This window comes from Gallinula chloropus, assembly GCF_964237585.1.
Source record: "Gallinula chloropus genome assembly, chromosome: 35".
Lineage (NCBI taxonomy): Eukaryota > Metazoa > Chordata > Aves > Gruiformes > Rallidae > Gallinula > Gallinula chloropus.
In genome coordinates, this window is record NC_140120.1 from 431,520 (window position 1) to 501,456 (window position 69,937).

A 69,937-nucleotide genomic window follows, 5' to 3' on the forward strand; every position below is an offset into this window, starting at 1 on the left:
GTAGAGGTTGGAGAAAAAGAGTCAAAGACACCTGGTGAATGTGGTGAGAGTCCAGAAGAGATGCCTTGCTTGACATGGAGATGATATGGGTCAAGGAGATACGGGATGGAGGTGCCTGTGTGGGAAGGGGCTGTCCCAGCAAGGACTCCGCAGTGGGCAGCTGCTCAGGGGCATCTGGATGAGGCAGGTTGCTGCTCCTCTAATAAAACCCATTCTGCCATTTGTAACTCTGACCCGTAACATCCCTGCCTTGCCACCTTCTCCATCCAACCTCCCTCATTCCTCCCATGACTTTACGTTTTGCACACAATGGTGACATAGTTCTGGCTGGGTATTGCACTCTGCTGGGATCTATCAGCTCCCTGTGACATCTTGGGCAAGGATGGGCTGAGGGAGCACATCCTGAAAGTGCAATGGAGGCTTTTGAGCTACGTGGTGCTTCTGAACATCTCCCTGGGACTCATGTGTGTGGGTACCAGCACAGGGAGAAGAGCAGCTGAGTGAGGAGCTCTGCCCTCCATGCTCCTCAGCACCTGGCTGTCACCGGTGAGATTTTGCATGGTGGGGTAGGCAGAAGGGCCACCGTTTGATCAGCTGGGGTTGGAGTTTTGTGTGAGCAGGTATGGCCTGGTGCTGGTGTCCTTCTCCTGCTTGAGTGTCCTGTGTTGCCTGAGAGTGCCTCTGCACCCCATGGTGACCTACCTATGGGGCAGGGTGACTGGGCTAACATCCTCACTCAGGACATAGAGGTGGGGGTGTGCAGCTGTGGGACAGATGGGGATGGAGTCCTGGAATCAGTTGCCCCCAACACGCACCCCAGTCCCTACCTTCAATCCAAAGAGTCCTGAACCCCTGACAACAAACCCTCCCGTGACTGTCCAGGGACCCCAAAGCATTCTTGAGAGGCAAAAGCTGTTTGCTGACCCCATGGGGACATCCAGCCACAGGGCACAGGCCAGGGCATGAGCGGATGGGGTAGGTCTGCCCCTACAATGCCAAGCAGGGTGGGGGACAAGGGGCTTTGAAGGGAAGATGCTGAACATGTGCAACAAGAAAAGAGAGCTTGTGCTACGGTGTCTGAGTGTCCAGAAATGAAAGGCCAGGGCATTAAATCCCAGCTCCACGGGATCTGCTCTCCAAAGTCAGGCTGGGGCTCAGCTCTCTCGTCCACAGTGGGAATCAGGGGCCAACAGCTTTGGTTTTGCCCCCTACAGACTCCACCATTGCCCATGCTGGACGTAAAAAGGAGAGTTGTGGCACAGCTGTGGGATCAAATCACAAAGCAGAGCCTCAGAAAGGTGATGCACTGGGTGTAGTGTGCACAGATTAATAACCATGACATCTCTCTCCTCAGCTGCCTGCTATGGCCAAGCAGCGTGTGAAGGGGGTCAGCTTCCAGAGGAGATTCTCTCCCAGAACAGTTTGAATCAGATACAAGGAAAGGTCACTTATCAATATACTGAACTCCTGACGGAACAGTTCATTAGACTGCTGAAAGATGGGATGTTTTCCAACACTCTGAAGCACAAAGCAGAAACTGGAGAGTTGATCAGCATCTACAAGGACCAAAGAGCATGCTGAGGTGGAAACCTGTGATCAAAGTGAATTACAGGTGTCAATCTATTCTGCTGACAAGATGTCCTAAGGCATGGCTGTATCATCAGGATAGGTGGAAACACCTGGATGATGGGGGAGATGAAAGAGACAGACTAACAGTAACACAGGTAGAGGGGAAGGTGAGTATTTCTTCTGTTGCCATGTATAAACTTCCTGGAAATTCCTGTCTGTCATGGTGGGAAAGCACTGCCATTTCAGACAAGTACTGGAGAGACTCAGCTGATGAAAATCTGATTGTAATTTTTTAATAAATGTAAGAAAAAAGCAAAAGTAAGGAAGGTAGACCTGAAACAAAGAGAGCACAGCTCATCATTACGCAGTCTCTGGGTAACACAAGACCTGTAGATACTGAATTAGGAATGGGATCAACGAGGAGCATGTTAATAGAGCTTGGAAAAACTAGAAGGAAAAATACCCCAAACAAAAAACTAAAACCCCTACTAAATAGCAAGTGGTCATAATATCAGTTACACGATTTTTGATATGACATTGCTGCTTAAAAATCCAGTCATCAGTTTCCACACAGCATCCTTGAGCTCCTGGTTCCTCATGCTGTAGATGAGGGGGTTCACTGCTGATGGAAACACCAAGTAAAGAAATGCCACAACAAGGTCCATAAATAGGGAGGAAATTGAGGAGGGATTAAGGTTGGCAAATATGGCAGTGCTGAGAAACAGAGAGACCACAGCCAGGTGAGGGAGGCAGGTGGAAAAGGCTTTGTGCCGTCCCTGCTGCAAGGGGATCCTCAGCACAGCCCTGAAGATCTGCACATAGGACACCACAATGAACACAAAACACCCAAAACCTAAACAGGCACCGACCACAATCACCCCAGTTGCCCTGAGGTAGTCATCTGAGCAGGAGAGCTTGAGGATCTGGGGGATTTCACAGAAGAACTGGTCAACAGCATTGCCCTTGCAGAGGGGCAGTGAAAATGTGTTGGCTGTGTGCAGCACAGAATAGAGAAACCCACTGGCCCAGGTAGCTGCTGCCATGTGGACACAAGCTCTGCTGCCCAGGAGGGTCCCGTAGTGCAGGGGGTGGCAGATGGCAACGTAGCGGTCATAGGCCATGACAGTCAGAAGAAAGTACTTTGTGGAGATCAAAAATGAAAAGAAAAAGTGTTGAGCCACACATCCTGTGTAGGAAATGGCCCTGGTGTCCCACAAGGAATTGGCCATGGATTTGGGAACAGTGGTGGAGATGCAGCCAAGGTCAGTAAGAGAGAGGTTGAGGAGGAAGAAGTACATGGGGGTGTGGAGGTGGTGGTCACAGGCTATGGTGATGATGATGAGGCCATTGCCCAGGAGAGCAGCCAGGTAGATGCCCAGGAAGAGCCAGAAGTGCAGGAGCTGCATCTCCCTTGTGTCTGCAAAGGGCAGGAGGAGGAACTGGCTGATGGAACTGCTGTTGGACATCTGCTGCTGTCAAGTGTGGAGACCTGTCCAAGGAGGAAAAGGAAGCAAGAAGTTAAGGAGCTCCTCTGACAAAAACCTCTAGCAAGTCTTAGGAAACACCCTCAGATTGACTCTGTATTCAGGAAGACTTTTGTCAGGTCCCTTTTGGGAGCTCTGCTTTGTGCTGGCTTCAGTGTGCCACTGGTGGGAGGAGGGTTGGCTGTGGGCTCTGGAGAACTCAGTCCTGCCTGGCAGCAGTCAGTGAATAGTTTCAGTCCTACAGATGGCGGTCCTGAAGTGAGGGTCAGCTCAGTGCCAGACCCACAAAAGGACATGCCCAGAGCCCCAGGTAAGGGTGGGACAGAGACAGCAACTACAGGAGAGGAAACAGTGAAAAATGCTCCAGCCAAAACTGGAAGGACAGGGACAGACAGACAGACAGACAGGCACTCATGGGTTTCTACTCACTAGGGAGTTGGGTTGCCAACAACAAGACTCAGCCTGAAACCCTGGAACTCTGGGTGCAGAGTCTGTGCTGGGTGGCAGAAACCAGGGGGTTGCTGTGGGAAAATATCAGCACGGTGGGGGATGACAGGGAGGTCCCAAATCCCCACTGCCAGGGCATTTCTGAGAGCAGCTCACTCTCCCTCCCTGACAACATCTCTGCTGCCTGGAGCTGTCCCTTGTCGGTAGATAGGGCCTGGCGGTCGGAAGATTTCGGGCTGTACGGAAAGGTAGGACCCCCCCCCCCCCCCTCTTTAGGTAACCAATAGTAGGTAGCCGATGAGGTAAATGGACGGAAGTGACATCCGATCCCTGGGGTATAAAGCCTCGCGCCCCTCTCTAATAAACGCCATTTGCCGTCCACCACATTGGTGTCTGTGAGCTGATGGACCGTGCTGCCAGAGTGTGGCGCCGTTGCCGTTCCTGAACCAGGTCGCCATGCCTTACCAAAAGGCAACAAATGGTGCCGGAAATCCGGGAAACTCGCCTGCGTCAGTTGAACGGCGGCCGGGCGGCGGGACCAGCCCGGCGGAGGGGACGCCCTCGGACCAACAAGGAGGATGGAGGCCCTTGTGAAGGTCATATTGGAATTGTATAATCAGTGGGGTATTGAGTGTCAGGCTAAAGATTTTACTCTCACCGTTGCGAGACTTTTACAAATCGGGGTCATTGACCAGCCGGTTGATATTCTCCACCCTGAGGTGTGGGATAAATGTACTAAAGCTTTGGCCGAGGAAACTACGTCCTCAGGTAGTGGGAAAAATCTTAAATCGTGGGGGAGGGTCGTGCAGGCACTCTGGAAAGCGATACAAGAGCAGGACACTTGGATGGTGGGAAAGGAATGTTTGTTGGTCACCCCAAAATTGGGCATCGGGGCGGCCACACAAACTTTGCAGCCCCCAGATGGTGATAAGCCTGCCGAGCCCAAAGATTGAGAGGGCGATATGCCGCCTCCATACCCGAACCCTGATCCACTTACGGAGGGTCAGATCGGGCAAAACCTTTTACGGAGGGGCAGGAGCAAGCGAAATCTTTCTGGGAAGGGCTAGCCGAGGAGGCCAGGGCTGCTGCTAAGAAATCAGAATCTCAGGAAGCTGCTCGGAGCCACCTCCCTATGTGCCCAAAGATGGCGCCGAGAGTGGAGAAGAAGGGCGGGGCAAAAATCCTTTTGGTGGGAACAGGGAGGAAATTCCAGAGCTGGCTGACGTGAAAGGGAAGGGTGGTAGAGATAGAGAAGGAAGGGACAGGAACATGAGCAACAGGCGGAGAGCCAATCAGAACCCACCGAGGAGGAGGGGCAGGTAGAGGGGGAGGGAACAAGGACCCACCCACAAAGCTGGTGGGCGGGGTCAGAGCCCAACAAAAAGGAGTGGAAAACCAGAAGTGGCCAGTCAGTCGAGTTCCGGCTCCGAGTCGAATACCAGCCAAGGCGAGTGGCTCACAATTGATCAAATTAAAAGCTGAATTCTCTCCATCAAAAGCAAAAAGGACCAGATCATCGGGCGCCTTTGTGACCCGTGCACCCTGGTGGCTGAGGAGGACAACAAGTCAGCAAACAGCCTGTCTGCCCCTGGAGGTTCCACGCCAGCAGAATCCAAAGGATGGCGAGACAAACCCCCGTGGCAAAGGGCCACAATGTCTCTGGGTGATTTTACTTTTAGGGTTTGTCGTACCGTCTACTGGTTTGTACGAACATCGACCATGGGAATGGGTGTTAGGGAGATGGGAGGATCAGAAAATACTCCAGAAAATCGTCACCTCAGGCCCTCCTCGCTTTAAAGTGCATCTCTGTAGCTCAGTCCCAGTGGACCCTTGTCTGTGGGATGAAAGTTACTATGTATGTCCTAGCTTTAATCCAGGCAGACCTCAGTGCAACTCCCCTAGTCAATTCTATTGTCCTACTTGGGGATGCGAGACCATAGCCTCTGACTGGACACCAGCAGCAGGACCAGGCAGGTGCCTCAGAATTCAACTCGGACCTTACAATTGTGTTAGGTACAGAAAACTGATAGTGGAGAGATCTTGGAGGGCTCTGAGTGTAAAAAGACCAAAGGAGGGAGAGTTATGTAGATATTTTATGCTAAATGTAAGAAATGAGAATGACTGGGGATGGACTACTGGCAAAACTTGGGGCTTTAGGTACTGGGAAGGTGGCATTAATAGGGGGGGACTAATTTTTATTAGAAGACAGGAGCTGAGAACCACCTCAGCAACCGGTCCCAATGTCGGGATCAAAAGCAATAACCGACAAGGAAGAGACAACTTGCCAGTTCCTACTTTGGCCCCAACCAGTCCCCTACCAGCTAAACAAAAGGTTCCCTTAGGCAATTCGATCCCAGACTCTCACCTTTCGGCTGGCAAATCATTCTTAGGTGTGTTAGATGCTACTTTCCGATCACTGAATCAATCCAATCCCAATCTTACTAAGGCATGTTGGCTATGTTATGACGCTTATCCCCCTTACTATGAGGGTGTTGCCCTCAACACTCCTTTTAGCTACTCATGGAAAGATAACCTGACTCAGTGCAAGTGGGATACACCACGGAGAGGAATCACTTTGGACCAGGTTAGAGGGCAAGGCATATGTTTTGGCAATGCCACCTTAGCGAGCTGGAACAGCGCGGTCTGTGCAGAAACCGTTGCGATCGATACAACCTATAAATGGGCAATTCCATCAGCATCAGGGATGTGGATCTGTCATCAGACAGGTCTGACCCCCTGTGTGTCCATTAAGCGTTTCAACTCTACAACTGACTTTTGTGTACAAGTTTTGATTGTTCCCAGGGTCCTATATCATTCGGATGAAGAGATGAGCAACTAAGGGGGAGATGCAGACAACAGGATCCAAAAGAGAGAAATATTGACAGCACTGACAATAGCAACACTGCTCGACCTGGGAAGAGCTGGTACAGCTACGGGAGCGACCGCTATATTGAACCATCACCAAGACCTGGCTCGACTACAAACTGCCATCAACGAAGATCTGCAAAGACTCGAGCAATCTATGACCCGTCTAGAACAATCTGTCTCTTCACTCTCAGAGGTTGTCTTGCAGAACAGATGAGGATTAGACCTCCTGTTCATGCAACAAGGAGGCCTTTGTGCCGCCTTGAAAGAGGAATGTTGCTTTTATGCTGACCACACTGGGTTAGTCAGGGATTCGAAGGCTCAACTGAGAGAAAGGTTAGCTCAGAGAAAAAAGGAAAGAGAGGCCCAAGGAGGATGGTTGGGATCATGGTTTAGTTATTCGCCATGGCTAACCACCTTAATATCTACCTTGTTGGGACCAGTTCTGATGATCATAATAGCACTGATTTTCGGACCCTGTGTACTGAACAAGCTCACAGCATTCATCAAGAGTCGTCTAGAGAGGGTTAACATTCTCTTTGTAGAAAACAGACAGATGCTTTAAGAAAGTAACCACTGAGCACTACCTCTGTGGTTGTCCCTGGTATACCCTACTGTCTAGGCTACCTCTGACTTATCAGTCACTCAATGTACCTTATGCTATCAGCATTATAAGCTGTCACTATTATTAGCTCTCAATATTATAACTTACCACTATTATATATTATTACTAACATATTATCACTATTATTATCACTATTATATATTATCACTATTATATATTGTCACTACTGTAGTCCAACACTGTTATAAGCTATCACCTTTTTATATATCAGTATTGTGTGTCACTCTTGCACTTTGCACTGTGAGTAGTTTTAGTGAGCACAGGGAGGGGGGAAATGTCGGTAGATGGGGCCTGGCGGTCGGAAGATTTCAGGCTGTACGGAAAGGTAGGACCCCCCCCCATCCTCAGGTAACCAATAGTAGGTAGCCAGCGATGTATGCAGATGGAAGTGGCATCGTAGCCCTAGGCTATAAAACACTGTGCCCCTCGCTAATAAACGCCATTTGCCGTCCACCACGTTGGTGTCTGTGAGCGGATGGACCGTGCTGCCAGAGTGTGGCGCCGGTGCCGTTCCTGAGCCAGGTCGCCGCGCCTAACAAAGGCAACAGGTGGGTACTGGCCTCTTCTCCCTAAAAGCTAGTGACAGGACAAGAGGAAGTGGTCTCAAGTTAATCCAGGGGAGGTTCAGGTTGGGTATTAGGAAAAACGTCTTCACCAAAAAAGAGTGGTGAAGCCCTTGAAGAGGCTGCCCAGGTAGGTGGGGGAATCGAGGTACCTGGGGCTGTTCAACAAACAGGTAGATGTGGAGTTTTGGGAGATGGTTTACTGGTTGTGTTGGGGCAGGTCTGACAAGGGGACTTGATGATATCTTGAAGGTCTTTTCCAACCTTAATGATCCTCTGATTCTACAAACTCCTCATGCTGTTGTCTGGTGACAGACACCACCATCAGAGGAAACTACCTGAAACAGGCATTAACAGCTGACCAAATGGAGATTCACTCCAGGGCAACCTGAGAAACTATTCCATCCTGGCCAACACGAACCTCTGGAAGGTCACAAGGAGAAATGGCCAGTCCTGCTGAAGAAGGAAGAAGAACCTCATTCCTCAAGGCAGACCTTCACCTGACTGGCTGAGCAGTAACACCTCGGAGAAGGACCATACACACCAGTGGTGCACACTCATCATGAACAAGGCTACCAGCATACTCATCTGCACCTCAAAAGCATGGCCATCCAGCTCATCTGGAGATGGATGAAGTGTGGTGTCAGAGGTGGTGACGTTTTACTCAACGTTGGGAAGCAGCACGAGAAGGAAAGAATGGAACCAAGAGAAACCTTTGTAGTTGAGGCTGGATCTGAGGAAGAGCCCTGAGCTGTGTGGGTGGGACAGGACAGCCCTTCCCAGGGGCTGGGGGCAGGGTTACCCAGTGTCAGAGCCACCTTGACATTGCCTTTGCCTACCTGTCATCACGGCCTCCTGTCTCCCACTCTAACCAGCCCCAGTGTTGCTCTGTCAGTGATGGCCCTCAGGATACCCATTACTGCTCCAAGAGACGTTGGAGTCTGCATGACTGTAATTCCTGCTGAAGTTTCATCAACTTCCCCTCAGGGTTTGAAGTGCATGGACTCAGCCTCAAACCCACCAGAGGGGTCATTAACATGCCTTGGGCTGATCCTCTGCTGCTGAGCTGCTCCAGGCTCCTGGGATGGAAGGAGCTCTTGGCAGCAGGCTGCTCTGCAGACAGCTCTGCCAAGGAGCAGCTCTTCTGCAAAGAGCAGCAGGGAGAAGGTCACCCCCAGGGTACCTCAGGGAGATGAGCAAGGCAGAATAAGACCTTAAAGGCTGTCAGGACTGGGAGGATGACTGAGAGCTCAACAGAAGAGGAAGCTTTGCAGCCTCTGACACAGTAAGGCTCAGGGTGCAGGGCAGTGCAGGTGTGAGTCCTGGAGGCATCTCCTAAAGCTGGCACAGCCCAAGGGATCTGTAAGGAGGGGGCTGTTTTTAGGCAATTTCTGAATAGTTGTGAAGCCACAGTGTGTAGCTGGAGGTACCAAGGGCTGTTGCTTCAGAGGAGGGTCCCTGCACCCCAGGGGCTGTTTGCTGGGGCAGGGACTCTGCTGCCTTCCAGGGTCAGCAGTCAGTCTGCCCAGGGAGCTCCCCATGGTGCTGTAGGGAGAAGCTGTGGGTGGAAGGAGTAACTTCCTCCTAGGCCAGGCCAGGGTCCTTCTGCTATCGATAGGGGTGCTGTGTGTGTGTGTCCAGGCTGGTCACAGCTCCAGATGTCCAAATGCCTCCCCTGGGACATTTCACAGGCACTATCAAGGTAGGGGCTACTTGGGACAAAGGTGCTTTCTGGGGTCAGTGCTTCTCCTTTCAGGTTGAATGGTAGATGGAGCTGCCAGATCTGCACAGTAGATGATGAGCATTACAGTGAGAGATGAGCAGGTTTTTCAAAGAACCCAAGAGTCACATCACCCACCTCAGCCTACAGACAGCATCATCATCACCTCTGTGGTCTCTTCAGGGTTTATTTGAACTCTCCAACAGAGAGGTGCCCCTGGGCAGTGTGTGGTGCTCAGAAGGTGTCTGCAGGGCAGACCTGAGCGCTCAGAAGGTGGGATGGGGTCTGTCAGCAAGCACAGGGAGGAGGTGTGGGGAAGAAGAAACACTTCCTGGCAAACAGAGCTCCAAACAGCAGAGCCATGGTCAAGGAGTGAGAGGAAACTCCTAACAGGACTCAGACAGGATTCATTCAGGCAGTTGTCTTTTGGTCCTGCACTGTGGATGTCTGCTGGGCAATAAGCTGGCTGTCCAATTAAGACATCTCATCTTCAAGAGACCTGCCTTTCTGCTTTTTCCATCCCACTGGGATTTAATGCTGCCCCCCTTTAAAGGCATCACCCTCCTGTAGTGCCTAAAAGAGTGCTGAGCCACGTCTTGTGGGTTCCCAGTCTCCTCTCAGGTTCCCTTGCTTTTTTCTGAGAGGGGCTGTTTCCCGCCCTCTCCATCACAACTCCACCTCTGTGCTGGAAAAAGCGTTCATAGATGTACCCTTTGAAACAGAATTCCCCTGCTTCCAACAGGGTAAAGTTACATTTTCTTTAAAGAGTGATTTTATGTGCACAGTCATCAACGAGGAAGAAAAAGGGAAAGCACAGGGCAGGTGGGAATGGGACCGATGGGCATCGCAACTCTCCTGTCTCTGCATTGAGCCCCAGCTTGCTGAGCCCTTTTGCCTGGCTGCTTCACACCTGCTCAGAGGTTTTCTACCTCTAAAAATAGTACTGGTGTGATGTGATGGTGGACAGAAAGAAACACTTTATGAGGAGTCCTCATAAAGACGTGCTGAGCCTCTCTTCCACTCTTCCAATCAATGGAAACTGAAAATTTCTATTAAGGGTGAATTGTGTATGAAATCCTTTCTGATCATCAGAGATGTGAAGCACTCATTCCCATGTACTCATTGCAACAGCACAGAGCTGATTCTGTGGCAGCACACTGGAAGAGGTCCTGCTCCTTAAAGCACTCTCAGCCAGCACAGAGCAAAGAGAGGAAATGCCTTGGGATTTGGATTGGGCTGGGATGTGGATTAAAAATGTCTGTCCTAATTTTCCTCTGTCTTCTCCTTTTTAGAACAATGCCCCCATGCAAAGAACCAGATAATGTCCAACAGCAGCTGCATCACTGAGTTCCTCCTCCTGGCATTTGCAGACACGAGGGAGCTGCAGCTCCTGCACTTCTGCCTCTTCCTGGGCATCTACCTGGCTGCTCTCCTGGGCAATGGCCTCGTCATCATCACCATAGCCTGTGACCACCACCTCCACACCCCCATGTACTTCTTCCTCCTCAACCTCTCCCTCCTTGACCTGGGATCCATCTCCACCACTGTCCCTAAAGCCATGGTCAATTCCCTCTGGGGAACCACGGCCATCTCCTACACAGCCTGTGCTTCACAGGTCTTTTTCTTTTACTTTCTGCTTTCAGCAGAGTTTTCCCTTCTCACTGTCATGGCCTATGACCTCTACGTTGCCATCTGCCACCCCCTGCACTACGGGACCCTCCTGGGCAGCAGAGCTTGTGTCCACATGGCAGCAGCTGCCTGGGCCAGTGGGTTTCTCTATGCTGTGCTGCACACAGCCAATACATTTGCTATACCTCTCTGCCATGGCAATAAACTGGACCAGTTCTTCTGTGACATTCCACAGATCCTCAAGCTCTCCAGCCCAGAAGACTTCCTGAGGGAATCTGCTCTTATTGTTCTTAGTGCCTGTTTATTCTTTGTGTGTTTTGTGTTCATTGTGGTGTCCTATGTGCAGATCTTCAGGGCTGTGCTGAGGATCCCCTCGCAGCAGGGACGGCACAAAGCCTTTTCCACCTGCCTCCCTCACCTGGCCATGGTCTCCCTGTTCATCAGCACAGGCATGATTGCCTACCTGAAGCCCACGTCCATCTCCTCCCCATCCCTGGACTTGGTGGTGGCTTGCTTGTACTCGGTGGTGCCTCCAGCAGTGAATGCCCTCATCTACAGCATGAGGAACCAGGAGCTCAAGGATGCTGTGTGGAAACTGCTGACTTGGTGCTTTTCAGATCCCATGTAGTGCCTGTTGTCTTCTGCATATCACTCGTGTCATAATTAAGTCTTTTGCCAGAGATTCTCTCAAGAACAAGCCCAAGGAACAGACTCAAAAGAAACTGTTGCTATGCTTGTTTTTCCATGGGCAGTAGGATGAGAGCAGAGTTCCATGTTCTCTGTGGACTGAGGTGTGGCTTGGATATCCCTTGTAAGAGGCCAGCACTCACGTAGATGGTGAATGGACTCCAACTAACCTGCCATTGGCTCTACAGGCTGTGATAGGTCTGATTGATTACAGGGGGTGATTTTCTGGAAGGAATCAGGAACTTCCAGGAGAGCACAGGAGTTCTGAAGGGAGGGCGTGTGCCAGGATTCCAGAACTGAATGGATCCCAGTGGGCACGAGCCTTTCCAAGGTGAAGTGACCCAGAGATCAAATGCTAAATCTGGGTGTGAACCATGAAGTGAGAGTTCTGCAACTGCAGGGGACACAGCAGGCACAGGGCAGCAGGCACAGGGACAGGAGCCTGGTGAATTATTTGGTTTACCAAAAGTGCACTTCCATAGGCTGGATCTGGTGCAGCATCCAAACACGTCTCACAGCACTGCAGGAAGGCAGGACATTTCTGACTACACTCCATGGCCACCTAAGAGCTTCTGTAGGAGGCAGTGAGGAGCAGCGATGTCCCAGAGATGGATTTGGCACCAAGCCCAATCAGCATGTCCCTTGCAGAGTCATCCTGTGAGCCCAGGCCCACAGCCCACTTGCTCTGCAGAGCAGCACAGCCAACCCAAGGGTAGTGGAGAGCATGGGTAGGGAGTGTAAGAATGGCCAGCCAGGCCCACACAGATGTTCCTGTTTTGAGGAAGGGCACTATGGAGAGATGGGATGTCCTGGGAGAAGAGCAGGAAACCATGTCTTGCAGAGACTGGGATGTTCTGCTTGTCTGGGAGAGGGGAGTGGTGAGTGCTGGGATGGGCAAGTGGTGAGTGTGGTCTGGCAAGGGCCAGGGAAATAAAAATAATCCCTGTACAACTCAGCTCTGTGTGTGTGTACAGGCTGGGGGCAGACAGAAGTGTCCTCACACAGCCAGACCTCCTGGGGGAGACGTGAAGCACTAGTAGAGCAGGACCTGGTCTGTGCCCATGTGTGTGGGACATCCTGAAAAGCTGCCCCAGAGCAGTCGTTACCAGCCAGTGACAATCATTTCCACACTGGCCTCCCACCCCAGCTAAGAGGGGTTGTTTGTCCCTCCATGGAGGGACACCAGGGGACTGTCAGAGGTCCATGTTTACAAGGTACAGACATGGTGTGTGTGTGGTGAGATGAACCTGAGGGAGCTCAAATATTAATAAACGAGGGGAAGGCTGTGGATGTGTCTACCTGGACTTCAGTAAAGCCTATGACAGGGTTTCTCACAGCATTATGACGGAGGAACTGGCTGCCACTGGCCTGGACAGGGGGACCCTCAGCTGGGTTAGAAACTGGCTGGATGGCCGGGCCCAAAGTGTGGTGGTGGATGGAACCAAATCCAGCTGGAGGCCGGTCACGAGTGGCACCCCCAGGGCTCAGTCCTGGGTCCAGTTCTGTTCAACATCTTTATCCATGACCTGGATGAAGGGATTGGATGCTCCCTCAGTCAGTTTGCAGATGACACTGAGCTGGGAGGAAGTGTTGGTCTGCCTGAGGGTAGGGAGGCTCTTCAGAGGGGTCTGGACAGGCTGGACCGATGGGCTGAGACCAACGGGATGGAGTTTAACAAGGCCAAGGGCAGAGTGCTGCACATGGGACAGAACAATCCCATGCAGCGCTACAGGCTGGGGGAGACTGGCTGGAGAGCTATCAGGCAGAGAGGGACCTGGGGGTGTTGGGTGACTGTCAACTGAACATGGCCAGAAAAGCCAAGGGCATCTTGGCTTGTATCAAAAACAGTGTGGACAGTAGGTCTAGGGAGGTGGTTTTGCCCATGTACTGGGCACTGATGAGGCTGCACCTTGAGTGCTGTGTCCATTTCTGGGCCCCTCAGCATAAGAAGGACATTGAGGTCTTGGAGTGAGTCCAGAGAAAGGCAACCAAGAAGGTGAAGGGGCTGGAGGGCAAATCCTGTGAGGAGCAGCTGAGGGAGCTGGGGGTGTTCAGCCTGGAGAAGAGGAGGCTGAGATCAGACCTTATCACTGCCCTGACAGGAGGGTGCAGAGAGGTGGGAGATGGTCTCTTCAGCCAGGGGACAGGAGATGGGACAAGGGGAAATGGCCTCAAGCTGCACAAGGGAAGGGTCAGATATTAGGAAGAATTTTTTACTGAAAGAGTTGTCAGGGCTGGAACAGGCTGCCCAGGGAGGGGGTTGAGTCACCTTCCCTGGATGTGTTCAAAATAAGGGTAGATGAGGTACTTAAGGATCTGGTTTAGCTTAGGATGGGAACAGTTGGACTCGATGATCTTAAAGGTCTTTTCAAACCTTGTGATTCTCTGATTCTTTTTAATGTTTTAATAAATGACCATATAACTGGACAGGTCTTGAGTAAATTTGCATATCACAACAAATTGGGAGGATCTTTTGACTCTGTTGAGGGTGGAAAAGCCTTGCAGACATCTGGACAGCTCAGAGAGCTGGGCAATCACAACACCATGGAGGTTAACCAGGGCAAGCACCAGATCCTGCACCTGGGAAGGGGCAGCCCTGGCTGCACATACAGACTGGGGGGGTCAGACACAGGAGGGATTTGGGGATCTTGGTCGACAGCAAGTTGAACACGAGCCAGCAGTGTGCCCAGGCAGCCAGAAGGGCCAAGCGTATCCTGGGGTGTATCAAGCATGGCATTGCCAGCCGGTCCAGGGAGGGGATTGTCCCGCTCTACACTGTGCTGGTGCAGCATCACCTCAAGTGCTGGGTGCAGTTTGGGGCACCACAGTACAAGTGGGACATAAAAATATTGGAAAGTGTCCAGAGGAGACAATGAGGATGGTGAAAGGTCTGGAGGGGAAGTCTTACTGGGAGAGTCTGAAGCCCCCTGGTTTGTTCAGCCTGGAGAAAAGGAGGCTGAGGGGAGACCTCATTGCAGTCTGTGGCATCCTGAGGAGGGGGAGAGAAGGGGCAGGTGCTGATCTCTCTTTGTTGGCCAGTAATAGAATCTGAGGGAACAGCATGAAGCTGTGATGGGAGGTTTAAGCTAGATGTTAGTAAGAGGTTCTTTACTGAGAGGCTGGTCAGGCCCTGGAACAGGCTGCCCAGGGAAGGGGTCACAGCACTGAGCTTGACCAAGTTCAAGAAGCATCTGGATGATGCGCTCAGTCCAGTGCTCTGCCTTGTCTGGCCCTGTGTGGAGCCAGGGGTTGGACTGGATGATCCTTATGGGTCCCGTCCAACTCAGGAGATTCTATGATTCTATGACCATGACTGAAATCACCACTTAGCAGTGGATTTGCACACCAGCACTTGTGGTTGGTCTCTAGATTTCCCTTCCCCTTGGACCATTCAGACACCTCTCAACCATCCAGCTGCTGCTCTGAGTTCCAGGGAGTTAAACCCTTGCCTTTCTGGCAGTTGTCTGACTCATTCTGCCTTTAGCCAGCTCTTGAGTTGTGGTGATTTCACAGGCTCCTTCCTCACTAGAACATCTCTCACAGGGTTAAGCTTTGTGGCAGGTGAACCTCACTGGTGGCAGATTGCACTTGGCACAGAGTGAGGAGTCTTTGATTTAATGGTGAATCTTGTCAGGTTTCTTGTGTTGTTGGTAAAATAACTCCCTGTGTGCTGCCTGTGTGCAGCCAGTTCTCTAAGGACAGCAGGGGAGCTGGTACAGAGGGGCTGTAATGCCCGACTGTGGAGTGCAGAGAGAGACCTGATGTAAGGACAAGGGATGCAAGTCCCAGTTGGCTGGTGAGAGTCATGGTGGGCTTGTGGAGATGTGCAGCAAGGTTGTCCCCACTGCCTCAAGGGACCCTTTTTCAGACCAGTCCAGACCTCCTTAGGAGACCCCCTGGGTCAGTCTCAGTCAGAGGTTGTCACCTCTCCTCTACAGTGAAAATAATAACCTACACCCTGAAAAAGAAATCAATTTTACTCTGAGCTCCCTTTGAAACAGCTTCAATGATCTGTACATCTCTTGAAGACTTGAAGATAATTACATGAAGAGACATAGCTCGTTAGGGCTTGCTTTTTATGTTTAATGAGCCCTGGGGTGCATTTGGTGCTGAGTCCTTGAAGCTCAGGTACTGAGAGGAAATTACACAAAAAACTCCATGTCAAAAGCAGAAGCCAAAGTACCTGAAGTATTAATGAGTCCCGCTGAGAGCCATTGCTGGCTGAGCCTCCCCAGGGACTCGTTAGCACAGGTAATTGGAGGCCATGTTGGCTGGTAGGCAAAGGCAATGTACAAGCAGCTGAGATGCTGAGCAAGCCCTGGGTTGGTTGGATGAAGCAGAAAGGCCAAACCCTGACCCCCAGCCCATGGGAAGACAGGATCTGTCCCTCAGGCATTACTCAGGGCTCTACATGGGTCAGCATGGGGTGTGTAATGTGTGGGAAGAACAACAGGATGAGAGTTTCTCCTCATTGTTGGTCCAAAGCCCAGCTAGAAATTCATCTGTCCTCCATTTAAATAAAAGAAAGAGCAGGGAGACCCTCCATCCCCTATCAGATTCAGGAGGAAACATTGTGGAAAGATGAGGCCAAGGCTGAGGTGCTTAATGAAATCTTTGCCACTGTCTTTAGTAATAGGAGCAGTTGTACAGAGAGAATCCAATTCCCTGAGCTGGGAGACAGGGACAGGGAGCAGAATGAGCCCACCTCAATCCAGGAGGAGATGGTCCTGCTGCACCACAGAGATGTGCACAGATCTGTGGGGCTGAATGGGATGCAGCCAAGGGTGCTGAAAGAGCTGGCAAGGGGGGTTCACCAAGCCACTTTCCATCAGTCCTGGCTGACTGGGTCAGTCAACGTAACCGCCTATATAATAAGGGACAGAAGGATGATCAGGGCAATTACAGGCCTGATAGTTTGACTTCAGTCCCAGAGAAGCTGATGGAGCAGATCATCCCGAGCAACATTATCCAGTTCATGAAGAACCCCCAGGTGATCAGGCCCAGTCAGCTTGGGTTCATAAGGGCAGCTCCTGTTTGAGCAACTGGATTTCCCTCTATGACAGGCTGACCTGCTTCTTGGACAAGGGAAGGGCTCTGGATGTTGTCTACCTTGACATTAGCAAGGCCTTGGACACAGATTCCCACCACCTTCTCCTGGAGATCTCACTGCTTGTGGCTTGGAAACTGTGGTGGTTCAGCCCCAAGCAATGGCTGAGCACCACATGCTGCTCGCTCACTCCCGGAGGAGAAACAGACAGAACCTCTGTGGGCTGGGATAAGGACATTTTGCTGACAAAAGCACCATAAAAGGGGAACAATAACAGCCCCAATTTCACTCACAGCCAGTGATAGCACAGAGAGTACCTTACAAACCCAACAATAACAGAGTGCTGCACCATGCCATGACCACCCCTCCCCAACCAGCCCCTTTCATGGGGAAGTGATGTCAGGGGGTGTGGAAAACAGCCCAGGTAAACTCAGCTCAGCTTTGCTGGCTGCTTGGGGAGGTGAGCTCTGGCCTAGATAGAACCAGGACATTATCCACCCCTGTTTCCACACCATCTACATCATGCCCAGATCTTACGTTTTCAGAGTCCTGGGGAGGTTCACAACATCATTTATTATTTAGACCATCTGCCATGGACCACCATCCAGGAAACAGTATAGAGAAATATGTAATATTTGGCCTGTTTTCTCCTTTGGCAATGTCTAAATCCAGCTGGATGGCTTTCACCTCTGCAAACTGGCTGGATTTGCCTTCTCCATAGGCAGCTTCTGCAACTTGGCGTGTGGGACTCCACACAGCAGCCTTCCACCTCTGATGTTTACCAGCAATGCAACAGGACACATCAGTGAACAGGGTATATTTTTTCTCATTTTCTGGCAGTTCACTGTACAGTGAGGCCTCTTCAGCACGTGTCACCTGCTCCCCTGGTGATATTCCACAATCTTTGCCTTCTGGCCAGTCTGTGATCACTTCCAGGGTTTCTGGGTGATTGGGGTTTCTTATTCCAGCCCGCTGTGTGATAAGTGTGACCCACTTGCTCCACGTAGCATGAGTGGCATGGTGTGTAGGAGGGGCCTTCCCTTTGAACATCCAGCCCAGCACCAGCAGTCAGGGTGCCAGGAGGAGCTGGGCTTCAGTCCCAATCACTTCTTAAGTGGCTCAAACCCCTTCCTGTGCTGCCAGTATTTCCTTTTCTGTTACAGTGTCTGGATCCTCTGTAGCCCCAACTCCAAATCCCCAGAGACTGACCTTGAGCCTCCCCTGGTGCTTTCTGCCAGAGTCTCCAGGTAGGGCCATTCTCCCAGGCTGACCTGTAGAACACATTTTTTACATCTGGCCCAGTCTGGACAGGCCCAAGGGCCACTGCATGGACTATCTCCTGTATGATCTCTTCAAAGGCTTCTCACTGCTCATTTGAAATCGTTCTGTTACCTGGTCACAGGGTAGAGAGGGCTGACAATGAGACTGTAGTTTGGGATATGCATTCTCCAGAACCCCACAGTGCCTAGGAAAGCTTGGGTCTCCTTTTTGAGGGTGGATGGAGACATGGCTGCTGTTGTATTGATAACATCCACTGGGATCTTACGACACCCATCCTGCTATTTTATTCCTAAAAAGTGGATTCCTTAAGCAGGTCCCTTACCCAAACTTTGTCTGATGGCAAAACCAGCTTTAGCAGAATTCAGATCATTTTCTTCCCTTTCTCAAAAAATTCCTCTTCCATGTTGTCCCATGCCATGACATCATCAATATACTGTAGGTGCTCTGGGGCTTCATCCAGCTCTAATGCAGACTGGATCAGTCCATGGCAGATGGTGGGGCTGTGTTTCCAGCCCTGGGGCAGTCGATCCCAGGTGTCCTGGATTCTCTTCCAACTGAAAGCAAACTGTGGCCTGGATTCTGCTGCCAAAGGAGTCAAGAAAACCACATTTGCAATGTCAGTTTTAGTGTAGCATCTGGCTGCTTTTGACTCCAGTTCATACTGGAGTTCCAGCAGGTCTGGCACTGCAGCACTCAGAGGCAGCGTGACCTCATTCAGGGCACGATAGTCCAGCACCAGCCTCCACTCTGCACTGGGCTTCTGCACTGGCCAGATTGCACTGTTGAAGGGTGAGCGGGTTCTACCAATCACTCCCTGACTCTCCAGTTGATGATCAGTTTCTGAATGGGAATCAGGGAGTCTCTGTTGGGTGTGGTATTGTTGCCTGTGCACCATCATGGTAGCAACTGGTACTTGCTGTTCTTCAGCCTTTAGCAGCCCCACAACAGCAGGGTCTTCTGACAGCCCAGGCAGAAGAGACACTTGTTCAATGTCTTCTGTCTCTGGGGCAGCTATTCCAAAAGCCCACTGGTACCCTTTTGGGTCTTTGAAGTGCCCTCTCCAGAGGAAGTCTATGCCCAGTATGCATGGAGCTGCAGATCATCAGAATCACACTAAATCATCTCTCACATGGCTCATCCCCTCAGATAATGGATATCTCTCTCCATGGCCATCCACTGGTCTGGCCAATACACAACATCTTCAATGAACTGGTACCTTGCCCTTACCCTTGATAGAAGTCACCTCCAGAGGCTGAGGGCTTAAGCCTTCCTTCCAATTGCCTTGTTACTGCCTCCTTCTCTGGACAGGGATCCCAGCTGCTTGGCCTCCCTGCCTTCTCCCTGCTGCCTGCCCCATTGTCCCAGCATCGCAGTAGCCAGGTGATGATGTGCTCCCCTGGAAGGCGGCTGAAGTCTTTTCTCATGTCTCTCAGCTCAAGGACAAGGATCGGGTTATAACCTCTGGTATTGCCTCTTCAGGGCCTTGCAATGGTCCCAGTTCATCAGCATCTCTCCCGATGAGGACTGATTTCTCCATGTATTTCTTCTTCTGGATAGAGGTGACTGACAGGCGTGCTGGTTGGCTGTCTGGATCAGCTCTGGGGTTGGCCTCTGAGGTTTGAGCACCCCTGGTGCTTGTTGGGGAGACTGGAGGAGCTGCACTCTCTGAGGCACGGGTAGCTCCAGTGCCTGTTGGAAGGGCTCTTTCTGGCTCAGCTGTGGTGTTGGTTTCTGAGGCCTGGGCAGCCACAGTGCCTCTGGATCTGGTTTTCTTGTCTAGGTATTTTTTCATGCCCTCCCACACCCCATGCCACCCCTGACCCTTCAGCCCAGGGAAGACCTCTTGGCAATATTCTTGGCACAGTTGTTGGTAACACGTAGGTCCAGACAGACATTCAGGAGAGAGAGCAAGACACATATGCTGGTCTGAACATCCCAGGGATAGTCAACGTTCTCAACAGATGCTGTAAAAATCCTAAAGGGAAAAGGGGAGGAGAAAGCACCCCTCACCTCATCCTCCACCGTTATCACAAACCTTCAGGCCCCATATTGGGCACCAAAAAGGTCTGTGGTGGTTCAGCTCCAACCAGTGGCTGAGCAGCACATGCCGCTAACTCACTCCCACAGGAGAAACAGACAGAGCCTCCATGGGCTGGCCTAAGGACAGTTTACTGACCAAATCACCATGAAAGGAGAACAGCCCACAGTGAATTTCACTTCTACCCAGTTATGACCCAGTAGCTGCACAACATGATGACCAATCTGATGACTCGGCTGCACTTGTACTACCCTGGAGGCACCAGGAGTGCCCCTCCCCAACAAGCCCCTTTTCTGGGGGAGTGATGTCAAGTGGTGTGGCAAACAGCCTGGGCTAACTCAGCTCACCTGTGCTGCCTGCCTGGGGAGGCTAACTCTTCCCTGGCAAGATCCAGGACAGTAGGGATGGGATTGGGATGGGGATGGGATTGGGATGATGTAGTCAAGGCACCCATCAATCAGGTGGTGTGTCAGTTTGCCAGGGTTGTTTGCCTGTGCAGCTGTAAAGTCACAGGCTGTAGGAGGTGATAACTGCCCTACGACCTGGTCAAATCTTTCCACAAACTCTGCCAGCCAGGGACTGGCTGCTGAGGGAGGAGGAAATGTTGGAGAGACTGTAACAATGATCATTAAACTGTTGCCCAGAGGAGCAGCCAGGAAGATGCCCAGGAAGAGGCAGAAGTGCAGGAGCTGCAGCTCCCATGGGTTCTGTAAAGGCCAGGAGGAGGAACTGGTTGATGGAACTGCTGTTGGAGATGTGGTGCCTCTGGGTATGGATGGTCCTAACTGTGACCATCTGGTGTCTTTTCATTTGGCCAAAGGAATTCCCCACCTGGCTCAAAAATGCTCCTCATCCCAGGCAGCATTGCTCTATTGGACCTTGAACCCACTCATGTCTCTTGGACCACCTTTGGCCCTTCAGCTGACAACAGGGGTTGGTGTCTGAGCAACTCTCTCCTGGCCTCCACCATCAGTAATTCCCATGGGCACTGGGACCAGCAGCTCCCATGCAGCCATGCTCCTTAACCTCTGCAGGGGGACAGAGACCCCTGCCTGTCCCTGCCTGGGGGTCCTGTCTCATGCAGAGACAAGGAAAGGTGATTGTCCTGCCCAGCTCTGGTTGGATCAGGAGAAAGGACTCTGCTGGACACAAGGATTTCTCCCCAGCCAAGGGAGGGAAAGTCAGTGAGAACTTCAGTTACTTTCCAAGAAGGTTCCCTGGAGCTCTAGGGAGGAGCCCAGAGGGGATGGAGAGTATGATGTCTTCACCTGCTCCTCTGCTGTGAGCTGGGCTGGGCTCCTGGGATGGGCAGTGGGAGCTCAGAAATATTGCAGTGCTGCAGAGAGACAGCTCTGGCCAGGAGCAGCTCCTCTGCCAAGCACACAGGGCTGGGGACACTGCCTGGAGGCACCGAGGGGAGACCTGTGAGGCTGAGAGAGCTGATGGATGCTGAGAGCTCACTGGAGGAGAAATCTCTCCCTGGTATGTCTGTGGGTGCAGGGCAATGCAGGTTCTGTTCCTGGAGGGATCTCCTAAAGCTGGGACATGGGGCAGTGTGTGGGCTCTGTCAGGAGGACAGGTTCTCCTTAGGACCAGAAGGTGCTGCCTGGAAGGGATGTCCTTCTGCCCCATCAGAGGGACAGGGCAGGACAGCTGTCTTCTCCTGGGCATGGCTGAGGGGTGCCCAGGTCTATCATTGTGAGCAGGGTCCTTGTGACCCAGGGGCTGTGTGCTGGGGCAGGGACTCTGTTGCTGCCAGGGGTCAGAACTCAGCCTGGCTTGTGGGCTTTCCACCGTGATAGAGACAGCAGCTGTGGGTTGAAGGAGTGACCCAGGGAAGGGCAGCACAGGTTCCCTCTTTTGTAAGAAAATGCTGCCTGGGTCAGCTTTACTTCCAGCTCCACCTGATTCTTGAGACATTCCAAAGGGGCTTTGAAAAACAACATCAAGGAAGCATTTTCCTGCAAGGCAGTGTCTGCTTTGACTGTTCCTCTCCTGTGGGCTGTGCTGTGGTTGATGAGAACTTACTTCTCCCCAAAGAATATGCAATGAAAACTCAATTCTTATTAAGACTTTGGAGCTTTGCCTGAGCCCTGCACACACAGAGGTTCCCAGGGCAGAGCCCTGATGCCAGGAGGGGTCTGCAGAGCAGAGCTGAGCACAGGGCAGGTTGGATGAGGTCTGTGAGCACAGAGCAGGAGGTGAGATGGGCAAAGAGAAGCAGCTGCAGGGACAGCTGCAGTTAGCAGAGACATTGGCAAGGAGGAAGTGTGAGCTGCTCCCAGCAATGCCCTGGCAGTGGGGATTTGGTACCTCCCAGACATCACCCACCGTGCTGACACTTTCCCACAGCAACCCCCTGGTCTCTGCCACCCAGCACAGACTCTGCACCCAGACTTCCACATTTTCTGTCTGAGAAACCTGCGAGTACCTGTCTGTCTGTCCCTGTCCTTGCAGCCCTGGCTGGACTGTTTCTCACTGTTTCCCTTCCTGTCCTTGCGGCCTTTGTCCCACCATTACCAAAGCTCTGCTCTGTCCTCGGGTGAAACTGGAGTGACAGTGCTGAAAAGCTCATTCCTATCCACAGGGGATTTAGTCTGAGATCACACCATCCTTACTGACTGCTGCCAGGCAGGACTGAGTTCTCGAGAGCCCACAGCTGACCCTCCTCCCAGCAGTGGCACGCTCAAGCCAGAACAAAGCAGAGATCCCAAAATGGTCCTGACAAAAGTCTTCCTGAATCCAGGGAGTCAATCTGAAGGCATTTACTAAGAATTAGAAGACGTTTTCCTAAAAGAAGAGTTCCATCACCTCTCACTGTGTCTTTTCCTCCTTTCATAGGTCTCCACACTTGACAGCAGCAGATGTCCAACAGCAGCTCCATCAGCCAGTTCCTCCTCCTGCCCTTTGCAGACACACGGGAGCTGCAGCTCCTGCACTTCTGCCTCTTCCTGGGCATCTACCTGGCTGCTCTCCTGGGCAATGGCCTCATCATCATCACCATAGCCTGTGACCACCACCTCCACACCCCCATGTACTTCTTCCTCCTCAACCTCTCTGTTGCTGACCTTGGCTGCATCTCCACCACTGTTCCCAAATCCATGGCCAATTCCTTGTGGGACACCAGGGCCATTTCCTACACAGGATGTGTGGCTCAACTCTTTTCCTTTTTATTTTTGATCGTCACAGAGTTCTGTCTTCTCACTGTCATGGCCTATGACCGCTACGTTGCCATCTGCCACCCCCTGCACTACGGGACCCTCCTGGGCAGCAGAGCTTGTGTCCACATGGCAGCAGCTGCCTGGGCCAGTGGGTTTCTCTATTCTCTACTACACACAGCCAACACATTTTCACTGCCCCTCTGCCATGGCAATGCCCTTGACCAGTTCTTCTGTGAAATCCCCCAGATCCTCAAGCTCTCCTGCTCAGATGCCTACCTAAGGGAAACTGGTGTCCTTGTGGTTGGAGCCTGCTTATTTTTTGGGTGTTTTGTGTTCATTGTGGTATCCTATGTGCAGATCTTCAGGGCTGTGCTGAGGATCCCCTCGCAGCAGGGACGGCACAAAGCCTTTTCCACCTGCCTCCCTCACATGGCCGTGGTCTCCCTGTTTGTCAGCTCTGGCCTGTTTGCCTATGTGAAGCCTCCCTCCATCTCCTCCCTATTTCTTGACCTGGTATTGTCATTTCTTTACACAGTGATTCCACCAGCAGTGAACCCCCTCATCTACAGCATGAGGAACCAGGAGCTCAAGGATGCCCTGTGGAAATGGATGACAGGATGTTTCTAAGCAGCAACAAACTGCTGATCTCCTTCTGCATATCGCTGGTCATGGAACTCACATTAGGACCAGTCAGTATTTAGTGGGGATTTTTAGGTGCTGTGGGGCTTTTTCCTTCTGTTTTGTCTCTGATGTAATAACACCTTCATCCCATTCCTCATGCAGTATCTCTGGTCTTTTTTGACTCAGACATGGCAGCAGAAGAAACACTCCCCTTCCCCCGTACCTGCCTCACCACCAGTCTGCCTCTTTCATCTCCCTTGTCGTTCAGGTGTTTCCACCTCTCCTGATGGCACAGCCATGCCTAAGGGCATCATTTCAGCAGACTTGTGGGACGGATGAACTTCACTTTGATCACAGGATTCCACCTCCACTTGCTTTTGGACATTCAGATGCTGCTCAGCTCTCTGGTTCTTCCTTTGAGTTTCAGAGAGTTGGAAAATGTCCCATCTCTCAGAAGTCCAATGAACTGTTATGTCTGAAGGTCAGTGTGATGATAAGTGACCTTTCTATGTATCTGATTAAAACTGTTCTGGGAGAGAATCTCCTCTGAAAGCTGACCCCCTTCACACGCTGCTTGGCCGTAGCAGCAGCTGGGGAGAGAGATTTCATGGGTATTAAACTGGATCATGTTGAACTGCTGTTTGTTGTCAGAGAAATCTGTCTGTGCCTGTGAGCACAGATGATGCCAGGAAAAGTGTTGGGAGTCCCAGGAGGCCAGCAGGGGAACTGCTGGGCTTGGGGAAGAGCAAGGTTCTCCATGCAGGGTTGGATGTCAAGAAACTGCTTTTCCTGCCTGTCCAGATCTCTTTAGGTGACCTCAGGACCAGCCCCCATTGCAGCATGCTGCTCAACTTTCTTCCATGATCTGAGATATGACAGAAACATTTTTTCCTATGAAAAAACCCTCCATTGTGAAACTCCTTTGAAATTTTCATCGCTCAAATCAAACCTCTCCTCTATTAGTTGTACAAGGCTTATTGTTTTTTTTAAAGCAAATGACTTGAAGAGCCATGCTTGTAAGGGCTTTCTGGATGTTAATGAGCCCCATGGTGTGTTTTATTCTTAGTCCACAGACCTCAAGGTAGCAAGAGAAGAATGATGAAACCTCTCCAGATGTTTAGTCAGAAGTGATGCCCAAAGTACCTTGAAACATTTACAGGCCCCACCGACAGTCACTACTGACAAAGCCACCCCATGGGCTCCTTAGAGCAGACAACTGGAGGCCATGAGGACAAACTAAGGCAAAGCACAGGCAGCTCTGATGCTGAGGACACCCTGGCTTGGTCTGATGAAGCAGAAATGCCAAGTGCTGACCCCCAGCCCCTGGGCAGGGAGATCCTGACCCCCACCTGTGTCTCAAGACTCTTCCTTGGGATGTGGGGAGTGACACCAAGGGACAGACAGTGGTATGACACATGGTGTCCTCCCCTGGCATGGGTGTAAGGAGGCAATGATCCTCTATGACTGTGAGGACAATGTGGTGCCTCTGAGGCCTCTGTGGCAGGGATATCATCTCTAGTCAAGGAGCCAAAGACCTGGCTGGCACCCTTGTCCGTCTGCACCACAGCCCATCCCACACTGCCCCACGCCTGTGCTGTTTCCCTGTAGGCTGCAGGCACCCAACCCCCTTCCCCACCTTGATCTCACTCCATGATGTCTCTGCCTGTTCTGCTCTCTCTCAATCTTCACCTGCTGTTCCCACACATGGAAAGGCACCAGCTCATCCACACTTCCTCCCAGTGACTTTAAGCACCACAGCTCTGCCCTCAGAGTGATATTTCTTTATCCTCATGGCAACTCTGACCTTCAAAGCTGCAGTTTCACCTTGACTTCCTTTCTTACGTTCTTTCCCTGTAGCACAAAGAGGGCTTCCCTCAGCCTCCCCTTTCCCCAGGCTAAAGAAGCCCGGGTCTCTCAGCCTCTCCACACAAGACCCCTCACTGTATTTTGGCAGACTTTCTCTGCCCATGTGACAGTTCCTCCCCATTCCTCAGAACTGGGGAGCCCCACACTGAGACTGACTGCTCCAGCGGTGGCCTCACCCATGCAGAGTCCAGATGGACCAGAAGGGTGGCTACACTCCTCCCAGTGTAGCCCAATTTGCTCATGACCAGATTCCAGTTCAGCACCTCTGACTGATATGGCATCCCCTGGAATGACCAAATTCTTCCCCTTGTGGCTGGTTCTCTACCCATCATGTCAGAGCTGCCTTCATGTGTGGGTGTTGTGCTGGAACCTTTCACCAGGGTTTGGCCCCAGCCTAGAGTTGAGCACCACACTGCTGGTCTCTGTCTCTATGTGGTTGTGTATGTTGGGGGGGGGGGGGGGTGAGAAGATGTAGGAAGCTGGGGGGGAGGGAGAAGATGTAGGAAGCTGTGCAGACACAAAGGCCAGGGAAGAAGGAGGGGGGTGGAAAATGAGGTGGTCCAGGTGCCAGAGAGAGAGATTCCCCTGCAGCCTGTGGAGAAGACCCTGGTGAAGCAGACCTTCCCTCTGCAGCCCGTGGATAAGGACAGGACCAGAGAACATCTACGGCCTATGAGGAGACCGACCCATGCTGCAGCAGGTTTGCTGGGGGACTTGTGACTCTGTGGGGGACCATCCTGGAGCAGTCTGGGCCCGAAGGTCAGCACCCCATGGAAGGAGCCATGCTGAGGCAATTGGTGAGGAGATGACTCCCTGATAGAGAGGACTCACATTGGAGAAGTTCATGCAGGACTGTCTGCTGTGGGTGGGACCCCACGGTGCCTCAGGGAAAGGGGGTGTGGAATCCCCTCCCAAGCTAAGAAGGAAAACAACTCAGTAGGAACAGACTGAAACCCCCCCTCCCCATTCCCTGCATTTCCCTATGCTGTGATGGGGGGATGAAGGGAGTGAATTTATGATTAAAGTAAAGTCTGCTAAGAGGGGAGGGATGGGGGGATGTACAGGTGGTTTAAGATCTGGAGAAGGAAAGCAGCTTGTGAGGAAGTGACAAAACCCCCACTCCCCCATTCCCTGCCCTTCCCCCTGCCATGGTGGTGGGGAAGAAGGGAGAAAAATGGGGAATAAAATGAAGTCTGTTAAGAAGGGAAGGGTGGGGGGAAGGTGCTTTAAGAGCTGGCCTCACTTCTCATTACCTGGCTCTGGTGTCACTGGGGGTGTGGTGTAGTTTTAATAAATGAGTTTTCTTTCCTTTATTCCATGTTGAGTCTGTTTTGCCCATGATGCTGATTTCAGAGTGATCTCTCCCTGGCCTTATCTCGAATCCTAAACCTCCCAATACATATTTTGTCCCTTTTCCATCTGAAAAGGGGAGTGATAGAGCAGCTTTGGTGTGCGTTTGGCCTCTAGCCTGGGTCAAACCCCCTCAGCCTGAAACCTCCACAGGTAGGCCAGTAGCAGCCCCAGTAGCCTTGGGGCTCACAGCTTTCAAAGACAATGGGTTGGTCCGAACTGTGCCTGATGTCATTTTCCACCTCTACCAGCATCCAGCTTTGAAGCTAAACCTACAGCAATAAATATACCCCCCCAGAAAAAAAATAATTGAGGAATGAAAGATGTTCCTGCCCTGAAACCTCAGTAGGAAGCCCAGTAACAGCTCCAGTAACCTTGAGACTCAGGTCTTTCCTTACCAAGGTCATGGTCCCAACAGTGCCTGATGTCATTTTCAGACTCTACCAGCATCCCTCTTCAGAAATGCTAAACGTCCAGCAGTAGCTCACAAATAAAAGACTCTAAGGATGAATGATGTTCCTGGCCTGAAACCTGACTAGGTAGCCCTCTAGAAGCCCCAGTACCCTTGGGGATCAGGGCTTTCCTTTCCAAAAGAACGGTTGTAACAGTGCCTGACATCATTTTCTGGCTCTAACAGCATCCACCTTCAAAAATGCTAAACATCTAGCTATAGCTGCCAATCAAAAGGTGCAAGGGAATAAAGATATTCTTGGCCAGGAACCTCCCCAGGTAGCCCAAAAGACACCCCAGTAACGTTGGCGCTCAGGGCTTTTATAGACAGTAGAACAGTCAGAACAGTGCAAGACATCAGTTTTCAGCTCTACCAGCTTCTAGTTTTGAAACTTCTAAACGTCCAGCAAAAGCTCCCAAACAAAAGTTGCAAGGCCCCAGTAATTTTCCTGGCCTGAAACCTCCCAAGGTAGCCCACTAGCAGGCCCAGTAACCTTGGGGCTCAGGAATGTCATAGATCATGCAACCATCCTAACAGGGCCTGACGTTGTTTTCCGGCTCTACCAGTGATCACATTTGGAGGTGCAAAACATACAGCAATCCATCCAAAACAAAAGGTGTGACGGATGAAAGATGTTTGTGGTGTTAAACCTCTCCAGGTAGCACAGTAGCAGCCTCATTAACTTGGGGGTCAGGGCTTTCATAGCCATGGGAGTGGACAGATTTCTGCCTGACGACATGTTCTGGCTTTAACGGTGTCCACCTTGGAAACTGCTAAATATCCAGCAATATAACCCAAAAAAAAGGTGTGAGGGCAGAAAAATGTTCCTGGTCTGAAACCTCTCCAGGCAGCACACTGGCAGCCCCAGTAAGTTTGGATCTCAGGGCTTTCGTTTCCAAGGGTCAGTCCTAAAAGTACCTGACATCATTGTCGGACTCTACCAGTGTCCAACTTCAACCATGTTAAAGATCGAGTAATAGGACACAAACAAAAGTTGTAAAAGATGAAGGATGTTCCTGGCCTGAAACCTCCTGAGGGAGAGGACCAGAAGACCCAGTAACCTTGGGGCTCAGGAATGTCCCTGCCAAGGGAACAGTCCTAATAGTGTCTGATCTCATGTTTCCGGCACTACCAGCATCCACCTTTGAACATGCTGAATGTCCAGCAATACATTCCAAACAAGAGCTGCGAGGGATGAAAGATGTTCCTGGCGTAAAACCTCCACAGGGAGAGACAAGCAGCCCCAGTAAGCTTGAGGCTCAGGGCATTCCTTGCCACAGGAATAGTCCTAACAATGTCTGATGTCATTTTCGGGCTTTACCTTCATCAATCTTCAAACATGCTGAACGTCCAGCAGTTCTGACCCAGGTTCTTTAACACCTATTGCTGTCATTTTGCTAAAGGCACCACAATTTGGGGAGCCATCTGTAAGTACATGTGAAGCAGATCTATGAAGGCTGAATGATCCTGGCCTGAAACCTCCCCAGGTAGCCCGCAAGCAGCCCTGGTAACCTTGGGGTGAAGGGCATTCCCAGCAACGAGAATGGTCCTGTAAGACCAGACATCGTATTCTGGCTCTACCAGCATCCCCAGTCAAACATGCTGTGTCCAGCAACTGTTCCCAAACATAAGGTTTGAGAGCTGATATATATTTGGGAGCCTGAAACCTCCCCAGGTAACCCAAAAGCAGCCCCAGCAACTCTGGGGCTCAGAGCTTTCGTAGCTAAGGGAACAATCCTAAGATTGCCTGACTTCATTTTCAAGCTCTACAAGCGCCCACCTTTGAAACTGAAAAACATCCAGGAACAGCTCCCAAACAAGTTGGTGTCAGGGTTGAAAAACTTTTGTGACCTAACACCTCCCCAAGTAGTAGACCAGCAGTACAACCAATCTGGAGTTTCAGGCCATGCCTAGACAAGGCAACAGTCCTAACAGTGCCTGACATCATTTTCTGAGCTACCAGTAACAACCTTCAGAACTGCTAAACCTCCAGCAATAGGTCTCAAACAAAAGGAGCGAGGGCTTGAAGATATTCCCGGCCTGAACTCTCCCCAGGTGTCCCACTAGCAGCCCCTATATACCTTCAGGCTCAGGGCATTTCTTCAAAGGAAACAGTCCTAACTGAAACAGAGAGAATTTTCCAGATCAAATATGCTAACCGTCCACCAATAACAGCACAGTAAAAGGTGTGAGGGCTGAAAGATCTTCCTGGCATGAAACCTCTTCAGGTATCGGATGAGAAGCAACAGAACCTTGGGGCTCAGGGCATTCCATGCAAAGGGAGTGGTCCTAAAATTACCTGATGTCATTGTCAAGCTCTACCAGGGACAATTTTCACAACTAAGAAAAATGACCAGCTGTAGCTCCCCAAACAAAAGGTGCGAGGTCCAAAAGATGTTCCTGGCCTGAAACCTCCCCAGGTAGCCCACAAAACAACCAAACTAAGCAGGTACTAAATACAAGGAGACCAGTCTCCCTGGGGTAGGCATCTGAGCATGTGAGGCTGAGGATCTGGGGGACTCCAGAGGAGTCACCAGCATTGCCCTTGCAGAGGGGCAGGGAACATGTCTTGGCCGTGAGCAGCACAGCACTGAGAAACCCGCTGCAGCTCCCGTGTGTCTGCCAAGGGCAGGAGGAGGAAGTGGGGAATGAGGCTGCCCTTGGACATTCTCTGCCTCTTTGCAGGAAGCCCTGAGCAAGGAGAACAAGGCAGTGAGAACTTGGGGCACTCTTCCCTGAGCAAAACAATCTCATCGGAGACCCAAGGACTGCCTCTCCCTGTTCTATTAGACACTGGAAAGGTCCTTTTTGGGATGTCCATTTCCTGCTGGCTGAGGGTGCCACTGGCTGTATGGGGCTCTCCAGGTGTCAGTTTGTCCTTGCAGCAGAAGGTCTGTCTCTTTTGATCTATATGATCTTTTCTGGGTGGAGGTTTCCACTTCCCCCAACTGCAGAGCAGAGCTTAGTTAATTTGTTTTTCCTCAATTGGTTCCTGTGAAACACAGAGAAATGCCCAAATGCTCACCTAACTCCCTTCCTTTCACAGGGGGAAAGAGTCCACTCCCTGTCCCAGCTTTGGGGGTCCTGTCTCCTGGGGAGACAAGGAAAGATGGTTCTCCTGCTCAGCTCTGGTTTGAGCATGAGAAAAGACTCTGCTGGACAGAAGGATTTCTCCCCAGCTGAGGGAGGGAACGTCAGAGATGAGATCATAGAGTGATCCCCATGAGGCCTGAGACACCAGGAGGGAGCCTTGAAGAACTGGTCTTCTCCTGCTGAGATGGGCCAGGCTCCTGGGATGGAGGGAGCTCATGGCAACCCGGCAGCGCTGACAAGAAACAATTCTGCCCAGGAGCAGCTCCTCTGCCAAGCACACAGGGCTGGGGACACTGCCTGGAGGCACCGAGGGGAGACCTGTGAGGCTGAGAGAGCTGATGGATGCTGAGAGCTCACTGGACGAGAGAGGTAGAAGATATTGCTTTGAATTTTCTGCTCTTGTGGAGTCAGTGGGAAGTGGGAGCTGAGGTTTTATTGATAATTTGCAGCAGGCAGTGCAAACTCATTGGTCATTAGGACTTGTCAGAGCTTCTCCTGAGCCCTGCACACACAGAGGTTCCCAGGGCAGTGCCCTGATGCCAGGAGGGGTCTGCAGAGCAGAGCTGAGCTCAGGGCAGGTGGGATGAGGTCTGTGAGGACAGAGCAGGAGATGACATGGGCAAGAGGAGCAGCTGCAGGGATAGCTACAGGAAGCAGAGACATTGTCAGTGAGGGAGAAGGAGCTGCTCCCAGAAATGTCATGATAGTGGGGTTTTGGTAACTCCCTGATATCCCTGCAGTGCAGACCCTTTCCCACAGCGACTCCCTGGTTTCTGCCATCCAGCACAGACTCTGAACACAGAGTTCCAGGGTTTCAGGATGAGCCCTTTCCTTTGTAGCCAGAACTCTAGTGAAGAGGAACCCCTAAGTGCCTGTCTGTCTGTCCCTGCCCTTCCAGCCTTGGCTGGAGCATTTTTTGCATTTTCACCTTCTGTCCTTGCTGCCTTTCTCCCACCATTACCTGGGTCTCTGGACACAACCATTGATGGGGCTGGCACTGAGCTGACCCTCACTGCAGGGGTCCCATCTGTAGGACTGAGAACTTCCTGGGAGCTCCCTTTGGGCTGCAGGCTGCCTCCCACAATGAGGAGCCCCATGCAGGAGACATCTCGGCACAGAGGCCGTGGCAATGCCACTCATCACCTGTGTGTGGGCAGCTGCACTGAGCCCTGTGTGTCCCTGGCTGGGAGGAGGAGCTGAGATCCTCCTTGGATAGGATGAGACTGCAGGAGGGCTTTGGAGCTCTGCCCTGGGAGACTGGATTCTTCAGCTCTCTGTGGGGTCCAGTTTGTTCCACAGGGAACACCAGGGTGTGATCACAGAGTGTCCAGCATAGGGAGCTGAGAGCAGGGCTGATGGACAGAGCAGCTCTCCCCACTCTGCACTCAGGGGAAGGTTTCACTGGCACTGCAGCAGCAATGTCAGGGAGTTCTGACAGAAGAAACACTCCTCAGGTACAGTGAGGAGAAAACCAAAGCTCCAAAGCTCTGCTCTGCTGTCAGGTGAAATTGGAGTAACAGTGCTGAAAAGCTCATTCCTATCCAGAGGGGATTTAGTCTGAGATCCAGAGAGTCAATCTGAGGATATTCTGTAAGAGTGAAAGAGATGTTCCTCACTCTCAATGCATGTTCCTCCTCTGACAGGTCTCCACACTTGATGGCAGCAGATGTCCAACAGCAGCTCCATCAGCCAGTTCCTCCTCCTGCCCTTTGCAGACACACGGGAGCTGCAGCTCCTGCACTTCTGCCTCTTCCTGGGCATCTACCTGGCTGCTCTCCTGGGCAATGGGCTCATCATCATCACCATAGCCTGTGACCACCACCTCCACACCCCCATGTACTTCTTCCTCCTCAACCTCTCTCTCACTGACCTTGGCTGCATCTCCACCACAATCCCAAAGTCCGTGGCCAATTCCCTGTGGGACACCAGGGCCATTTTCTACACAGGATGTGTGGCTCAACTCTTTTTCTTTTTCTTCTTCCTCTCAGCAGAGTATTTTCTCCTCACTGTCATGGCCTATGACCGCTACGTTGCCATCTGCCACCCCCTGCACTACGGGACCCTCCTGGGCAGCAGAGCTTGTGTCCACATGGCAGCAGCTGCCTGGGCCAGTGGGTTTCTCTATTCTCTGCTGCACACAGCCAATACATTTTCACTGCCCCTGTGCCATGGCAATGCTGTTGACCAGTTCTTCTGTGAAATCCCCCAGATCCTCAAGCTCTCCTGCTCAGATGCCTACCTCAGGGAAACTGGAGTCCTTGTGGTCAGTGTCTGTTTAGGTTTTGTGTGTTTTGTGTTCATTGTGGTGTCCTATGTGCAGATCTTCAGGGCTGTGCTGAGGATCCCCTTGCAGCAGGGACGGCACAAAGCCTTTTCCACCTGCCTCCCTCACCTGGCCGTGGTCTCCTTGTTCCTCAGCACTGGCGTGATTGCCTACCTGAAGCCCCCCTCCAGCTCATCCCTACTTCTGGACCTGGTAGTGGCATTTCTTTACTCAGTAGTTCCACAAGTTCTGAACCCCCTCATCTACAGCATGAGGAACCAGGAGCTCAAGGATGCCATGTGGAAACTGATGACTGGATGTTTCTAAGCAGCAATAAACTGCTCATCTTCTGCATATCTCGTGCCGTGTAACTCACCCAACGCCCTTCCCCACCTTATTCTCACCCCTGGGTGTCCCTGCCTGTATAGTTGTCTCTCTGTCCTCACAGGTGTTCCCACAAACACAAAGCCACCAGCCCATCCACAATTCCTCCAAGTTACTTTTAGCACCACAGCAGTAGTCTCAGAATGACATTTCTTTATCCTCACGCCCACTCTGACCTTCAAAGCCGCAGTTTCACTGGACTTCCGTTCTTATTTTCTGCCCACATGGCACCAACAGGGCTGCCCTCTGCCTGAGCCCATGTTTTGCTCAGCTTGGATCCATGTGATCAGTGCTGAGCTTGTTTATTGAAACACACACACAGAGCTTATATAGGTTTCTATATCAGTTCCACGAGTTACATTACCCTGCTATTGGCTACATGCTCTGTTCACCCACCTTACAGGCGTCTCACTGTTGCTAACAATTGGTTGAGGCTGCACAGTCTCTTTGTTCCTTTTTAAGGCAGTTGGGAACGTTCCTGCAGTTTGTGATCCCGTGGGTTTTGTCCCAAGCTCGTGTTCCCACGGACATCTGCCCTCCTGTTGCTGCATCCTGACGTGTCTCTGCTGCCTGCCCCAGGCCTGATTATTTGGGGTCAGGAATAAATGTGGATGGGCCACAAAACCCATCCTTCTCACAATGCATTGCTACAATTCCCCCTTCTTGTTGACGGACCTGCAGAGCATGATCCATCCTGCAAGAGAAGCACCGTGACACACACAGCAAAGAGAACACTGAGGCAGAAATAACTGACAGAAACCTAAATCCTTATTGAACTAAACCTAAAAGCCATCCCATAAACAGAAAGCCATACCTTAGAACATGGCAAGCTAAAACTACTGATTGGCTGCACACACTGCTCACACCAAAGTGATTAATTAGTAATTATAATGAGTTCTGATAAGCGTATCTTATAGCTAAATGTTGTTAGTTTACCTTTGATGTCTAAAAGTTCTCTGCACACCTGCTGTGGTTTGGCCATCTGAGCATGGCTGGTTCCTGACATGTTCACTTACTCCCAAACACCTTCCTACAACTCCTTCTTGGGTTGAGGCAGTCTGTACCTCTGCCTTCAAGGCCGCTGTGTTGTGAAAATGTAATTACCAAATACCTCAGCATGAGTAATTTTCCTGGTTTTTGGGATTCAGGGATCTTGTCAGGGCCTCTGTGTTCTGTGAGGAGAGCCAGGCCGCTGGCACGCCTGCTGATCACCTTGCCAATTTTTCCCTTTTAGTCTCTGTGTTACAAAAACTGCTTTTTGAGGTCTCTGCAAGGGCCCTTTGCAGAGAGCTCAATGAACACGACAGTAAATGTAAGACAAGTACCACAATTACCAAACCCAATAATCCAAATCTGACCATTGACAACATCCATCCTGAAACTCCCCAGTCATGAAGCCAATTGTCCAATCCAAAGAATTTTCCCCTGTTGTTGCTGTTGTTGTTGTTTGGTTTTGATGTATCTTTTGTGTTGGATCTATTATTTTCTGAATGCTGAGTGGCCAGACAGATTCATGCAGCACGTATCGGGAGGCAGCAACAACAATCAGTTGCTGCAGTGGCCTCAGGCTGTGCAGAAACCACTATTTCCCTGATTTTCATTTACCACAAACACATGCATATTTCACAGACTGTTAGATGGTTCAAAATGTCCTGCAGCAAAACTCATAGTCCATGTGGCTGCAGTTGGAACACTTGACTTCAGTTACTGGGATCAGGATCTCCTCCTGGTTCATGCAAGCTGGAATTGTTCTGGATCCACAGCTTTATCCACTTGGCTCCCGTATCTGTAACCACACAGGCAGATCTCCTTCCCAAGGTACTACCTGTAACTTCATTTCTTACTAACACCCAACATTAACCTTCTTTTATTTTTTCTTTTTTTTCCTCTTTTTTTCTCTTTTTTCCTTTTTTTTTCTCTAGGTTTTTAAAATTATTTTTTATTTATTTCTCAGGTTCTTTTGGTTTGGTTTGGTTTGGTTTTTCTTATTCCCTTTCAAACCTTCTTTTAAACCTACTGCATGTTTCACCATTGGTGGTACCCAACTGTCCTGTGACAGACATAAAGAGTTCAAAACATACCGAGCTTTGTTTGATCATTCAGCTGGAGAGATGCCCCTTTCTCCCCTTTTTGTTCATGCAGCAAAACACTTGAGAGTTTGATTCATACGTTCCACCCTGGCCTGGCCTGCGGGCAAATGGGGTGTCCCTGTACCATAGGTAATGTCATAGGTAAAAGTTAATGTCCCATAATTGTAAAAGAAAAAGGTTGGTATTGTGTGTGATATCTATTCTGTGCTGTAGTTGTCGGGTTTGATTTCACAGGGTATTGAAGTGCTGCTATAGCAGAGCACATTTACTAGATTCCCCCCTTTGTGTAGTAGCTCACACTGCCAGAAAAAAAAAGGAACTATTTTTACTTTTTATTTTATTCTATTTTTTCCAAACTTCCAGTGAGCCTGTGCCACAAGGATTCACACCAGGGGCAAGGCCACTGGTGAACTGCTGACAGTCCGGGCACAACGACAATCCCTTTGGGCTCTGCAAACAAGTGGTGTTGTCATTTAAGTACCTAAGCAGATCAGTAAAATACTGTCTGCTTTTGAATTTTCTGTGGAGTAATCTCTATTCCCTTGCTTTTAAAATCATAGAATCACAGAATCATAGAATCATAGAATGGCATGGGTTGGAAGGGACCCCAAGGATCACAGAGCTCCAACCCCCCTGCCACAGGCAGGGACACCAACCTCCAGGCCTGGAGCTACACAGGGCTGCCCAGGTCCACATCTAACCTGGCCTTGAACACCTCCAGGGACAGGGAATCCACTACCTCTCTGGGCAGCCTGTTCCAGCACCTCACCACTCTTTCTGTACAGAACTTCCCCCCAAACTCTCCTCTCACCCTTCCCTCCTCCAGCTTCACTCCAGCGCCCTTGTCCTGCCAGTCTCTGCCCTTTAACAAGCTGATTCCCCTCCTGTTCCTCTGCTCCCTTCAGGTACTGGAAGGCTGCAGTGAGGTCCCCCCGCAGCCTTCTCTTCTCCAGGCTGAACCAGCCCAGCTCCCCCAGCCTCTCTTCATAGGGGAGGTGCTCCAGCCCTCTAATCATCCTTGTGGCTCCTCTGACCCCTCTCCAACAGTTCCACATCCTTCTTGTATTGGGGGCCCCAGATCTGGACACAGGACTCCAGCTGGGGCTTCACGAGGGCAGAGTAGAGAGGGACAATCCCCTCCCTGTCCCTGCTGGCCACTCCTCTGCTGATGGAGCCCAGGATACCATTGGCCCTACGAGTTGCAAGAGCCACTGCTGGCTCATGTCAGGCTTCTCATCCACCACAATCCCCAAGTCCTTCTCAGCAGGGCTACTCTCAAGAAGCTCTTCTCCCAGTCTGTATCTGTGTCTGGGATTCTTCCGTCCCAAGTGCAACACCTGACCCTTGGCAGTGTTGAACCTCATTAGGTTCACCCAGTCCCACCTTTCCAGCCTGTCAAGATCCCTCTGGATGGCTTCCTTTCCTTCTGGGGTGTCGACCACACCACTCAGCTTGGTGTCATCAGCAAACTTGCTGAGGGTGCGCTCAATTCCATCATCAGTGTCACTGATAAAGATGTTAAAGAGCACCGGTCCCAAGACAGACCCCTGGGGGACACCGCTGGTCACCGGCCTCCACCTGGACACAGACCCATTGACCACCACCCTTTGGCTACGGTCTGTTAACCAGTTTCTTATCCACTGGATGGTCCACCCATCAAACCCACATCTCTCCAATTTAGAGATAAGGATGTGGTGGGGGACTGTGTCAGAGGCCTTGCACAAGTCCAAGTAGATGACATTGGTCGCCTTCCCTTTATCTCCCGATGCTGTCACTCCATCAGAGAAAGTCACCAGATTGGTGAGGCACGACCTTCCCTTGGTGAAGCCGTGCTGGCTGTCCTGGATCACATGCTCTTCCCTCATGTGCTCCAACATGTCGTCCAGGAGGATCTGTTCCGTGATCTTCCCAGGCACAGAGGTGAGGCTCACCGGCCTGGAATTCCCTGGGTCTGCCTTGCACACTTTTTTATAAATGGGAGTGACATGACCCTTTCTCCAGTCCCCAGGGACCTCTCCTGACAGCCATGACTTTTCAAATATGATGGAGAGCGGCTCAGCAACCACATCAGCAGCTCCTTCAGGCCCCTGGGATGCCTGTCATCCGGCCCCAGAGACTTGTCGACATTCAGTCTCATGAGGCGGTCTCAGACTTGCTCTGCTCTTACAGTGGGGGGGGATTTACTCCCCCATTTCCCACCTTGAGTTTTAGGGATGCAAGGTTCTGGGATTTGAGAATGATGAGAATCCTGGCTGCCAGAGAAGACCAAGGCAAAGAACCCATTCAGTCCCTCAGCCTTCTCCTCATCAGTCGCAGCCAATTCTCCTTTCTCACTTACCAAGGGGGGTACGTTCTCTTTGGCCTGTCTCTTCTGGCCAATGGACCTGTCAAATCCCTTCTTGTTGTTTTGAACATCCCTTGCCAAGTTCAGTTCCATCTGCACCTTGGCTTTCCTGATCCCATCTCTGCAAGTCCCAACAGCATCCCTGGATTCTTTCCAGGCTACACACCCTTGCTTCCAGAACTTGTATTTGCCTTTCTTTTCCCCCAGTTTGGCCAGCAGGTCCTTGCCCAGCCATGCTGGTCTCCTGCCCCTCCTGCCCACTTTCTTATTGAGAGGGACAGAGAGCCCTTGAGCTCTCAGAAAGGCATCCTGAAAGAGCAGCCAGCTGTCCTCAACATTTCTGTTTCTAAGGACCACCTCCCAGGAGATCTTGGCCAACAAGTCCTTAAACAGCCTCAAGTTTGCTCTCCTAAAGTTCAGGGTCCTGATGCCATGAGAAAAATAAATGGGAAAAGAACAAAAAACTAAAAAACATACTAAATGCACACTGGTCATAATGTGAAGCACATGGCTACCCATATGCAGAACAAGATGAGCAGCTGATTGCTGCTTAGAAACATCCAGGCATCAGTTTCCAAACATCATGCTGTAGCTACTGGTTCCTCATGCTGTAGATGAGGGGGTTCTCTGCTGGTGGAAACACTGAGCAAAGAAATGACACTACTACATCTACAAATATGAAGGAGATGGAGGGGGGCTTCAGGTAGGCAAACATGGCAGTGCTGACAAACAGAGAGACCACGGCCAGGTGAGGGAGACAGGTGGAAAAGGCTTTGTGCCGTCCCTGCTGCGAGGGGATCCTCAGCACAGCCCTGAAGATCTGCACATAGGACACCACAATGAACACAAAACACCCAAAACCCATTGGCATTGCCATGGCAGAGGGGCAGTGAAAATGTATTGGCCATTTGCAGCAAAGAATTGAGAAAAATCTCAGTGCTGAGGTGTCTTCAGCCTGGAGCTCCTCTCTGGGGCACAAGGGTCCCTAGGAGAGTGGTGCCATTGTGGGAGGCAGCCTGCAGCCCAGCAGGAGCCCCCTGGGAAGTCCTCAGTCCTACAGATGAGGGTACTGAAGTAAAGGGTTAGCTCAGTGCCAGCACCACCAACTGATGTGGTCAGAGCCACAGGTAAGGGTGGGACTAAGGCAGCAGGGAGAGGAGGGAAACCAGGAAGAAATGCTCCAGCCAAGGCTGGAGGAGAGGGACAGACAGACAGGCACTCAGGGGTTTCTCCTTACAGGGGGTTGGGCTGCAAAGAAGACTCAGCCTGAAACCCTGGAGCTCTGGGTACAGAGTTTTGCTGGGTGGCAGAAACCAGGGGCTTGCTGTGGGAAAGTGTCTGCACTGTGGGGGATGCCTTGAGCTGTCCCTGCAGCTGCTTCTCTTTGCTCACAGACCTCATCCAACCTGCTCTGCGCTCAGCTCTGCTCTGCAGACCCCTCCTGTCATCAGGGCTCTGCCCTGGGAAACCTCTGTGTGTGCAGGGCTCAGGCACAGCTCCAACATCTGAATGATGGAAAGCCCACACACTTTCTCATCTCCCAGCTTTATGAGATCCCTCCAGGAACCACATCTTGACTACTGTGTCCAGTTTAGGGACCCTCATACAAAAAGGAGGTTTAGATGCTGGATTATGTCCAGAAAAGGACAAAGAATCTGAAGAAGGTTTTGGAGCACAAGTCCTGTGAGGAGTGGCTGAGGGAAGTGGGGCTTTTTAGTCTATGAAATGGAGGCTGAGACCTTAATCACTCTCTACAACTACCTTCAAGGGGAGTCTAGAGAGGTGGGGTTGGGTCTCATATCTCAGGTTACAAGTTATAGGATGAGAGGATTTGAAATTGCACCAGGGGAGGGTTAGGTCAGATATCAGGAAGAATTTCTTTACTGAAAGTGTAGCCAAGTATTGGAAAAGGCTGAGAAGGGAAGTGGTGGAGTCACCATCCCTGGAGGGATTTAAAAGGTGTGTAGATGTTGTGCTTGAGGACATGGTCTCAAATCAGAGCCCCATACAACTGGGCGGGGTTAGGTGTAGTTGGACTCAAAGATCGTAAAGGTCCCCTCCAACCTAATAGATTCTGTGATACATTTGCAGGAAATTCACGTTCTGTCATGGTGGGAAAGCACTGCCAATTCAGAGAAGCTCTCAAGTGATTCAGCTGGTGAAAATGTGCTTGTAAAATTATTGTAAATGCCAGGAGAAAATAAAAGAAAACTTTATGTACCTTTCAGGCAGGTATGATGGAAAGAGAGCAGAGCTGGTCATTACAAAGTGTCTGGGTCACATGAGACCTGGAGAAACTTAATTAGGAATAAGATAAACATGTCCCATGTTAATAGAGCTTTGACAAACAAGAAAGAAAAAAAAATCCCAACAAGTATTAAACATGGGCTGGTCCTAAATTGAGTTCCATGGCCAGTGATAGGCAGAAGAAGATGAGCAGTTTATTGCTGCTTAGAAATATCCAGTAATCGGTTTCCACATGGCATCCTTCAGCTCCTGGTTCCTCATGCTGTAGATGAGGGGGTTCACTGCTGGTGGAACCACCGAGTAAAGAAATGCCACTACCAGGTCCAAAAAATGGGAAGAAATGGATGGGGACTTCATGTAGGCGAACGTGGCAGTGCTGAGGAACAAGGAGACCACAGCCAGGTGAGGGAGGCAGGTGGAAAAGGCTTTGTGCCGTCCCTGCTCAGAGGGGATCCTCAGCACAGCCCTGAAGATCTGCACATAGGACACCACAATGAACACAAAACAGCCAAAAAATAAGCAGACACTGACCACAATGAGTCCAATTTCCCTGAGGTAGGCATCTGAGCAGGAGAGCTTGAGGATCTGGGGGATTTCACAGAAGAACTGGTCAAGGGCATTGCCATGGCAGAGGGGCAGTGAAAATGTATTGGCTGTGTGCAGTAGAGAATAGAGAAACCCACTGGCCCAGGCAGCTGCTGCCATGTGGACACAAGCTCTGCTGCCCAGGAGGGTCCCGTAGTGCAGGGGGTGGCAGATGGCAATGTAGCGGTCATAGGCCATGACAGTCAGAAGACAGAACTCTACTGTGATCAAAAATAAAAAGAAAAAGAGTTGAGCCAGACATCCTGTGTAGGAAATGGCCCTGGTGTCCCACAAGGAATTGGCCAGGGATTTGGGAACAGTGGTGGAGATGAAGCCAAGGTCAGTAACAGAGAGGTTGATGAGGAAGAAGTACATGGGGGTGTGGAGGTGGTGGTCACAGGCTATGGTGATGATGATGAGGCCATTGCCCAGGAGAGCAGCCAGGTAGATGCCCAGGAAGAGCCAGAAGTGCAGGAGCTGCAGCTCCCGAGTGTCTGCAAAGGGCAGGAGGAGGAACTGGCTGATGGAGCTGCTGTTGGACATCTGCTGCTGTCAGGTGTGGAGACCTGTCCAAGGAGGAAAAGGCAGTAAGAAGTTAGGGAATGCTTCTTTGAGGGAAACCCCTTCTACTTCTCATGGAATGCCCTCATCATATCAGCACTGCGGGGCTGCCAGGGAGGTATCAAATTCCCACTGCCAGGGCATTGCTGGGAGCAGCTCCTTCTCCCAACCTGACAATGTCTCTGCTGCCTGCAGCTGTCCCTGCAGCTGCTTCTCTTTGCCCATGTCACGTTCTGCTCTGTGCTCACAGAGCTCATCCAACCTGCCCTGCGCTCAGCTCTGCTCTGCAGACCCCTCCTGGCATCAAGGCTCTGCCCTGGGAACCTCTGTGTGTGCAGAGCTCAGGAAATCCTCTGATGTGGACATTCTTGAGGGGAGAAATAAGTTCTCATCTCCCACAGTCAGCACAGCCCACAGGAGAGGAAAAGTCAAAGCAAAGACTCTGCCTGGAAGGAAAATGCTTCCTTGATGTTGTTCTTCAAAGTCCCTTTGGAATGTCTCAAGGATCAGCTGGAGCTGGGAGCAAAGCTGACCCAGGCAGCACTATCTTACTGCAGAAGGAACTTATGCTGCTCTTCCCTGGGTAACTCCTTCAATCCACAGGTCCTTCTCTATCCCTGTGGAAAGTCCACAAGCCAGGCTGAGGGCTGACCCTGGCAGCAGCAGATTCCCTGCCCCAGCACACAGCCTCTAGGGCACAGCGACCCTGCTCACAAGGACAGCCCTGGGCACCCCTGGGTGCACACACTGCTTCACACCTCTGCAGCCATGCCCAGGAGAAGACAGCTGTCCTGCCCTGTCCCTCTGATGGGGCAGGATGGCATCCCTTCCAGGCAGCACCTTCTGGTCCTAGAGAGAACCTGTCCTCCTGACAGACCCCACACACTGCCCCATGTCCCAGCTTTAGGAGATCCCTCCAGGAACAGAACCTGCATTGCCCTGCACCCACAGACATACCAGGGAGAGCCTGTGGAGATTTCTCCTCCAGTGAGCTCTCAGCATCCATCAGCTCTCTCAGCCTCTCAGGTCTCCCCTCGGTGCCTCCAGGCAGTGTCCCCAGCCCTGTGTGCTTGGCAGAGGAGCTGCTCCTGGCCAGAGCTGTCTCTTGTCAGGGCTGCTGGGTTGCAGTGAGCTGCCTCCATCCCAGGAGCCCAGCCCAGCTCACAGCAGAGGAGCAGGCGAATACGTCACATACTCCATTCCCCAGAGTCTCCTGTGAGGCGTCTCTGGAGCTCCAAGTAACTAACTTGGAAAGACACTAAGTCTTTACTGCCTTTCCCTCCCTTGGCTGGGGAGAAATCCTTCTGTCCAGCAGAGTTGTTTCTCCTGATCAAACCAGAGCTGGGCAGGAGAATCACCTTTCCTTGTCTCCCCATGAGACAGGACCCCCAGGCAGGGACAGGGAGACGTCTCTTCCCCCCTGTGAGAGTCACTCCAGACCCCTCATCCTTGCTTTGCAGCTCTGTGGATGGGAGGGGGCGCAGCTCTGACCTATGACTTCCACAAACCCATTGCAGCTGGGATTCCTCTTGCCCCAGTTTCTGTGGAACAAAAATCAAAACCTTCTGCCATGGAGCTGCTGTTCCCAGCTCCCATGGGAATTACTGGGGGCAGAGGCAAGGTTCCAAGATCCCCTTCTCCATGAGAGTGGACTTGATCTGATGGAAACTGTGTGTCACCCCATTCACCTGTACCCATAACTGAAGACCAGGAATGACTCTTTGGGAGCCCATGCCAGAGGCTTCTGCTCCTCATACACACTTGGGAGTTTGTGAGACAAATCCAGCATTTTAATTTCTTTGTCATAAATCTCTCCTCACTCCAGTCTTTTACTTCTGAAAACACTTTTCCATACCCAGAGGCAGCAGATGTCCAACAGCAGCTCCATCAGCCAGTTCCTGCTCCTGCCCTTTGCAGACACATGGGAGCTGCAGCTCCTGCTCTTCTGGCTCTTCCTGGGCATCTACCTGGCTGCTCTCCTGGGCAAGAATTTAATGATCATTACTGTAGCCTATGACCATTGACTCCACATGCCCATGTACATCTTCATTTCAACCTCTTTTTGATGGGAGTTGACCCAGGTGCTCACCAAAGCTGCTCTATCACTCCCCTTCCTCTGCTGCATAAGGGAAAGAAGATGTAACAAAAGGTCAGGATAAGGACAGGGAGAGATCATTCAGAGGTCATTCTCCTGAATTTCTCTCAATAAACCAATATAATTCGTTATCCAATCAAAGAGAGAAGAGGAATGAGAAAGAAAAATAAATTAAAACACCCACCCACATCCCTCCCTGTTTTTCCCAGGGTCCCCTTCACTCTCTAATTCTCTCCTTCCTCTAACTGAGCAGCACAGGAGGATGGGGAATGGGCATTGAGGTCAGTTCATCACACATTGTCTCTGATGCTCCTTCCCCCTCATGGGAGGACTCCTCACAGTCTCCCCTTGCTGCACCATTGGGTCCCACCCACAGGAGACAGTCCTGCATGAACCCCTCCAACGTGAGTTCTCCCCACATAGCTTCAGATCATCACCATCTGCTCCAGGGTGGGTCACTTTAATGGGGTGCTGTCCTTCAGCACCAGACTGCTCCAGCCTGGGTCCTCCACAGCCCTGCCAGCAAACCTGCTCCAGCACAGGCTTCCTATGAGGTCACGGCCTCCTTCAGGTGTCTGCACCTGCCTGAGCACTGTGATGTCTACAGGCTGCAGGTAGAATCACTGTTCCACATCATCCAGCATGTGCTGAGGTGGAACAGCCTCATTCACCATGGTCTTCTGCATGGGCTGCAAGGGTATCTCTGCAATGAGGCTGGGAGGACCTTCTCCCCCTACATCAGTGATCTTGTTGTCTGCAAAGTTCCTTACACTTTCTCACTCCTTTCTCTGGTGCCAAAAGCAACAGATAATTTTTAATTTATTATTAAATATATTGTCACAGAAAATACATTTTCCCTCCCCCTCTGCCCAGGCAATGCTGCTGACCAGTTCTTCTGTGAAATCCCCCAGATCCTCAAGCTCTCTTGCTCACGGGCCACGCTCAGGGAAATTGTGGCCAGAACTTGTTTGGCTTTTGGGTGTTTTTGTGTTTATTGTGGTGTCCTATGTGCAGATCTTCAGGGCTGTACTGAGGATCCCCTTGGAGTAGGGATGGCACAGAGCCTTTTCTACATCCCTTCCTTACCTGGGAGTGGACTCCTTTGTCAGCACTGACATGTTTTCCTACCTGAAGAGCCCCTAAATCTCCTCCCTATTTACAGATTAACAGATTCACAGAATTGGAGTTGGAAGGGACCTCCAGAGATCATCCTGTCCAACCCCTCTCCCAAAGCATGGTCCCTAGGAAAGATTGCACAGTTCGGTGTCCAGACAGATCTTGAATATCTCCAGCGAAGGAGATTCCACAACCCAACTGGGCAGCCTGTCCCAGGGCTCTGTCGCCCTCACTGTGAATATTTCTTCTCCATTTGGTGTTGAACCTCCTATTCTCCAACTTGAAACCATTGCCCCTTGTCCAGTCTCTACAGACCACTTAACCTGGTAGAGGTATTTCTTTACATGGTGGTTCCACCAGCAGTCAACTCCCTCATCTACAGCATGAGGAACCAGGAGCTCAAGGATGCCATGTGGAAACTGATGATTGGATGTTTCTAAGCAGCAACCAACTGATGATACTCATTGTATTGCTGGCCCTGTTGATTCAATGAAATGTAATCATGCTGAATAGATTGATGGAGATGCAGCTTAAGAGACAATTAATAGAACTTTAATATAAGAATTTTCATGTTCTTAAGAATAGATTTGTTTTGGATTTTAGTAGATGTGGTTTTGCCCCAGCTGAGAGCTGAGCACCACACAGTCACTTGTTCTTTAAAAGGTGGGGGGGGGGAAGTTATGGGCGGGAGTAGGAGTGAAGGGACAGGGAAAAAAAAACAAATCCAAGGAAACAAAACCCTGCAGGTTGGATAAGGATAGTTTACTAGAATAGCAGAAAGAGAGATATAATAATGGTAACAGGACTTTGTAGCAAAATATATGAAACTGGTGACAATAGAGTTTGTCACTGAACCACACAACTCAGGCCGTGCAGCCCAGAGCTGTCCAGGAACCCCACCGTCCCCTATAAACTGCACGTCCTGGAGCTGCCTTCTCCTCCTCCAACCAGCCCCCACTTTACGCTGAGCATGATGTAACCGGCATGGAACAGCCCCTTTTGACTGTTCGGGTCACCTTTCCTGGCTGTGTCCCCTTCCTTCTCCTTACTAGTGAAATAGAAACGACTGAAAAGTCCTTGATTTCTTGGCAACAACCAGAAACATCAGGGTGTTATCAGCACTGCTCTCATCCCAACTCCAAAACACGGCATTCCATCCGCTATTAGAAAAGAAATTAACTCCATCCCAGCCGAAATCAGGCCACTGACACAATTTCCCTGTCAAAGGGGCTGTTTGGGGATGGGTGGTCCTGGCATGGTACAGAACTGTTATTGTTGGGTTTGTAAGGTACTCTCTGTGCTATAACTGGGTCTGAGTGCAATTGGGGCTGTTATTGTTCCCAATTTATGGTGCTTTTGTCAGTAAACTGTCCTTATCCCAGCCCACAGAGGCTCTGTCTGTTTCTCGCCCTGGAGTGAGCGAGCAGCATGTGGTGCTCAGCCATTGTTTGGGGATGAACCACCACAGATTCCAAACCACAAGCAGTGAGCTTCTCTAGGAGAAGTTGGTGGGAAAATGTCTCCAATGCCTTACTAAAGTCAAGGTAGACAACATCCAGAGCCCTTCCCTTGTCCAAGAAGCAGGTCACCCTGTCATAGAGGGAGATTCAGTGAGTCAAACAGGACCTGCCCTTATGAACCCAAGCTGACTGGGCCTGATCACTTGGGGGTTCTTCATGAACTGGATAATGCTGCTCAGGATGATCTGCTCCATCAGCTTCTCTGGGACTGAAGTCAAACTATCAGGCCTGTAATTTCCCTGATCTTCCTGCTGTCCCTTCTTATATAGGGGGTTACATTGACTGATCCAGTCAGCCAGGACTGATGGAAAGTGGCTTGGTGAACCCCCCTTGCCAGCTCTTTCAGCACCCTTGGCTGCATCCCATTCAGCCCCACAGGTCTGTGCACATCTCTGTGGTGCAGCAGGACCATCTCCTCCTGGATTGAGGTGGGCTCATTCTGCTCCCTGTCCCTGTCTCCCAGCTCAGGGAATTGGATTCTCTCTGTACAACTGCTCCTATTCCTAAAGACAGTGGCAAAGATTTCATTAAGCACCTCAGCCTTGGCCTCATCTCTCAACAATATTTCCTCCTGAATCTGATAGGGGATGGAGGGTCTCCCTGCTCTTTCTTTTATTTAAATGGAGGAGAGATGAATTTCTAGCTGGGCTTTGGAACAACAATGAGGAGAAACTCTCATCCTGTTGTTCTTCCCTTAGCATTACACACCCCACACTGCCCCAGGAAGAGCCTGAGCAATGCCTGAGGGACAGGACCTGTCTTCCCTGGGCTGGGGGTCAGGGCTTGGCCTTTCTGCTTCATCACACCAACCCAGGGCTTGCTCAGCATCTCAGCTGCTTGTACATTGCCTTTGCCTACCAGCCAACATGGCCTCCAATTACCTGTGCTAACGAGTCCCTGGGGAGGCTCAGCCAGCAATGGCTCTCAGTGGGACTCATTAATACTTCAGGTACTTTGGCTTCTGCTTTTGACATGGAATTTTTTGTGTAATCTCCTCTCAGTACCTGAGCTTCAAGGACTCAGCACCAAATGTACCCCAGGGCTCATTAAAAGTAAAAAGCAAGCCCTAACGAGCTGTGTCTCTTGATGTAATTATCTTCAAGTCTTCAAGAGATGTACAGATCATTGAAGCTGTTTCAAAGGGAACTCAGAGTAAAATTGATTTCTTTTTAAGGGTGTAGGTTATTATTTTCACTGTAGAGGAGAGGTGACAACCTCTGACTGAGATTGATCCAGGGTGCCTCCTAAGGAGGTCTGGACTGGTCTGAAAAAGGGTCCCTTGAGGCAGTGGGGACAACCTTGCTGCACATCTCCACAAGCCCACCATGACTCTCACCAGCCAACTGGGACTTGCATCCCTTGTCCTTACATCAGGTCTCTCTCTGCACTCCACAGTGGGGCATTCCAGCCCCTCTGTACCAGCTCCCCTGCTTTCCTTAGAGAACTGGCTGCACACAGGCAGCACACAGGGAGTTATTTTCCCAACAACAGAAGAAACCTGACAAGATTCACCATTAAATTCAACACTCCTCACTCTGTGCCAAGTGCAATCTGCCACCAGTGAGGTTCACCTGCCACAAAGCTTAACCCTGTGAGAGATGTTCTAGTGAGGAAGGAGACTGTGAAATCACCACAACTCAAGAGCTGGCTAAAGACAGAATGAGTCTGACAACTGCCAGAAAGGCAAGGGTTTAACTCCCTGAAGCTCAGAGCAGCAGCTGGATGGTTGGGAGGTGTCTGAATGGTCCAAGGGGAAGGGGAAGGGAAATCTAGAGAGCAACCAGAAGCACTGGAGTGCAGATCCACTGTTGGAACAAGGATTTCAGACATGGACAATTGACTTTGGACAGGTAGAAATATGTGACAGACAGGGGAGATTAAATGCACAGCTGTCCTGTTTCAGGCCAGGCAAGAGTTCACCTCCCCAAGCAGCCAGCAGAGGTGAGGTAAGTTAGCAGAGGTGACCTGAGTTAGCACAGCTGAGCTGAGTGTGTCCAGGCTGTTTTCCACACCACCTGACATCTCTCCCCCATCAAAGGGGCTGGTTGGAGAGGGACACTCATGGTTTCCTTAAGGTTAGTCTGAGTGTTGCTGGGGTGTTTTGTTGGTCCTTGCATTGTGTAGCGCCTTGTGATCCTTTGGTCAGTAAAGTACTCTCTGTTATCACTGGATGTCAGTGTAGTTTGCAATATGCAAATGTGTTATCAATTTTTCACAGAGATTTTGTCAGTAAACTGTCTTCCTCCAAACCCAAAGAGGGTCTGTCTGTTTTTCCTCCAGGAGTGAGCATTATAACCTGACCCTTGTACATGAGTGAGCTGGGAGAAATGAGAAAAGATTTCAGCTGCCTTCCAGGGGATCACATCATCACCTGGCTACTCTGATGCTGGGACAATGAGGCACACAGCCTGGAATTAGAAGGCAGGGAGGCCAAGCAGCTGGGATCCCTGTCCAGAGAAGGAGTCATTGACAAGGTGATTGGAAAGAAGTCTCAAGCCCTCAGCCTCTGGAGGCCACTTCTGTCCAGTGTGGGGGAAAGGTACCCGTTCAGTGAAGATGTCATGTGTTGGCCAGGCAAGTGCATGACCACAGAGCAGAGTGTGCTGTGTTTGAGGGGATCTGCCATGTGAGAGATGAATTACTATGATCCTGATGATCTGCAGCTACCCACCAAACCTGATGAAGTCCAATGTCCCTCACCCATGTGGTGTAAGTCTGTGTGGAGTGCACCAGCATCATATGCCAACTGCCTGGCAGTAATAGATTGGGGAAAGGAAGAAGCACCAACAGTGGCTGAGGTGTCTGGCCAACTCCTGTGGGGGTGCCCTGTGGGGGTGGTTGCAGCAATGGAAACAAAGCAACTGGGAGTGCAGAGGGAAACCCATCTGGCCATGATGTAGATAGTGGGCAAAAAGGGGTGGATATTGTCCTGGTTCTGGTCAGGCCACAGTTATCTCACCTGTGCTGGCTGCTTGGGGAGGTTGAGTTAGCCCTGGCTGTTTTCCACACCACCTGACAGCACTTCTCCATAAAGGAGCTGGTTTGGGCACCACTCCTGGGTGCCTCCAGGGCAGTCTGAGTGCAGCTGGGGTGTTGGGTTGGTCCTCCTGTCCTGCAGCACTCTGTAACGCTCAGGTGGGTAAGGTACTCTGTGTTCTCACTGGGTATGAGTGTCATGGGCTGTTTATTGTTCTAGTTTCATGGTGCTTTTTTCAGTAAACTCTCCTTATCCCAACCGACAGAGGCTCTGTCTCTTTCTCCTCTGGGAGTGAGCCAGTGGTGTGTGGTGCTGAGACACTGTTTGGGGCTGAACCACCACAAGCATTTACAGCACTCTCTCCTCTTTTTATTGTTTTTCTATCATGTCCTTTAATGCCTCTTGCTGAGGCACCACAAGTCAGCTGAGGCTTCTACACTCACACATTAACCACTGACACATCGGAGCTTCACTTCCAGCAGACCCTGGCAGAACCCTCCGTGGTTTTACAAAGAGAAACTTTTCCAAGCAGAGCTGATCTGCTCCTTCTGATCTTGTGATGTTCTGAATGAGGGGATAACCACAACAGGAGTAGAACCAACACATCGTCCTGTTTTGTGACCAATCCAGCACTGGTGACACATGATAATTTATTCATTGCTGCCCAGTGCTTGCACAGCATCAAGGCCCTTCCTGATTCACATGCTGCTCCAGTAGAAAGTAAGCTCAGGGAGCACTGGTTGTTGTGAGGGAGGACTGCCAGGGCAGCTGATGCCAACTGCCCAAAAGACTCTCCCATGCATGATGACATCATCAGTGAGCAGGGTTAAACCTCAACACCCGCACATCAAGGGAATTCAGACATGACTGGTGGAGCAGCAGTGTCAAGGAGGAGGCTTTGGGCGTTCTGAGGGATGCCACAGCAGCCAGGGCTGCTACACAGGAACCTGGCCATGAGCATGTTGGGCAGCACTGGGAGCAGTACGGCCACCCAGGCAAAGGCACTCACTGTCAGTTTGACTCAGCACTGCTGTGGACACCAGCAGAGAGTCCATCAGTGGGAGGTCCCCAGCTCAGGACGAGTGTGGAGGAACAGTCACGAGGTTGAAAGAAATTCTGCTAAGATAGGGTTAGGGGTCTTGTGTGGAGAGGCTGAGAGATCTGGGCTTCTTTAGCCTGGAGAAGGGGAGTCTGAGGAGAGTATAGGGGTAGCTCCAGAGAGCTTGAAAGTTCCTTTTCAAATGAATGGCAATTAAAACTAGAGGTGCAGATGGGTTATGAGCATGGAGAAATGCCATTCTGAGGGTAGTGCTGTGGTGCTTGGAGTTACTTGGAGGAAGTGTGGATGAGGTGGCTGCTTGGTTTATTTGGGAACGTCTGGTGAGGAGGGGGAGACAGCAGTACAGGCAGGGACATGGTGGGGTGAGAACAAGGTGGGGAAAGGGTTTGGGTGCCTGCAGCCTGCAGGAAAACAAGGACAAGTGTGGGGCTGTGGTGCAGATGGCCAAGGGTGTTGGCCGGCTGAAAGGGCCTGATAGAAACAAGGTCTTTTCCCCCTTGGCTATGGCTGATGTCCCTGCAGAGGCCTCAGAAGAGACACATTGTCCTCATGGCCATGGAACATCATTGCCTCCTTGAACTCAACCTAGGGAGGCATCCATGTGTCATACTCCTGTCCTTCCCTGGGCATCACACTCCCCACATCCCATGTAAGAGCCGTGAGACACAGGTGAGGGTCAGGATCTCCCTGCCCAGGGGCTGGGGCTCAGCACTTGGCATTTCTGCTTCATCAGACCAAGCCAGGGTGTCCTCAGCATCAGAGCTGCCTGCGCTGTGCCTGGGTTTGTCCTCATGGCCTCCACTTGCGAGGTGTAAGATGTTCATGGGGAGGCTTTGTCAGTAATGGCTCACAGTAGGGCCCATGAACGCTTCAAGGTTCTTTGGGCATTAGGTCTGACTGACATTTTAAGAGGTTTCTTCACTCTCCTCTTAGTATCTGGGGTTTGTGGACTCAGAAGCAAATACACAATAGGGCTCCTGGAAATAAGAAAGTCTTAAAAAGCATATCTGTTCAAGTCCTTTTCATTAAAAAATCCAGACTTCTACAAATAATTGGATTTCAGTTAGGTATTTAATGATGAACAGTTCAAAGCAATATTACAATGGAGGATATTTTCTCTTCATGACTATTTCCTGTCATGGCTCAGTTGATAGGAGGAGTGACAGCAGCATTCTGGGATGGATATCGGGCTCCTAAGGAGATCAGGACAAGCAGGAAAAGCAGTCTCTTCAGATCCAAGCCTGCATGGAGAACCTTGCTCTTCCCCAAGACAAGCAGTGCCCTTGCTGGCCTCCTGGGACTCCCAACACTTTTCCTCACAACACTCTGCTCACAGGAAGGGACAGATTTCTGTGACAACAAACAGCAGTTCAACATGATCCAGTTTAATAACCATGAAATCTCTCTCCTCAGCTGCTGCTACGGCCAAGCAGCGTGTGCAGGGGGTCAGCTTTCAGAGGAGATTCTCTCCCAGAACAGTATTATCCATACATATATATGGATAAAGCTTACTTATTAACAGAGAAGAAGATCAGTTGGTTGTTGCTGAGAAATACCCAGTCATCAGTTTCCACAGGGCATCCTTGAGCTCCTGGTTCCTCATGCTGTAGATGAGGGGGTTCACTGCTGGTGGAAACACTGAGTAAAGGAATGCCAATATCAGGTCCAGAAATAGGGAGGAGATGAAGGGGGGCTTCAGGTAGGCAAAAATGGCAGTGCTGACAAACAGGAAGACCACTGCCATGTGTGGGATGCACGTGGAAAAGGCTTTGTGTCGTCCCTGCTGCGAGGGGATCCTCAGCACAGCCCTGAAGATCTGCACATAGGACACCACAATGAACACAAAACACCCAAAAGATAAGCAGGCACTGACTACAATGAGTCCAATTTCCCTGAGGTAGGCATCTGAGCAGGAGAGCTTGAGGATCTGGGGGATTTCACAGAAGAACTGGTCAAGGGCATTGCCATGGCACAGGGGCAGGGAAAATGTATTGGCTGTGTGCAGCACAGCATGGAGAAACCCACTGGCCCAGGCAGCTGCTGCCATGTGGACACAAGCTCTGCTGCCCAGGAGGGTCCCGTAGTGCAGGGGGTGGCAGATGGCAGCGTAGCAGTCATAGGCCACGACTGTGAGAAGACAGAACTCTGTTGAGAGCAGAAATAAAAAGAAAAAGATTTGAGCCACACATCCTGTGTAGGAAATAGCCCTGGTGTCCCACAAGGAATTGGCCATGGATTTGGGAACAGTGGTGGAGATGCAGCCAAGGTCAGTAAGAGAGAGGTTGAGGAGGAAGAAGTACATGGGGGTGTGGAGGTGGTGGTCACAGGCTATAGTGATGATGATGAGGCCATTGCCCAGGAGAGCAGCCAGGTAGATGCCCAGGAAGAGGCAGAAGTGCAGGAGCTGCAGCTCCCGTGTGTCTGCAAAGGGCAGGAGGAGGAACTGGCTGATGGAGCTGCTGCTGTTGGACATCTGTTGCTGTCAGGTATGGAGACCTGTCCAAGGAGGAAAAGACACAGTGAGAAGTGATGGAACTCTTCTTTTAGGAAAACGTCTTCTAATTCTTAGTAAATGCCCTCAGATTGACTCTCTGTATTCAGGAGACTTTTGTCAGGTCCCTTTTGGGAGGTGTATTTCCTGCTGGCTTGAGCGTGCCACTGCTGGGAGGAGGGTCAGCTGTGGCTCTCGAGAGCTCAGTCCTGCCTGGCAGCAGTCAGGAAATAGAAGGATGGTGTGATCTCAGACTAAATCCCCTGTGGATAGGAAGGAGCTTTTCAGCACTGTCACTCCAGTTTCACCTGAGGGCAGAGCAGAGCTTTGGTAATGGTGGGACAAAGGCAGCAAGGACAGGAAGGGAAACAGTGAGAAACAGTCCAGCCAGGGCTGCGAGGACAGGGACAGACAGACAGGTACTCGCAGGTTTCTCAGACTGAAAACGTGGAAGTCTGGGTGCAGAGTCTGTGCTGGGTGGCAGAGACCAGGGGGTTGCTGTGGGAAAGTGTCATCACGGTGGGTGATGTCAGGGAGGTACCAAATCCCCACTGCCAGGGCATTGCTGGGAGCAGCTCACTCTTCCTCCTTGCCAATGTCTCTGCTAACTGCAGCTGTCCCTGCATATGCTTCTCTTTGCCCATGTCACCTCCTGCTCTGTGCTCACAGACCTCATCCAACCTGCCCTGTGCTCAGCTCTGCTCTGCAGACCCCTCCTGGCATCAGGGCTCTGCCCTGGGAACCTCTGTGTGTGCAGGGCTCAGGAGAAGCTCAAACGTCTTAATAAGAATTGAGTTTTCATTGCATATTCTTTGGGGAGAAATAAGTTCTCATCTACCACAGCACAGCCCACAGGAGAGGAACAGTCAAAGCAGACACTGCCTTGCTGGAAAATGCTTCCTTGATTTTTTTTTTCAAAGTCCCTTTGGAATGTCTCAAGAATCAGCTGGAGCTGGAAGTAAAGCTGACCCAGGCAGCATTTTCTTACAGAAAAGGGAACCTGTGCTGCCCTTCCCTGGGTCACTCCTTCAACCCACAGCTGCTGTCTCTATTGCTGTGGAAAGCCCACAAGCCAGGCTGAGTGCTGACCCTGGCAGCAGCAGAGTCCCTGCCCCAGCACATAGACCCCAGGTTGCAGGGACCCTGCTCACAAGGACAGCCCTGGGCACCTCTCAGCCATGCCCAGGAGAAGACAGCTGTCCTGCCCTGTCCCTCTGATGGGGCACAAGGGCATCCCTTCCAGGCAGCACTTTCTGGTCCTAGAGAGAACCTGTCCTCCTGACAGACCCCACACACTGCCCCATGTCCCAGCTTGAGGAGATCCCTCCAGGAACAGAACCTGCATTGCCCTGCACCCACAGACATACCAGGCAGAGGCTGTGGAGATTTCTCCTCCAGTGAGCTCTCAGCATCCATCAGCTCTCTCAGCCTCACAGGTCTCCCCTCGGTGCCTCCAGGCAGTGTCCCCAGCCCTGTGTGCTTGGCAGAGGAGCTGCTCCTGGCCAGAGCTGTCTCTCTGCAGCACTGCAATATTTCTGAGCTCCCACTGTCCATCCCAGGAGCCCAGCCCAGCTCACAGAAGAGGAGCAGGTGAAGACATCATACTCTCCATCCCCTCTGGGCTCCTCCCTAGAGCTCCAGGGAACCTTCTTGGAAAGAAACTGAAGTTCTCACTGACTTTCCCTCCCTTGGCTGGGGAGAAATCCTTGTGTCCAGCAGAGTCCTTTCTCGAGTCCTTTCTTCAAACCAGAGCTGGGCAGGACAATCACCGTTCCTTGTCTCCCCATGAGACAGGACCCCCAGGCAGGGACAGACAGGGGTCTCTGTCCCCCTGCAGAGGTCAAGGAGCATGGCTGCCTGGGAGCTGCTGGTCCCAGGGCCCATGGGAATTACTGAGGGTGGAGGCCAGGAGAGAGTTGCTCAGACACCAACCCCTATTGTCACCTGAAGGGCCAGAGGTGGTCCAAGAGACATGAGTGGGGTCAAGGTCCAATAGAGCAATGCTGCCTGGGAAGAGGAGCATTTTTGAGCCTGGTGGGGAATTCCTTTGGCCAAATGAAAAGACACCAGATGGTCACAGTTAGGACCATCCATACCCAGAGGCACCACATGTCCAACAGCAGCAGCTCCATCAGCCAGTTCCTCCTCCTGCCCTTTGCAGACAGAGGGGAGCTGCAGCTCCTGCACTTCTGCCTCTTCCTGGGCATCTACCTGGCTGCTCTCCTGGGCAAAATTTTAATGATCATTATTGTAGCCTACGACCATTGACTGCACATGCCCATGTACTTCTTCCTCTTCAACCTCTTGTTGAAGTGTTTTGACCCAGGTGCTCACAAATCTGATCTATCGTTCCCCTTCCTCTGCTGCATAAGGATAAGAAGATGTAACAAAAGGTCAACATAAGGACAGGGAGAGATCCTGCAGTGGTCACTCTCCTGAGTTACTCTCAATAAACCAATGCAATTCGTTACCCAATCAAAGAGAGCAGAGGAAAGGGAAAGAAAAACAAATTAAAACACCCCCCACCATCCCTCTCTGTTTTTCGCAGGGTCCCCTTCACTCTCTAATTCTCTCCTTCCTCTAACTGAGCAGCACAGGAGGATGGCGAATGGGCATTGGGGTCAGTTCATCACACATTGTCTCGGCCGCTCCTTCCCCCTCATGGGAGGGCTCCTCACAGTCTCCCCTTGCTCCAGCTTTGGGTCCCACCCACAGGAGACAGTCCTCCATGAACCCCTCCAACATGAGACCTTCCCACATGGCTTCAGATCATCACCAACTGCTCCAGGGTGGGTCACTTTAATGGGGTGCCCTCCTTCAGCAACACACTGCCCCAGCCTGGGTCCTCCACAGCCCTGCCAGCAAACCTGCTCCAGCACAGGCTTCCTATGAGGTCACAGCCTCCTTCAGGGCTCTGCACCTGCCTGAGTACTGTGATGTCTACAGGCTGCATGTAGAATCACTGTTCCACATCATCCAGCATGGGCTGAGGGGGAACTGCCTCATTCACCATGGGCTTCTGCATGGGCTGCAAGGGTATCTCTGCAATGAGGCTGGGAGGACCTTCTCCCCCTCTATCACTGACCTTGTTGTCTGCAAAGTTCCTTACACTTTCTCTCTTATTTATCTGACAGAAAAAAGCAACAGATAATTTTTAATTCCTTCTTAAATATATTGTCACAGCAAATATATTTTCCCTCCCCCTCTGCCATGGCAATGCTGCTGACCAGTTCTTCTGTGAAATCCCCCAGATCCTCAAACTCTCTTGCTCACAGGCCTCGATCAGGGAAATTGTGGCCAAAGCTTGTTTGGCTTTTGGGTGTTTTGTGTTCATTGTGGTGTCCTATGTGCAGATCTTCAGGGCTCTGCTGAGGATCCATGCGGAGCAGGGATGGCACAAAGCCTTTTCCACCTGCCTTCCTTACATGGGAGTGGACTCCTTCTTTGTCAGCACTCACATGTTTGCTTACCTGAAGAGCCCCTCTAAATATCCTCCCTATTTACAGATTCACTGATTCACAGAAGTGGAGTTGGAAGGGACCTCCAGAGATCATCAAGTCCAAGCCCCCCCTTCAAAAGCAGAGTCCTTGGACGGGTCGGACAGGATGGCATCCAGATGGGTCTTGAATATCTCCAGAGAGGAGACTCGACTACCCACTCAGCAGACTGTCCCAGGGCTCTGTCACCTTTACTTTGTTCCAACTTGGAGCTGTTGGCCCCTGTCCAGTCTCCAGAGACCACTTAACCTGGTAGAGGTATTTCTTTACTCGGTGGTTCCACCAGCAGTGAACCCCCTCACCTACAGCATGAGGAACCAGGAGCTCAAGGATGCCTTGTGGAAACGGGACTGGATCTTTCTAAGCAGCAATAAACTGATCATTTTCTTTGTTGTATTGCTGGCCCTGTCGAGTCAATGAAATGTAATCATGCTGAATAGATTGATGCAGATGTTGCTTAAGAGACAATTAATATAACTTTAATATAAGAATTTTCATGTTCTTAAGAACAGATTTGTTTTGGATTTTAGTAGATGTGGTTTTGCCCCAGCTGTGAGCCAAGCACCACACAGTTCCTTGTTCTTTAAAAGGAAGAAGTTGGGGGGACAAGTTGGAAGGGAGGGAGAGGAAAGAGAAAGGGAAAAAAACCCAAATCCCAGGAAACAAAACCTCACAGGTTGGGATAAGGATAGTTTACTAGAATAGCAGAAAGAGAGATATAACAATGATAACAGGACTTTGTAGCAAAATATATGAAACTGGTGATACACAATGCAGTTTGTCACTGAACCACACAACTCAGGCTGTGCAGCCCAGAGCTTTCATGAAAATGGGACCGTCCCCAAAACTGCACATCCTGAGCCTGCCTCCTCCTCCTCCAACCAGCCCCCCTTTTATGCTGAGCATGATGTAATTGGCATGGAATACCCCCTTTGGCCAGTTCGGGTCACCTGTCCTGGCTGTGTCCCCTTCCTTCTCCTTAGTAGGGAAACAGGAACAACTGAAAAGTCCTTGACTGCTTGGCAACAACCAGAAACATCAGGGTGTTATCAGCACTGCTCTCCTCCCAACTCCCAAACACAGCATTCCATCTGCTATTAGAAAAGACATTAACTCCATCCCAGCTGTAACCAGGACACTGACATAATTTCCCTGTCAAAGGGGCTGGTTGGGGAGGGGTGGTCCTGGCACGGAGCAGCACTGTTATTGTTGGGTTTGTAAGGTACTCTCTGTGCTATCACTGGGTGTGAGTGCAATTGGGGCTGATATTGTTCCCATTTTATGGTGCTTTTGTCAGTAAACTGTCCTTATCCCAACCCACAGAGGCTCTGTCTGTCTCTCCTCTGAGAGTGAGCGAGCAGCATGTGGTGCTCAGCCATTTTTTGGGGGCTGAACAACCACAGTTTCCAAGCCACAAGCAGTGAGCTTCTCTATGAGAAGGTTCTGGAAAAATGTGTCCAAGGCCTTGCTAAAGTCAAGGTAGACAACATGCAGAGCCCTTCCCTTGTCCAAGAAGCAGGTCACCCTGTCATAGAAGGAGATCCAGTGGGTCAAACAGGACCTGCCCTTATGAACCCAAGCTGACTGGGTCTGATCACCTGGGGGTTCTTCATGAACTGGATAATGCTGCTCAGGATGATCTGCTCCATCAGCTTCTCTGGGACTGTAGTCAAACTATGAGGCCTGTAATTTCCCTGATCATCCTTCTGTCCCTTCTTATATAGGGGGTTACGTTGACTGATCCAGTCAGCCAGGACTGATGGAAAGTGGCTTGGTGAACCCCCCTTGCCAGCTCTTTCAGCACCCTTGGCTGCATCCCATTCAGCCCCACAGGTCTGTGCACATCTCTGTGGTGCAGCAGGACCATCTCCTCCTGAATTGAGGTGGGGTCATTCTGCTCCCTGTCCCTGTCTCCCAGCTCAGGGAATGGGATTCTCTCTGTACAACTGCTCCTATTACTAAAGACAGTGGCAAAGATTTCATTAAGCACCTCAGCCTTGTCCTCATCTCTCCACAATGTTTCCTCCTGAATCTGATAGGGGATGGAGGGTCTCCCTGCTCTTTCTTTTATTTAAATGGAGGAGAGATGAATTTCTAGCTGGGCTTTGGACCAACTATGAGGAGAAACTCTCATCCTGTTGTTCTTCCCTCAGCATTACACACCCCATGCTGCCCCAGGAAGAGCCTGAGCAATGCCTGAGGGACAGGACCTGCCTTCCCTGGGGCTGGGGGTCAGGGCTTGGCCTTTCTGCTTCATCACACCAACCCAGGGCTTGCTCAGCATCTCAGCTGCTTGTACATTGCCTTTGCCTACCAGCCAACATGGCCTCCAATTACCTGTGCTAACGAGTCCCTGGGGAGGCTCAGCCAGCAATGGCTCTCAGTGGGACTCATTAATACTTCAGGTACTTTGGCTTCTGCTTTTGACATGGAGTTTTTTGTGTAATCTCCTCTCAGTACCTGAGCTTCAAGGACTCAGCACCAGATGCACCCCAGGGCTCATTAAAAGTAAAAAGCAAGCCCTAACGAGCTATGTCTCTTCATGTAATTATCTTCAAGTCTTCAAGAGATGTACAGACCATTGAAGCTGTTTCAAAGGGAGCTCAGAGTAAAATTGATTTCTTTTTAAGGGTGTAGGTTATTATTTTCACTGTAGAGGAGAGGTGACAGCCTCTGACTGAGATTGATCCAGGGTGCCTCCTAAGGAGGTCTGGACTGGTCTGAAAAAGGGGCTGTTGAGGCAGTGGGGACACCCTTGCTGCACATCTCCACAAGCCCACCATGACTCTCAGCAGCCAACTGGGACTTGCATCCCTTGCCCTTACATCAGGTCTCTCTCTGCACTCCGCAGTGGGGCATTCCAGCCCCTCTGTACCAGCTCCCCTGCTTTCCTTAGAGAACTGGCTGCACACAGGCAGCACACAGGGAGTTATTTTCCCAACAACACAAGAAACCTGACAAGATTCACCATTAAATCAAACACTCCTCACTCTGTGCCAAGTGCAATCTGCCACCAGTGAGGTTCACCTGCCACAAAGCTTAACCCTGTGAGAGATGTTCTAGTGAGGAAGGAGACTGTGAAATCACCACAACTCAAGAGCTGGCTAAAGACAGAATGAGTCTGACAACTGCCAGAAAGGCAAGGGTTTAACTCCCTGAAACTCAGAGCAGCAGCTGGATGGTTGAGAGGTGTCTGAAAGGCCCAAGGGGAAGGGAAGGGAAATCTAGAGAGCAAACAGAAGCACTGGTGTGCAGATCACAGATGGAGCAATGATTTCAGACACTGTGAATTGACTTTGGACAGGTAGAAATATGTGACAAACAGGGGAGATTAAATGCACAGCTGTCCTGTTTCTGGCCAAGCAGCCAGCAGAGGTGAGCTAAGTTAGCAGAGGTGACCTGAGTTAGCAGAGCTGAGCTGAGTGTGTCCAGGCTGTTTTCCACACCACCTGACATCTCTCCCCCATAAAAGGGGCTGGTTGGGGAGGGACACTCATGCTTTCCTTAAGGACAGTCTGAGTGTGAGTGGGGCCTTTGGTTGGTCCTTGCGTTGTGCAGTACCTTGTGGTCCTTTGGTCAGTAAAGTACTCTCTGTTATCACTGGATGTCAGTGTAGTTTGTGATGTGTTGTTATCATTTTTTTCACAGTGATTTTGTCAGTAAACTGTCCTCCTCCCAGCCTACAGAGGGTCTGTCTGTTTCTCCTCCGGGAGTGAGCATTATAACCTGACCCTTGTACATGAGTGAGCTGGGAGAAGTGAGAGAAGATTCCAGCTGCCTTCCAGGGGAGCACATCACCCCCTGGCTACTGCGATGCTGGGACAATGGGGCACACAGCCTGGAATTAGAAGGCAGGGAGGCCAAGCAGCTGGGATCCCTGTCCAGAGAAGGAGCCATTGACAAGGTGATTGGAAAGAAGTCTCAAGCCCTCAGCCTCTGGAGGCCACTTCTGTCCAGTGTGGGGGAAAGGTACCCGTTCAGTGAAGATGTCATGTGTTGGCCAGGCAAGTGCATGACCACAGAGCAGAGTGTGCAGTGTTTGAGGGGATTAGCCACGTGAGAGATGAATTCCTATGATCCTGATGATCTGCAGCTACCCACCAATCCTGATGAAGTCCAATGTCCCTCACCCATGTGGTGTAAGTCTGTGTGGAGTGCACCAGCATCATATGCCAACTGCCTGGCAGTAATAGATTGGGGAAAGGAAGAAGCACCGACAGTGGCTGAGGTGTCTGGCCAACTCCTGTTGGGGTGCCCTGTGGGGGTGGTTGCAGCAATGGAAACAAAGCAACTGGGAGTGCAGAGGCAAACCCATCTGGGCATGATGTAGATAGTGAGCAAAATGGGGTGGATATTATCCTGGTTCTGGTCAGGCCACAGTTATCTCACCTGTGCTGGCTGCTTGGGGACGCTGAGTTAGCCCTGGCTGTTTTCCACACCACCTGACAGCACTTCTCCATAAAGGAGCTGGTTTGGGCACCACTCCTGGGTGCCTCCAGGGCAGTCTGAGTGCAGCTGGGGTGTTGGGTTGGTCCTCCTGTCCTGCAGCACTCTGTAATCCTCAGGTGGGTAAGGTACTCTGTGTTCTCACCGGGTATGAGTGTCATGGGCTGTTTATTGTTCTAGTTTCATGGTGCTTTTTTCGGTGAACTCTCCTTAACCCAACCGACAGAGGCTCTGTCTCTTTCTCCTCTGGGAGTGAGCCAGTGGTGTGTGGTGCTGAGACACTGTTTGGGGCTGAATCACCACAAGCATTTACAGCACTCTCTCCTCTTTTTATTGTTTTTCTATCATGTCCTTTAATGCCTCTTGCTGAGGCACCACAAGTCAGCTGAGGCTTCTACACTCACACATTAACCACTGACACATCGGAGCTTCACTTCCAGCAGACCCTGGCAAAACCCTCCGTGGTTTTACAAAGAGAAAACTCAAGAACTTTTCCAACCAGAGCTGATCTGCCCCTTCTGATCTTGTGATGTTCTGCATCAGGGGATAACCACAACAGGGGTAGAACCAACACATTGTCCTGTTGTGTGACCAATCCAGCACTGGTGACACATGATAATTTATTCATTGCTGCCCAGTGCTTGCACAGCATCAAGGCCCTTCCTGATTCACGTGCTGCTGCACTAGAAATTAAGCTCAGGGCGCACTGGTTGTTGTGAGGGAGGACTGCCAGGGCAGCTGATGCCAACTGCCCAAAAGACTCTCCCATGCATGATGACATCATCAGTGAGCAGGGTTAAACCTCAACACCCGCACATCAAGGGAATTCAGACATGACTGGTGGAGCAGCAGTGTCAAGGAGGAGGCTTTGGGCGTTCTGAGGGATGCCACAGCAGCCAGGGCTGCTACACAGGAACCTGGCCATGAGCATGTTGGGCAGCACTGGGAGCAGTACGGCCACCCAGGCAAAGGCACTCACTGTCAGGTTGACTCAGCACTGCTGTGGACACCAGCAGAGAGTCCATCAGTGGGAGGTCCCCAGCTCAGGACGAGTGTGGAGGAACAGTCACAAGGTTGAAAGAAATTCTGCTAAGATAGGGTTAGGGGTCTTGTGTGGAGAGGCTGAGAGATCTGGGCTTCTTTAGCCTGGGGAAGGGGAGTCTGAGGAGAGTATAGGGGTAGCTCCAGAGAGCTTGAAATTTCCTTTTCAAATGAATGGCAATTAAAACTAGAGGTGCAGATGGGTTATGAGCATGGAGAAATGCCATTCTGAGGGTAGTGCTGTGGTGCTTGGAGTTACTTGGTGGAAGTGTGGATGAGCTGGTGGCTTGGTTTTTGTGGGAACAGCTGGCGAGGAGGGAGAGACAGCAGTACAGGCAGGGACATGGTGGGGTGAGAACAAGATAGGGAAAGGGGTTGGGTGCCTGCAGCCTGCAGAGAAACTGGCACAGGTGTCGGGCAGTGTGAGATGGGCTGTGGTGCAGAAGGTCAGGGGTGCTGGCCAGGCTGAAAGGGCCTGATAGAAATGAGATCACAGCCCTTGGGTGTGGCTGATGTCCCTGCAGAGGCCTCAGAGGAGACACATTGTCCTCGTGGCCATGGAACATCATTGCCTCCTTGAACTCAACCTAGGGAGGCATCCATGTGTCACACCCCTGTCCTACCTTTGGCATCACACTCCCCACATCCAATGTAAGAGCCCTGAGACACAGGTGAGGGTCAGGATCTTCCTGCTCAGGGGCTGGGGCTCAGCACTTGGCATTTCTGCTTCATCAGACCAAGCCAGGGTGTCCTCAGCATCAGAGCTGCCTGCGCTTTGCCTGGGTTTGTCCTCATGGCCTCCAGTTGTGAGGTGTTAGATGTTCATGGGGAGGTTTTGTCAGTAATGGCTCCCAGTAGGGCCCATGAACGCTTCAAGGTTCTTTGGGCATTAGGTCTGACTGACATTTTCAGAGGTTTCTTCACTCTCCTCTTAGTATCTGGGGTCTGTGGACTCAGAAGCAAATATACCATGGGGCTCATGGAAGTACAGAAAGTCTTAAAAAGCATATCTGTTCAAGACCTTTTCATTAAAAAAATCCAGACTTCTACAAATAATTGGATTTCAGTTAGGTATTTAATGATGAACAGTTCAAAGCAATATTACAATGGAGGATATTTTTCCTTCACGGGTATTTCCTGTCATGGCTCAGTTGATAGAAGAAATGACAGCAGCATTCTGGGATGGACATGGGTCTCCTAAGGAGATCTGGACAGGCAGGAAAAGCAGTCTATTGAGACCCAAACCTGTCTGGAGAACCTTGCTCTTCCAAAGCCCAGCAGTTCCCTCACTGGCCTCCTGGGACTCCCAGCACTTTTCCTCCCATCATCTGTGCTCACAGGCACAGACAGATTTCTGTGACAACAAACAGCAGTTCAACATGACACAGTTTAATACCCATGAAATCTCTCTCCTCAGCTGCTGCTACGGCCAAGCAGCGTGTGCAGGGGGTCAGCTCTCAGAGGAGATTCTCTCCCAGAACAGTTTCAATCAGATCCATAGAAAGGTCACTTTTCAACACACTGAACTCCTGACAGATCAGTTCATTAGACTGCTGAGAGATGGGACGTTTCCAACTCTCTGAAACTCAAAGGAAGTACCAGAGAGCTGAGCAGCATCTGAATGTCCAAAAGCAAGCAGAGCTGGAATCCTGTGATCAAAGTGAAGTGCACACATTCAGCCAGTCTGCTGAAAAGTTGCCCCTAGGCATGGCTGTGTCATCAGGAGAGGTGGAAACACATGACTGACCAGGGAGATGAAAGAGGCAGACTGATGGTGAGGCAGGTACAGGGGAAGGGGAGTGTTTCTTCTGCTGCCATGTCTGAGTCAAACAAGACCAGAGACACTGCATGAGGAATGGGATGAAGGTGTTATTACATCAGAGACAAAACAGATGGAAAAAGCCCACAGAAACGAAAAGTCCCTACTAAATACAGAGTGGTCCTAATGTGAGTTCCATGACCAGCGATATGCAGAAGAAGATGAGCAGTTTATTGCTGCTTAGAAACATCCAGTCATCATTTTCCACATGGCATCCTTGAGCTCCTGGTTCCTCATGCTGTAAGTGAGGGGTTGAGTGCTGCAGGAACCAATGAGGAAAGAAATGCCAACACCAGGTCCCAACAATAGGGAGCAGATGGACGGAGGCATCAGGTAAGCAAACATGGCAGTGATGACCCCAACACCCATTCCTTGTCCCCTGTGTGACTCAGTCAGAGGAAGGACAGCATTAGATGAGTTTTGTTGTTGTGTCGAGCCTGCTCTGCCCATGAGAGTGACCACTGCAGGATCTCTCCCTCTCCTTATCTTGAGCATTTGTTATATCTTCTCTTCACTATGCAGCTGAGGAGGAGGAATGGTTGAGCAGCTTTGGTGAACACCACACATTGAAAAAGATGTGGAAAGGGAAAAAATACATGGGCATGTGAAGTCAGTGGTCGTAGGCTGCAGTAATGATCATTAAAGTTTTGCCCAGGAGAGCAGCCAGGTAGATGCCCAGGAAGAGGCAGAAGTGCAGGAGCTGCAGCTCCCGTGTGTCTGCAAAGGGCAGGAGGAGGAACTGGCTGATGGAGCTGCTGTTGGACATCTGCTGCCTCTGGGTATGGAAAAGTGCTGCAGAAGTAAAAGAAGTTTGGAGAGATTTATAACAAGGTAAATGAAAATGCTGGATTTGTCTCTCAAATACCCAGGGAGAGCAGAAGCCTCTCCCATAGGCTCCAAAAGAGTCATTCCTGGTCTTCAGTTTTGGGTATGAGCAAATGTGGGTGACACCCACTTTCCATCTGATGAGGCTCACTCTCATGGAGAAGAGTAAATTACAACTTGCCTCCATTCCTAAGGGAGCTGTGACCAGCAGCTCCCATACAGAAGGTGCTTATTTGTGCCACCAGAACTGGGGCAAGAGGAATTGAAACTCCAATGGGTTTGTGGCAGCCATAGGTCAGAGCAGCAAGTCCTTCCAGCCCCAGGGCTGCAAAGCAGGGATGAAGGGTCTGGAGTTACTGGACTGACTCCCTTCCATTCACAGGGGGAAAGAGACCCCTCCTTGTCCCTTCCTGTGGGTCGTGTCTCATAGGGAGACAAGGAAAGGTGATTGTCCTGCCCAACTCTGGTTTGATCAGGAGAAACGACTCTGATGGACACAAGGATTGCTCCCCAGACAAGGGAGGGAACATTACAAACTACTTCAGTATCTTTCCAAGTTAGTTCCTTTGAGCTCCAGAGACACCACGAAGGAGTCCAGAGGGGATGGAGTACGTGACAGCTTCACCTGCTCCTCTGGTGGGAGCTGGGCCGGGCTCCTGGGATGGAGGGAGCTCATGGCAATCCAGCAGCTCCTGAAAAGAGACAGCTCTGGCCAGGAGCAGCTCCTCTGCCAAGCACACAGGGCTGGGGACACTGCCTGGAGGCACCGAGGGGAGACCTGTGAGGCTGAGAGAGCTGATGGATGCTGAGAGCTCACTGGAGGAGAAATCTCTCCCTGGTATGTCTGTGGGTGCAGGGCAATGCAGGTTGTGTTCCTGGAGGGATCTCCTAAAGCTGGGACATGGGGCAGTGTGTGGGGTCTGTCAGGAGGACAGGTTCTCTCTAGGACCAGGAAGTGCTGCCTGGAAGGGATGCCCTTCTGCCCCATCAGAGGGACAGGGCAGGACAGCTGTCTTCTCCTGGGCATGGCTGAGGGGTGTGAAACAGTGTGTGCACCCAGGGGTGCCCAGAGCTGTCCTTGTGAGCAGGGTCCCTGCGCCCCGGGGGCTGTGTGCTGGGGCAGGGACTCTGCTGCTGCCAGGGTCAGCACTAGGGCTGTCTGGTGAGATTTGCACCGGGAAATGGAGAGTGGGAGGAGTGACCCAGGGAAGAGGAGCATAAGATTGTTCTGCAGTAATAATGTGCTGCATGGATCATGTCTTCTCCCAGCTCCATCTGATCCCTGAGAAATTCCAATGGTACATTGAAGAACAACATCAAGGAAACATTTTCCTGTAGGTTGAGTCTTTGCTTTGGCTTTTCCTCTCCTGTGGGCTGTGCTGACTGTTGTAGATGAGAACTTACTTCTCACCTCAGTCATAGCCAATGAAATCTCGATTCTCATTAAGTCTTGAGAGAACTTATTTCTCCCCAAAGAATATGCAATGAAAACTCAATTCTTATTAAGACTTTGGAGCTTCTCCTGAGCCCTGCACACACAGAGGTTCCCAGGGCAGAGCCCTGATGCCAGGAGGGGTCTGCAGAGCAGAGCTGAGCACAGGGCAGGTTGGATGAGGTCTGTGAGCACAGAGCAGGAGGTGACTTGGGCAAAGAAAAGCAGCTGCAGGGACAGATCCAGGCAGCAGAGACATTATCAGGGATGGGGATGGAGCTGCTCACAGAAATGTCCTGGCAGTGCGGATGTGGGACCTCCCTGACATCCCCTACATTGCTGACACTTTCCTACAGCAACCCCTTTGTTTCTACCACCCAGCACAGACTCTACACCCAGAGTTCCAGAGTTTCAGAGTCTTCTTCTTGGCAGCCCAAACCCAGTGAGGAGCAACCCCTGAGTGCCTGTCAGTCTGTCCCTGTCCTTATAGCCTTGGCTGCAGCATTTCTTGCTGTTTCCTCTCCTGTCCTTGCTGCCTTTGTCCCATCGTTACTTGGGGCACTGGGCACGTCCATAGGTGGGGCTGGCACTGAGCTGACCCTCATCTCAGGACCCCCAGTTCCTAACCCAGATGACCCTCCTCCCATCAGTGGCACACTCAAGCCAGCAAAAAACAGCACATCTCCCAAAAGCGACCTGACAAAAGTCTTCCTGAATCCAGAGAGTCAATTTGAGGGCATTCCATAGTAGTGAAAGGGATTTTCCTCAAAAAAGATTCCCTAATTTCTCACTGTGCCTTTTTCTCCTTGGACAGGTCTCCACACTTGACAGCAGCAAATGACCAACAGCAGCTCCATCAGCCAGTTCCTCCTCCTGCCCTTTGCAGACACACGGGAGCTGCAGCTCCTGCACTTCTGCCTCTTCCTGGGCATCTACCTGGCTGCTCTCCTGGGCAATGGCCTCATCATCATCACCATAGCCTGTGACCACCACCTCCACACCCCCATGTACTTCTTCCTCCTCAACCTCTCTCTTGCTGACCTTGGCTGCATCTCCACCACTGTTCCCAAGTCCATGGCCAATTCCTTGTGGGACACCAGGGCCATTTCCTACACAGGATGTGTGGCTCAACTCTTTTTCTTTGTATTTTTTATTGCAACAGAGTACTGTCTCCTCACTGTCATGGCCTATGACCGCTACGTTGCCATCTGCCACCCCCTGCACTACGGGACCCTCCTGGGCAGCAGAGCTTGTGTCCACATGGCAGCAGCTGCCTGGGCCAGTGGGTTTCTCCATGCTGTGCTGCACACAGCCAATACATTTTCCCTCCCCCTGTGCAAGGGCAATGCTGTTGACCAGTTCTTCTGTGAAATCCCCCAGATCCTCAAGCTCTCCTGCTCAGATGCCTACCTCAGGGAAACTGGAGTCCTTGCATTCAGTCTCTGTTTATCATTTGGGTGTTTTGTGTTCATTGTGGTGTCCTATGTGCAGATCTTCAGGGCTGTGCTGAGGATCCCCTCGCAGCAGGGACGGCACAAAGCCTTTTCCACCTGCCTCCCTCACCTGGCTGTTGTCTCCTTGTTTATCAGCACTGGCATTTTTGCCTACCTGAAACCCCCCTCCATCTCCTCCCTATTTCTGGACCTGTTATTGGCGTTTCTTTACTCAGTGGTTCCACCAGCAGTGAACCCCCTCATCTACAGCATGAGGAACCAGGAGCTCAAGGATGCTGTGTGAAAACTCATGACTCTATGTTTCTAAGCAGCAAAAGTCATCTCATCTTCTTCTGCTTATCACTGTCCATTTAACTCACATTAGGACTAGTCTTGTAGCTATTTTAGTTGTTTAATTTTTTCTTCTAGTATGTCTGAGCTATAATATCATGGTGCATGTTCATCCCATTCCTGCTGTATTTCCTGCTCTTGTGGTTCTCAGACAGGCTGTAATGACGAGCTGTGCTCTCTTTGCATCATGTCTGCCTGGACAACGCCACTTTCTTTCCTTTATTTTTTTTTTTTTTTTTCTATTACATTTATAAAAAATTACAAGCACATATTCCTCAGCTGAATCACTTGACTACTTGAATGAAATGGCAGTTCTTTCCCACCATGACGGAGCAGGAATTTCCAGGATTGGTGCCCATGGCAGCAGAAGAAACACTCACCTTCTCCTGTACCTGCATTACTACTCATCTCTCTGTTTCATCTCCCTCATCATTCAGGTGTTTCCACCTCTCCTGATGATGTGGCCATGCCTAAGGACATCCTTTTCTACAGACTGACTGGATGTATGCTTACAGATTTCCACCTCAGCTTTCTCTTTAGTCATTCTGATGCTGCTCTGCTACCTGGTTTCTGCTTTGATATTCAGAGAGTTAGAAAACGTTCCATCTTTCAGAAGTCTAGTGAACTGTTCTGTCACAAGTTCATTGTGTTGATCAGTGACCATCCTATGTATCTGATTCAAACTGTTCTGGGAGAGAATCTCCTCTGAAAGCTGACCCCCTGCACACGCTGCTTGGCCGTAGCAGCAGCTGAGGAGAGAGATTTCATGGGTATTAAACTGTGTCATGTGTAACTGCTGTTTGTTGTCAGAGAAATCTGTCTGTGCCTGTGAGCACAGATGATGTGAGTAAAGGTGTTGGGAGTCCCAGGAGGCCAGTGAGGGAACTGCTGGGCTTGGGGAAGAGCAAGGGTCTCCATGCAGTGTTGGATCTCCAGAGACTGCTTTTCCTGCCTGTCCAGATCTCCTTAGGACAACTCTGCCCCAGCCCCCATTGCAGCATGCTGCTGAACTGTCTTCCATGATCTGAGATATGACAGAAACTTTTTTTCCTATGAAAAAACCCTCCATTGTGAAACTCCTTTGAAATTTTCATCACTCAAATAAAACCTCTCCAATTAGTCATACAAGTCTTAATGTTTTTAATTAAAATGTGTTGAAGAGCCATGGTTGTAAGGGATTTCTGGATGTTAATGAGCCCCATGGTGTCTTTTCTTCAGAGTCCACAGACCTCAAGATACCAAAAGGAGACTCAAGAAACCTCCCAAGAAGTTCAAGTCAGGAGTAATGCCCAAAGTACCTTGAAGCACTAACAGGCCCCACTGGGAGCCATTCCTGACAAAGCCTCCCCAGGGGCTCGTTAGAGCAGACAACTGGAGGCCATGAGGACAAACCCAGGCAAAGCACAGGCAGCTCTGATGCTGAGGACACCCTGGCTTGGTCTGATGAAGCAGAAATGCCAAGTGCTGATCCCAGCCCCTTGGCAGGGAGATCCTGACCCCCACCTGTGTCTCAGGACTCTTCCTTGGGATGTGGGCAGTGTGACCCCATGGAAGGACAGGGGCATAATACATGGTGTCCTCCCCTGGCGTGGGTGCAAGGAGGCAATGATGCTCCATGGCCACGAGGACAATGTGTCTCCTCTGAGGCCTCTGTGGCAGGGAAATCAGCCACAGCGAAAGGGACAAAGACCTCGTTTCGATCAGGCCCTTTCAGCCTGTTCAGCTCCCTCGGCCATCTGTACCACAGTCCATCCTACAGTTCCCCACACCTGTGCCTGTTTCCCTGCAGGCACCTTATCCCCTTTCCCAACCATGTTCTCACCCCACGATGTCCCTGCCTGTACTGCTGTGTCTCCATACTAGCCAGCTGTTCCCACAAGCACAAAGCCACCAGCTCACCCACTCTTCCTCAAAGTGACATTTTGCACCACAGCACTGCCCTCAGAATGACATTTCTTTATCCTCACGTCCACTCTGACCTTCAAAGCTGCAGTTTCACGTGGACTTCCTTTCTTACATTCTTTCACTGTAGCACAAAGAGGGCTGCCCTCAGGCTGCACTTCCCCAGGCTAAAGAAGCCCGGGTCTCTCAGCCTCTCCACACAAGACCCCTCACTGTATCTTGTCAGACTTTCTGTGACCACACAAGGGTTTCTCCACATTCCACAACTGGGCAGCCCCACACTGGGACTGACTGCTCCAGAGGTGTCTTCACTGGTGCTGAGTCCACATGGACAAGAACAGCTCTTGTCTGTGCAGCCACTCTCCTCCCAGTGCAGCCCAATGTGCTCATGGCCAGATTCCAGTTCAGCACCTCTCACTGCTATGGCTTCCCCTGGAATGACCAAAATCTTCTCCCCGCAGCCTGTTCTCCACCCGTCATGTCTGAGCCTGTCTTGATGTGTGGGTGTTGTGCTGGAACCTTTTGTCCTGGTTTCGTTCCAGCCAAGAGCTGGACCAAGAGGCCAATTTCTCTCTAGGAGGATGATGTGGGGTGGGGGGGATTGGAGACAGGGGGAAGGGAGGAAATATCAAACATTAAAAAATAGTAAATTATACCACACTGGTGATGCACAGTGAAGTTTCTCACCAAACCACACAGCTCAGGCCCTACAGCTCGGAGCCCTGTACTCCTCCCCCCCACCAGCCCCCTTTATGCTGAGCTTGATGGAATTGGCATGGAACACCCTCTTTGGCCAATTTTGGGTCACCTCTGAAGGTTTATCGAGGTCTTTTTGAAGGGAAACTCCATCTTTTTAATGGTCCACATGTGCTTGCAGGTGTCTCTCCAACTTGTGGTGCCTTCAATGAAATGCCAGCAATAGGTGTTAGAGACCCTGGGACTCCATTGCTGGACGTTCAGC

General features: G+C 51.0%; 7 protein-coding genes across 7 annotated transcripts; 4 read left to right on the forward strand and 3 right to left on the reverse strand.

Annotated features, from left to right (window-relative positions):
- Positions 1-2,084: 2,084 nt before the first annotated feature.
- On the reverse strand, positions 2,085-3,035 carry LOC311203082 (olfactory receptor 14A16-like; the record flags this gene model as incomplete). The annotated part of the gene is made up of 1 exon (XM_084277717.1): positions 2,085-3,035. The coding sequence occupies one exon, from the start codon at positions 3,033-3,035 to the stop codon at positions 2,085-2,087; it is 951 nt and encodes a 316-aa protein (XP_084133843.1).
- Positions 3,036-10,594: 7,559 nt separating this feature from the next.
- Positions 10,595-11,530, forward strand: LOC311203083 (olfactory receptor 14A16-like; the record flags this gene model as incomplete). The annotated part of the gene is made up of 1 exon (XM_084277718.1): positions 10,595-11,530. One exon carries the CDS (start codon positions 10,595-10,597, stop codon positions 11,528-11,530), a length of 936 nt encoding a protein of 311 aa, XP_084133844.1.
- An 11,289-nt stretch (positions 11,531-22,819) lies between these two features.
- LOC311203031 (olfactory receptor 14A16-like) lies at positions 22,820-23,743 on the forward strand (the record flags this gene model as incomplete). The annotated part of the gene is made up of 1 exon (XM_084277669.1): positions 22,820-23,743. One exon carries the CDS (start codon positions 22,820-22,822, stop codon positions 23,741-23,743), a length of 924 nt encoding a protein of 307 aa, XP_084133795.1.
- Positions 23,744-32,163: 8,420 nt separating this feature from the next.
- On the forward strand, positions 32,164-33,087 carry LOC311203029 (olfactory receptor 14A16-like; the record flags this gene model as incomplete). The annotated part of the gene is made up of 1 exon (XM_084277667.1): positions 32,164-33,087. One exon carries the CDS (start codon positions 32,164-32,166, stop codon positions 33,085-33,087), a length of 924 nt encoding a protein of 307 aa, XP_084133793.1.
- A 6,942-nt stretch (positions 33,088-40,029) lies between these two features.
- LOC311203084 (olfactory receptor 14A16-like) lies at positions 40,030-40,953 on the reverse strand (the record flags this gene model as incomplete). Its single annotated transcript, XM_084277719.1, has 1 exon — positions 40,030-40,953. One exon carries the CDS (start codon positions 40,951-40,953, stop codon positions 40,030-40,032), a length of 924 nt encoding a protein of 307 aa, XP_084133845.1.
- A 10,317-nt stretch (positions 40,954-51,270) lies between these two features.
- Positions 51,271-52,212, reverse strand: LOC311203085 (olfactory receptor 14A16-like; the record flags this gene model as incomplete). The annotated part of the gene is made up of 1 exon (XM_084277720.1): positions 51,271-52,212. The coding sequence occupies one exon, from the start codon at positions 52,210-52,212 to the stop codon at positions 51,271-51,273; it is 942 nt and encodes a 313-aa protein (XP_084133846.1).
- A 13,915-nt stretch (positions 52,213-66,127) lies between these two features.
- On the forward strand, positions 66,128-67,027 carry LOC311203040 (olfactory receptor 14C36-like; the record flags this gene model as incomplete). The annotated part of the gene is made up of 1 exon (XM_084277677.1): positions 66,128-67,027. One exon carries the CDS (start codon positions 66,128-66,130, stop codon positions 67,025-67,027), a length of 900 nt encoding a protein of 299 aa, XP_084133803.1.
- Between the last annotated feature and the right edge of the window lie 2,910 nt (positions 67,028-69,937).